This window comes from Pithys albifrons, chromosome 1, assembly GCF_047495875.1.
Source record: "Pithys albifrons albifrons isolate INPA30051 chromosome 1, PitAlb_v1, whole genome shotgun sequence".
NCBI lineage: Eukaryota > Metazoa > Chordata > Aves > Passeriformes > Thamnophilidae > Pithys > Pithys albifrons.
This window is the reverse complement of record NC_092458.1, coordinates 9973552-10045640: the sequence shown is the minus strand read 5'-3', so window position 1 is coordinate 10045640 and position 72089 is coordinate 9973552. Positions and strand designations below refer to the sequence as shown.

General features: G+C 37.8%; 2 protein-coding genes and 1 long non-coding RNA gene across 6 annotated transcripts in view; 1 reads left to right on the top strand and 2 right to left on the bottom strand.

The window, feature by feature from the left end:
• Positions 1 to 3725, bottom strand: part of LOC139678627 (uncharacterized) — a 7238-nt gene extending 3513 nt beyond the window's left edge. Inside the window, exon 1 of the long non-coding RNA XR_011699059.1 lies at positions 3531 to 3725. This is a non-coding gene — a long non-coding RNA (uncharacterized lncRNA). The remainder of the gene's footprint in view (positions 1 to 3530) is intronic.
• A 10654-nt stretch (positions 3726 to 14379) lies between these two features.
• Positions 14380 to 28442, bottom strand: FANCB (FA complementation group B). The gene is made up of 8 exons (XM_071558758.1): positions 27408 to 28442; positions 26295 to 26447; positions 25694 to 25786; positions 21889 to 22017; positions 20847 to 21010; positions 18298 to 18752; positions 17248 to 17485; positions 14380 to 15044 (listed from the first exon to the last, which is right to left on the bottom strand). Exons 1-8 carry the CDS (start codon positions 28338 to 28340, stop codon positions 14624 to 14626), a joined length of 2586 nt encoding a protein of 861 aa, XP_071414859.1. The 5' UTR covers positions 28341 to 28442; the 3' UTR covers positions 14380 to 14623.
• Positions 28443 to 29515: 1073 nt separating this feature from the next.
• Positions 29516 to 64296, top strand: MOSPD2 (motile sperm domain containing 2). 4 transcript variants are annotated; one of them, XM_071558888.1, is made up of 15 exons: positions 29517 to 29603; positions 29824 to 29890; positions 39560 to 39715; positions 40331 to 40417; positions 42971 to 43125; positions 45593 to 45653; positions 46839 to 46877; positions 47841 to 47965; positions 53259 to 53429; positions 56127 to 56239; positions 59669 to 59765; positions 60563 to 60659; positions 61307 to 61436; positions 61672 to 61774; positions 62267 to 64296. In XM_071558888.1, the coding sequence occupies exons 1-15, from the start codon at positions 29595 to 29597 to the stop codon at positions 62411 to 62413; spliced, it is 1557 nt and encodes a 518-aa protein (XP_071414989.1). In that variant the 5' UTR covers positions 29517 to 29594; the 3' UTR covers positions 62414 to 64296. The 4 variants fall into 4 exon arrangements, with proteins under 4 accessions (XP_071415261.1, XP_071414989.1, XP_071415081.1 ...); XM_071558980.1 differs by having other exon boundaries at positions 29563 to 29603; positions 29827 to 29890; XM_071559160.1 differs by lacking the exon at positions 29824 to 29890 and having other exon boundaries at positions 29516 to 29603.
• Positions 64297 to 72089: the final 7793 nt, after the last annotated feature.

Below are 72089 nucleotides of genomic sequence, written 5' to 3'. Positions count from 1 at the left end.
TGCTGGCATCACAGCACTCACACCGTACACTCATGAAATTTGCATTCCAGGCTGGGTCAGGGCAAGCAATCAGGTTGTGACCAGTAAAGCACCAAAAAAGCTGTGAAAGGGAGGAAAAATTGCATCATCAGTCTCACTGATTGCACAGACTTGATGAAATTGGGTGCCTCACGCTGTCCTGTCGCAGCAGCAGAATGCTGTCACCCCATGTAGCAGTGCTGGGGTGTGCCAGCTTGCAGCCAGCACAGGGAAGTTCTGTCCCTGTCCCTCCTGCCTGCATAGCCTTTGCACCCGATGCTTTGCCTGCTCTCCAGGGGCCTCAGCCTCTCTCCTCGCACTGTGCCAGCCAAGCGGCTCTAAGCCCTGGGCTGTTCAGTCCCTCCTCACTCGGGGCTGACAGCAACAGGATGCACCCATAGGTACCAGTCCCAAAGGGAGGCTTAGCTCTCAACGGGAGCATCCAGCCAGCTTCTGCACTGCACAAGCACTGCTCCTCATGAATGCAGGTGAATACACAAGGCTGATCGCTGGAGAAAATGATCCTGGTTAGTACTGAACGCAGGAAAATTCAGTTAAAAAAAAAAAAAAGCAGGTTTGAGAGTGCAGTGTCCTGTAAGAGAACCCCTGGTATGAAATCATAACAGGCAAAACAAAGCAATTTCTCTGTACAAAATGGGTTCTGTCTTTGCATTACCTCTGCAAACACAATGACACAGCAGTGGAGAAAACACATCTTTGCAAAACACAAATACAGCTAAGGAATAGACAAACAAATTGCCATGCTCTTCTATAACAGAATTCTGCGTGGATTTTCAGAAATGGTAAAATGTCACTTATGTAGGAGATAAAACAAATGTCCCATGCTATCCAGTTGGCTCTTCACCCTGTCTATGGCAACGCATCATGAAGTATCTTGGGAAATGCTTATACACATTATGTATATAATCTATGGTTAAAATGGGGTGAGAAACATTTTCTCTGGGAAAATGCATCTCATGACAAATGATCTTTCACAACTTTATAGTGTTCTAATGAAGAGCTGACGAATTGATTTACTCACAGTTACCATCGATTTTATAACAGAGTTCTCCAATTACAAAGATAAATTATCTGTCTTTAAAAATTATTCCAGCAGCAAGTTTGTTGCATGCAATATAGCAGTGTAAATGACTAAGTGCAATTCCTGCTGTAATCACTGGGTGGCATTTGGATGTGTTGGAACACTCCAGTTTTGAATGGAATATTGCATTTTATACAGTGTAATGAAATGTAAGCAACAGATCAGTGACAGAAATGAGAATGTAGATGAATGCTAGATATAGATTCATAAAAGTTCCAGAATAAATATACAAAATGGGTCATTAAAATACTTTAAGATTACTGCAAGGTGCTTGATGATAAGTAGTGTGATTAAGGCTAATCTCAGGATAAGCTTGTTATTGAGAGAACAAGAACTACTAGTCTTGTGGCTATCATCTCACACTGGTCAGGTGGGATCCTGTACATTTCTCATCTTGCCCTTAGGTTCACATAAACCAGAGAAAAGCAAACAACCACTGCGCTCCCATGATGACTCCGGGCAGCCCTGGGTGCACCAGGGTGGCCACATACTGACAAAGCTGCACTGTGCAGGTCCTTCCTTCCTTCCTTCCTTCCTTCCTTCCTTCCTTCCTTCCTTCCTTCCTTCCTTCCTTCCTTCCTTCCTTCCTTCCTTCCTTCCTTCCTTCCTTCCTTCCTTCCTTCCTTCCTTCCTTCCTTCCTTCCTTCCTTCCTTCCTTCCTTCCTTCCTTCCTTCCTTCCTTCCTTCCTTCCTTCCTTCCTTCCTTCCTTCCTTCCTTCCTTCCTTCCTTCCTTCCTTCCTTCCTTCCTTCCTTCCTTCCTTCCTTCCTTCCTTCCTTCCTTCCTTCCTTCCTTCCTTCCTTCCTTCCTTCCTTCCTTCCTTCCTTCCTTCCTTCCTTCCTTCCTTCCTTCCTTCCTTCCTTCCTTCCTTCCTTCCTTCCTTCCTTCCTTCCTTCCTTCCTTCCTTCCTTCCTTCCTTCCTTCCTTCCTTCCTTCCTTCCTTCCTTCCTTCCTTCCTTCCTTCCTTCCTTCCTTCCTTCCTTCCTTCCTTCCTTCCTTCCTTCCTTCCTTCCTTCCTTCCTTCCTTCCTTCCTTCCTTCCCTCCTTCCTTCCCTCCTTCCCTCCTTCCCTCCTTCCCTCCTTCCTTCCCTCCTTCCTTCCCTCCTTCCCTCCTTCCCTCCTTCCTTCCCTCCTTTTTTCCCTCCTTCCTTCCCTCCTTCCTTCCCTCCTTCCTTCCCTCTCATGCACATCCATCTGGGTCACTGCTCACCAGGTTCACAGGGCTGCAAAAATGTAGCTGTCTCTCCAAATGCAGTGAGATCACAGTGAGACAGACCCTATCAGTTAGGAAACAACTGGGCAGCAAGTTCTTCTCTTCCTTTCTATTGCACAAACCACTGCTTCACACTGACAGAGATATAAGTGTTGCTAAGCCCTCACGGTTCATGGACATATGAATTCACTGTGTTAAGAGGTGTCTTGGGCACAGCATTGCTCTCATTTGAAGCCTACACATATTTCAAATCTCAGCTAACACTGCTGCTTTCTGGTTCCAGTAAAGGATTAAAAAGACTATCTAGAAAGAGATGAGATCAAGTTTTGTTTGTCATTTGAAGGACAAAATCAAGGAAGAAAAAAATCTTCTAGAAATAACAACTATGTTTTGTCTGCTCTTCAAAAAGAAGAAAAAACTGATTACAAACTGCCTCATTCACTTTGCTTCTAGAATTACTTCTAGACAGAAGGGAAGGGGGGTGGTAAGATTTTTTGTTTTAACTGCAGATCTGGCACTTCTCACCAGGAAAAAAACAAGCACAATTTATAATACTGTAAAACTATAGAAGAAAAAAATTGGGAAAATAAAATGCTATGAGGGAATTAAACATTTTTCCTACACACAAATATAGGCTCCCTCATCTCTAATATGGAAGCTTGGGGATTTTCTAGTAAGGAGCAAAGTACTAGCAAAGACTTAAAAGTACGTAGTTTATCCCAGTTATTTCCCTGTACAATCATCTGTAGATATATGACTGTTGAGATGTCCCTTTGCCTAATATTTGCAAAAATATGAACTACTGGATATGTCACTGTGTATTTATTCACCTTAACCAGTATGCTTTATGAGAACAGCTTCTCAGTTTCCATCAGAGATATTATTTCCATAACGTGCACATTATAAAGGAGCTTGTTTTATATCCAAGGAGGAGGCTTATGAGAAAAAGTAGTCACAAGTCTTTTATGGAGCCATTTATTTCCTCTGTCCCCTTCATCATTGTACACCTTTTCCCAAACATGCAGTCAGGGCCACAAACACTAATCACTGAATTAGTGAAGTTGCAGAATTATGATGATTTGATACTGCTTTACCTCCCTTATGCTGGACTCTTTCTCTGTCTAAAAGCAAGACTGAAAACATGAGGTCCATCTAAAGGTGAGACAGCTGCATGAGATCAATGCATTAGCCTACTCACCTCAAGTGCTTCCTCCTGCATCCTAATCATCACCCCGCACAAGGCCAGTCTACAGCCAGTGTCGAAACCAGTCCCTTCCTGATATGTTAGCTCTTGTGTCTGCTGCCTGCAACCACCCACTACCAGCTGAGTACTTCAGAAAGGGATCCATCAACTAGTGCTGGGAGCACAAAGTCAGATGGTGGCACTCCACGTTCAAACTGGAAATGGAGAAGTTTATTTTTCAGGATTGCAAAGTTACACCTAAGCCCCGCCTTATAAAGAATTATTTTGCTTCAGGTCTGACTCACAAAGTCTTTTAGCTGGGTCATTCCCAGCCTGGCAGCAGCTGAAGAACATGACTGTGCCAGAGGTGTCCAGCTTGTGTGCCCTGGTTCCCTGTGTGCCAACAGATGAATCAATACACAGCTATTACTCTGGGCCACCAGTAAAGTACTCCCAAACTGGGATCTGCTCCTTACTGCCATAAACTTTTCTTTGGTAGCTGTCACTGAAGGCAAGAAACTGAAACTGATGAAGAAGACCAAGATTTTTTTATGAATCTGATTGTGTTGAGGGGGAAAACAATCAAAATAACTCACAGCACAAACCTGATGCTCTGTTACCAAGCTCACAGCACTTCCACAGATATAAATAAACCAGCAGCATAGTACCCTACCACCATCACTTTAGTAGTGTATGGAGCTATTTATACATGCAGGAGCACTATTTCTGCCACCACATCCCCGGAGCATTCCCTCCAGCCGTGACGTGATGCTGTAGCCGCAGCCAGAGCCACCTCCCCATGGGCTGGGAACAGGAGGCCACTCGAGGCCAGAACAGCCCATGGCAGCAGCTTGCGGGGGCACAGAGCACAGTGCCACCGAGTGCAAAAGCACGGAGAGACTCTCCCAGGGAGGAGAATTTTATGAATCTAGGAAAACATTGTCTTAAAAATTCCCTGTGCAGTCTTAAGAAAGATATCCACTGTGCATAGACACAAATAATCTCACTTATGGCATCATCTCTTATTTTATGTATCTTCAAAGGCCAGTTGCAAGTAGACATGCTTTCAGTGATTGGCATCTTAGTCTACCATTGATTATTAATCAGCAGACATGCTGTAGGCTAAATGCAAGTAAATACCAATTTCAATACAATCCCCACCCCACCCCCCCCCCGAGTATTTGAAGGGTTGTATTTTGCCATTTCCAAATAATATATTGAAATTACTTTTGCTTTCGGAAATAATATTTAATTTTTCCAGTATCAAATGAACTTCATCATTCTTTCTTTGGTGATATAGTCTTGTTTTTAAGACAATACAAATGCAACTTTTGTTTTTGCTTTCAGAAAACAAAAATGTGCAACATGTTTTTGTAATAGCAGGATGTTAGAAATGGAGAAGCTTAGTAGAGTTTACTGAGATAAGATTTGCTCTGATTCAGGATAGATTGGTAAGGGATTCCAGCACAAAGGTGAGGTAAATCAATACACATCACCGGCAATAAAGATAAGACTTGTAAAGTGATAAAGGAAAAGTAAACCCTGTTTAAATATATAAGAAACTGCTGAGGAATTTTTTTTTAAGAAGTCATGTGAGGTAGCAATGTTGTTTCGAATTGGCAGACACCTTTGAAGCATTTTATCAGGATCTGCTATCTTGTAGAATCTTCTTAAGCTAAATAGCAGGTTCTGTACTAACATGACTATCTACACAAGACCACAGAAGTGTATTAAGAATGTCTCAAAGTAAGGAAGCTGATTCCCAAATTGCAGTCTCATAAACCACTAAAATCACCTCAGTGTACTCTACAGCTAGCTTGTTGGTGGCCTAATGCTTCTGTTTTTCATCTTTCAAACTCATGAGAAACAACTTTACTACATTTATTATTCTAGTATCACTTCTTCACTTAACAGTACCTGTCAAAGGGATGCTGCGTGATTTTTGAGTAAGAGCATAATGGCCAGAAAACTCCTTATGTTTACTCAAAACACTCTGATAATTCCTTCTGGAGATGTTTATTTGACTATCAGTAAGGACTGTTTAGCTTTCAAGTTACTCTTTGAGTCTCTAAAACTTTGTTAGAAGCTGGAAATATGAACTCCTAAGCATGTTGTTATTGCTTTGTTATGGTACTAAAAGAATTTGAACTTAGAATGAAAAAAATTCCCATATAGTACTTCTGCTATTACTTGAAGAAGGAATGGTGTTTCATTGCTCTGGAATTAATTTTAACTTTACTGATTTCTCACAGTTCAGAACCAAAATCTGGTTTTCACTTCTAGCATACCTTTGGAATTCAAAGCTCATGTATTTTAGTATTCTTTATTCAATCCACAAATTGTGCAGTTTGCCATGAAGATATCCAACCTGAAATATCATTATCAATGACTAAAACAAGCTGCATTGTGTTACCTTGTTGAATATGGGCACATTGGCCAGCTTTACTGCAAAAAAATTTGAATAAAATTGAAGCATCACATCTGTTGCCAATGTAAATATAAAAGTAAATATAAAAGTAGGAACAGATAAATAAACAGTGACTAACTGTCAAATAAAAGCAGTCTGACTTTATTGCTGTGTTTAGAATTTATTAGTTCTGTGCCTTTAACTTCAGAAATTCAGCCAAGTCATACCTACTAAAAGATTACACTAATTCCTGGTAAAAGCTTGGTCAGGCAAAGGAATAGAGTATTTGTGAATCAAGGTCTGTGAATGCCACTAACTTCCTTGCTAAGACAAAATAAAGTTCTGAATCATGATAGGGATGGGATGCGCAGACCTTGGAAGGTCTCATAAAGCCTCACCACTGTCTTGGATGAAACTGGGGTTTAAACCTAAGGAGTGTAAGAGGTCCAAAAAGGAGTTCAGGATGGGGGAAGAGGAGGCAGTGGAGAACAGGAGGCATTGCATTTCATCCAAAGTGGTTTAAAAATTGATATGTAACAGAGGAAGGACAGTTATAGCTGTATATAGGGGAACAATATGACAAGAAAACACTGACAAGGCAAGGATTTTGTGATTTTTAAAAGTAAATATTCTAATTTTTGTTAGGTGTCCAGCAAAAATTAAATTCCACAGATACACTGCTATCATGGCAGGTACATGTGGTGTGTTGAGCAATCCATGTTAAGCAGATATGAGAATAGAAGTAGGCAAGTTGATGGCACTTGGTTGTTACAGGCCAATGTGAGAGATTAGCTGTGTCACTGGGTAGATTTACATCTACCCGGTTGGTTAATATGGAACAAATTCTTATAAGTTACAGAAAAAAAAAAGGCACTTCAGATGATGTTAAAGGAATCACTTTTATAACATCAGGCTATCCATAGTCACTAAGAACATTCAAATCCTGGATCATTCATACTGTTAATGTATTAGTGTTTTAGACATGCTACTAATTTATAGAAGGTTAATGTGGATTTTTGAAGAATTCAATTCACTCCAAGTGTTTTCAACAACCAGTAAGAAAGAGTACTTACCATAGAAGGAATTGATTTCAAAATTACAGGAATCCCCTGATCTTCATCCTCTTTTTGACTATAACATGTCAATTTATCAAGAAAATACACTAGTTTGCACAAACTCCTATCTCTTTGGTGGGAAAATAGAGTTGGGATTTATTCTTTCCCCAAGGATTTTCAGGCAGTTTTTGGGGGGGTTTTTTGAGAAGATTATACAGTTTATGTTATTTCAGTGGATTATCTAGTTATACTTCACAAGGCAATATATTCACATTTGGGGAAAATACAATAAGTAGGGATCATTTATTCATCCTCTTTGATTATTTCTGCCAAGTCTATTTCATTGTCCCAGTCCCACAAAGTATAGGGAAAATTTTTTAAATTAGCAAATTCTTTCTGAAGTAAAACACCCCAGTACTAAAATACTGTGGATTTTATGGACTGGGTGAAATGCATTCAGAGCACATTTTGAAAATGTGAGCTACTTTAAAAGGAATGAAACAGGCACAGTCTTTCCACAAAATTACTAAAATCTGACCTATAGCTAAAAAAAATGCTACATTTATTGACAAGTTGGTGTGCATTACCAAAGTACTTTGCATTGGAATAGTTCACTTACTGCAAAAGTAAATGAACAGCTAAGGCATTACCACAGGAATATTTTTTCATTTCTGCATTTAAACAGGCACTCTGTCCAAGTGGCAGGTAAAATATGCAGTAAGATAAAATTATAAAATTCTTGAGTGCTGTAGTAAAACTATCACAACAGAAACACCCTCTTTGAGTACCTAAATAGAAATCATGAACTCTGAAAAAGTTAGGGACATCATTACAAAAAAATAATCCCAGTGAAACCATCAGCATCAGGTGATCGGTAATTATTCCCCACTGGAACATGTAATTTCAGCTTGTTCCTGCTGAGGTCATAATGACTGTTATTCATAGGGTGGTGGTTGTATTTGCCTTCCTGTCATTAATTCACAGACAGCCTTTGGATTGGACAGTGAAAGATAACCTCATTCCTATTGTTGCCGTAAAAGTCTGTAAAAAAGACTCCGAGCCAAGTTTTGTAGGAGATAAGATAATGGGCAGGCACTTTAATGAGCAACCCCGCTCATCCAGGAATACATCGACGTGTGCCTGCAAGCTCTAAGTTCTATAGCTTTTATAATATAACCTATCCAATCACTACTGTCCACATGTCCAGTTCCACCTCTGTCCCCTCCCAGTTCCCAACCCTGTTGAATTGGGGCTGGGGTCGTTGGGACCCTCTGTCTTCATCCACCTCCTCTTCTTCAGCACACAAAGGTCTCTTGGACGCTCTCCAGGGCTTCGGGTCACACTGCTCCATGTTTATGTTCTCTTCTGATATGCTTTAATCAGGTACCTTGAGGAAGAGACTAAATAGCTGGCAGATCTTAGCTGCCTGTTCTGGAGCAGGGGTAGAGATAGAAGGACTTTATGCTACAAGCTGTTAAATATTAATTCACTAAAATCTACAGCATTACATCTACTGTGTTCCTAAAATCTACAAAATATGAAAATTGAAAAATTAAAAAAACCCTTTCGGCATCACTATGTACCACATGACTGCTACACTAAATCTCCAGCATGGTGAAGAACTCATGATATAATGAATGTGATTGTAAATGAAAATTAATTCTCACACAAGGGAATTTAAGAAAGTTCATGGGATCTTCAAATCCAGCAGCTGCTCTCAGTGACTATTTTGGCCTCTGCTGACACACCAAAAAAGCTGACAAACAGGGAAGACTGCTGAACTAACCTGACTGTCTACTATAATTTCTCCTTAGAGATGTGTTGAAAATAATAAATAACTTGTGTTACGTAATTTCTTCTGATTTCTCTGATGCAACTATCCCATGCAGCTGATTTGGGCTGATTACAGAAGCTGGTACAGTATCGGTATTTGGACACATCTGGATGATTTGATAATTAGGAAATTTGATACTACATTGAAAAAAGACAGAAGATACTACCAAAACTCCCAGAAATTCACTCCTTTCTGGATTTCTACAAAGTTTGTGTTAACAATTCATATCCAAATACAGTTTAAAAATTTTATTAATATACTGACACATCCAACGAGTGCTGAATTTTCTTAAGCGAGATTGAGAAGATGCAAAATTAAAGCAGAAGCTTAAAATGTAGGCAGCATTAAAATCTACTCCCAATAAGTAGAATTAAAAATGAGTTTTAATTGCAAAAATCCTATGAAACAAACCACCCAACAAATTTGTACAGCTTATCATCATGAACAGTCATGAGTGGTGGGGGTGGGGGGAGAGAAGAAATTTTTTTTTTCTGTGTGCACAATTACTTGCTTGAGTGCTCCAGGCACTTGAAAGCTCCATCCAGGTGCACTTTGCATCAGGGACATGACTTTTATCTGTAGATTCTGTGATTTGGCAGTTACATCCCTTGGAAAAGAAAATCTACGTGTTTTGTACAGGACAAAGCAAGGCAAAGTTAATGTTTTGCAGTAGAAGTGATTGTGGTTTTGGTTTTCAGTTTGATCACTGGGGCAAGAGGGAGTGGGAAGCATGAAAATCCACAGCTGGTAGAGCCTGTACAGAGGGAACAGTACAGACTACAGAAAGAGAAGAGTCCCACCAACCATGCATTTTGGAAGTTTTTGGCAGCTTCTGCTTTTTCCCTCATGCTTGAGAACATTTCAAAGGCAGGATTACAAAAGAAGACATCACATGTTTAGTTCGAACCTGTAACTGGGGCTCCCAGGAGAGGAAAGAGGACAGACACAGAAGCAGCACATGTTGTTCTGAAGGACTCACTTCAAAGCATTTACCTTTATACCTCTCTGTGCAGGTAAGGATCACAGCCCCACAGATGATCCACCGCCTCTCCATTTAGACAATAAGGAGAAGGATTAGTTAACCTAAGACTGCTTTACCAACCTGTGCCTCTGACCTAAATACCACAGTTAAGCAACAGGGTTTTGTGAATGTAGGACTTCAGGCAGGAACTGGACTGGTACGAACCTGGCAAATGACAGCCTTTGCTTTATAAACATGCAGCTCCCATCTTGCACATGTGAATTTCTCAATACATCCAAGGTTGTCACATACCAGAAACCCAAGGTCCCAGGAAAGACCAAAGCAGTATCACCTCCTTAAAGCCATAATTATTGTGACTAAACACCAGCATTAAACCTCCTACTCTTTTGCTTTTCACCTGGGAAGATTTCCTTGGCCAGAAGCCCCTACTACATACTGAACAAGTTGTTCACCTTGTTCTTATCCAGTGGCATGCCTAGAGTGCAGAGAGGAAAATACTGAAAAAAAAACCACGCAACCAACCTCCAAAGTAAACTAGAGTAGGCAACAAAATGCTCAAATCCCTGCCTTTACATCTATTTGAGAATTTAAATCCTTCCACTGACAATTTCTTTCCACAATTTAAAACTTCATCTCTCCCAGGGAAGTAGAGAAGGGAGGATAAGAAGACTACCATTATTTGTATACTCTTTTTGCTGAGCCTATCATCTTAGTTAATAGCCTCTAATGAATAATTCACTCAGGGATACACATGCTAGCATTATTAGTCAGCAGAGTCAGCATGATTCAGAAGACAGAAGTCATATGACTGTCACAGTTCCCAAATTGTCAAAAGCTGTGGGAAAACAAAAATTAGTAGCTGAGAGAGAAGGCTTAACTCTCAGTACTGCAAACAACTCAGCAGTCTGTGGCTGATTTGAACTGTATGCAAATACAAACTTAAACAGGAAATATTACTATCCAGCAGAAACAACCCTAGAGCAGACAGGTTTCTCTTGCCTGAGAGGCCTTAGAGTGACAGAGAAAAATCACAATAAATTAATCTATTATACCAACTTGGCTGGAAAAACAGAGTTCTTTGACACGCAGTCCCTTTTTTTAGGGTCTTAAATCATGCTGACTTTAGAAGTGCCAAGACAGATATGAGAGTGCATCTAGGCATGACAGCTCACGCTTCCTATGCCAGACTTCCCCTTTGCATCTCAGTCTTTTGAAACGGGAGACAACAGTCACTGAAAGGTTAATGTTTGCACAGAGATCACTGCCCTAGCCAGAGGACTGGAACCATTCCTATAGATACCTGTCACAAGCCACTGACATCTGCTGGTTTCCAGAAATCAGAACTGGTTTTTTGACCCCTTGGGGTCAAGACAAATTGATTCTGGGCATAGTTTTACTGCCTTATCAAAGGCCCCTTTTTGTCAGTTGTGGCAGGGTTCCACAGCTCTGGAAGGAGGAATGTTTACCAGCAAGAAGCAGGCTGAGAAGATTATTACATGCTGGGAAGAAGCATGTGAAAGTCTCCCAGGACGGGTAAGCTCTGGAGACCAGTTGTTCTGTTAAATCCACCAGAACTGATAGATTCAGAACACCAGGAGCCTGCTGGCTGTGTACAAAACCACTACCCAGATTAGTATCAACTATGGTTTGCATTAACTTGGATCATCTACAAGCATGTAGTGGTTGCTAGTGCAAACAAAAAACCATACAGGATTACACATACACACCTGATGAAGCAAAAGGCTCTTCAAAGGAGTTTCTAAACTACCTACCTCAAGAGTCAGAGGTCCCAGGGGTAGGAGGTGGCCTCCCAGTTTTTACTCCTACAGAGTAATGATGAGTGTGGGAGTGAAATCTGTTGTGTAAATAGTTACCTGTAATTAGTAACAGCTTTAGGAACAATGAACCTTCTATTCCTTGCAATCTTTATGTCTTCCAACTTGATCTGCTATCATGGAAAGGGAAATTTACAGAAACAAACATCCAGCTACTTTATCAGTTATTTCTTGGCAACACTAATCCACTGTACCTGGGACTGCTGCTGTCCCTATTTTCATTTGTCAAATGACTTACTCAAAAAGAGTATTTGAAGAACTTGAAGAACTCACTTTATGCAAGATCTCACTTCCAAGACTTTCTTGGAAGTCAGAAAATGGGACTCCAAATGTTCATGATAGAAACACAGCCAAACTAACAAGATTTTCTAGCCTGTGCAATGCGGCTTCTTCATTTGAACACCAGCATGTGCAAAGATTAATCATCATGATAGACTCAATAAATAGAAGGTTAACACCTTTAGTTCCTTTTACTTCTGAAAGGCAAGTTTAGGAGAGGAAATACCTCTAAACCAAATTCCTCCTGCTGCTACTTGAAGATAAGATTCTATGGAGCCTGAACCTTTGTCCATGCCCACTCCATTTTTCCATTATTCCTGGCAAAACCCCACACATACTGGCATAAACCTTTCAAGTAATTACAGGAGACCTTTAGATTTTGGCTCATAAAAATCTCTCCCATCCATATGCAGTACACCTACCCATTGCATCACTACCACTGAAAGTTGTGACATGTCATTATTAGTTACTTGGAGAACTAATTCCAGGAATCTTACAGGTGTTAGGAAAGCTTTTAATGATCTCATCTGATGATATGCAAACTAAGCATTCATGCCTCAGGAAAGACTCTTTAGTAGGAACATGTTGTTGTATGTGTTACTATTCTACTCTTAATAATTTCACTTCTACCCTTCTGTGATTTCACTTTTTGCATCTTTAAGTAACAACTCCATGGAATTAGAAACTGGCAACTTTTGTGCCTGTCAGCTTCTTTTCATTTGTCCCACTTTACCAGTTCCATACAGAGATGTGTGGAAGTTTCTCTTTCAAGACAGACAGACAAATATGATGGTTAGTTACAACATGAGAGCAGGCTGCTACAGTAGTGCTAATAAAAATCATCTGCTGAACTGTTTACACTACTTTGCATAAACTCCTTCAAGTGCCCTGAGCTAAACAGCAGCTTTGTAGCTCTGAAGGTTTCCGCTTAGGTGGCTTAGCAAGGTCTTGCTCTTTGCTGCAAGCAACAGGATTGCACTTTTAAGATTTTTCACTTCATTTAAGTGTTTATAATCAGGAACTTCTGGAAATTCCAGTGAGAAGTGAGTGCCAAGCCCTGACAGTGAGCTCTTAAGCTTTGACTATTGCCTGAACAGAAGTCTGGTTTAGCAAAGAAAGTTGGGTTTTTTTTAACAATTCTGAATTTCAAACATCCATGACAATTTTTTAAGAAATTCTTGGTATCTTAATGGAAAATTTCCCTTCTATATAGCTAAAAAGGAGTCATTTAATAATTTCAGTATCTCAAATGTAAAGCTACATCACTAAACTGCGTTGAACTTAAAAAGCATAATGTTCTCTCATTTACTTGTTTTCTAGCTAGTATTTTGCATTTAATGGGCATTGGTTTACTCCTGTTGCCAATGAGAAGATGCCTTGGATTGAAAAACCTCACCATTTAACGCTTCTGGAAGACATACATATAAGAAGTTGAACTTTGCTGAAAAAAAAGGCACAAAATTATTCTGAAACATCAGTATTCCTTTGAGTCAATAAATGTCTTCCATTTTTACTGCCAAACTTATTGTCAGAGAAAGTGAGTGTTCGATATATTAACTATTAAAACTCTGTTTACAGGGAAAATGAAAAGCAAAATTTTGACAACTTCAGAAAAATGGTGACAAACATTAGCAATGCTTTACTTACATAAAGCTGAGATAAAAGGAAGCAAATTTCTGTGATTTGGGATTTTCTAATCTTTTTGCCCCTCATGAAGCTGTAAAATGGTGGCAAAAATTGACTAAAAATTTTCTACCTCAGCAAGTACTACAGGCAGGTCTCTTCCTGGACACATAGGCAATATCTTGTTCAAACCAGAGGGGAGGAATAACAGGCAAAGTTCCACATTATTATTTGAACTACTTAAGACAGGCCAAAACCACTGAGCAGCCAGGATCAGCAGACAATCATTTGACTCCAGGATTAAGCAAACTCATCTTCTGACATTGAAGGTAGGTCAATGTCCAAGGAAGGACAGTTTCCTCTAGGATTTACCAATGAGATTAGCCCTACCACTAAATTCTGTGTAGAACGGAACTGTCAAACCTGAATTGATTTTATTATGGGGTGAATCTTCATGAGTTCTTGAAATTTGGTAAGAAGCCTAATCTGGTTCTCCAGTTCCATTAAACACTCCATAATCTCTCAGATCTAAGTGCAAGAAGACAGGGCTGATAGGTACAATCAGAGTTTTCTTCCTCAGATGGTATCACTAGAAGTTATTTTAAAGGGTTCATATATCATGAAGATAAACTGCTTCTTCTTTCAATTTGAATGTCAAACTCCACACTCAAAATTATGAATTAAAATTGGTGCATAACTTAGATCCTTTCTATACCTGTCTTGAGATTTCTAAAAAAGCTTAAATTTTACCTGTGTAAACAGCCATCTTTCAAGTTTAATAGAACTATTTTAAAGAGTACATGCTTTTTTTAATAAAATGGTTCATTTATAGTTCAAGAATTATGAGTAGGATTTATTCAAAAATACCCTAAAAATATATTTTCAAAATCTGTAACAAAATAATGGCTCGTCAGGATTTAACACTAAATTCTTTCTATACCAGCTTTCACTCATCAATCAAAATACCAGTATTTGTCTGGAGAAATAAATGAGCTTTAAAATACAAAGCAATATAAGTACCCATGAAATTATAAATATTATTTAATAGTATAATTTTAATATTTTTTAAAAAAATAAATTTAGTCAATAGTTTCTAGGACTTGCTCAGTCTCCACACAATCATATCTGAAGTGAGCTGAGCTTCTGCTATTTTCAAAGCAATTTTCTGGTACAGGGCACCATTCATTGTTTGATTCATACTCAGCACACTCTGTTCCCGCTCATTCTGAAACTTCTTCCTGAATTGCTGAACTCCTTCCACAGTGTCCAGTAAAGAACCCAGAGGAGCATTATCAATTTTCTTGCTAGCCTCATTGCCCCACATCAAAGTGTTTTCAGCTTTACTTTCTTTTGAGAAGAAAGAACATTTCGAGGTGAGCATTTCTTTCTCCAAAGCCAGTGCTAACTGTTCAGTAAGCACAGCTTTCCTTCCAGATCTCAGAAGTTTTACATTGCAGCTTGGTGGGAGAACTCTAGTAAGGCTATGAAGGCACTGGAACAAGACAGTCAGATTTCTGTAAAAGAAAAAGATGATGACTAGTATTAGTATTGTTATTACTATTATTCCTAATTTAGATCTTTAAAATTCTACAGTGGAAAATAAAACAAAGCTACATGGAAACAAAAATGGAAACATATGCCGATTATGGCTGTAAGTATAGCAAGCAAGGGCTTGCCAATGGCATGCACACTGGCCACTGCATGTCCAAAGAACAGACCCTAAGCCAACCTCAGCAACATAAATACTTTATGCTAAAATACCTGTCTGTTACAGGTGCGTCACTTCTTTCTTTAAGCAGCAAGTCATTGAAAGTGAAGGGCATGTGCAATAGCACAAAGAAAATATTTTGTTTTCTGGTGTACATTTAGAGGCAGAAAAATAAAAGTATTTTTATACATTGTCACTATCCGTAGGTAAGCACACGCCTGTTATGTGGCCTACAGCTTGTCTTTTTAAACAGAAGGTGTTGCCGCCCACTTACTCCGGTGGGTCCAGAAGAACCACGTGACATCGGACTCAGAGGTCAAACAACAACAAGCCCAGCAATCTCACCCAGAAGAAGCTTTGGACTTTATAAGTACATGTTTCTAACCTTAGCCTATGGAGTCAGATGTGCTGTGCCCGGGGCGGGGTTATTTCAGGTTATAAATGTTGTCTAATTTGAATAAAGTTGGGATTTGCCTGAACACCACATTGGTGTGTGCGGTCTCCTTTGGACCCGTCCGCAATAAGAGGGTGAAAGTTGCACTTAAAAATCAGACACTCAAAATTATTAAGAAAGAAAAATAAAACCACCGGTAATCATCAGGAAACCTACTCTCCTGGACAGCAGTGTAGCATACATGGCACAGTGATGTATCCTCACTCTAAGAGGAATGCAGAGTTTGTCAAAGTCTTATTTCCAGTGTTTGCCGTGATAAACAAAGCAAGAAAACCTCAACACAAAAAACCCCAAAAGCACCCTGAAGTAGCCAGTTTTCTCACACAAGTCAGAAAGGCATTTTCATTGAAGTACTTCTATTTCAGATTAATTATCTTAACATTCCACTGCTTGTAACATACAGCTTATTTTGCTTCTGAAAGGCTGTAAAAAAAAGAACAGTCTGTAGCTTCCACCCATCACAGAAATATCCTAGCTGGAGAAAAGATCAATCCAAAGACAGGAAAAAAAGTTACAGAAAATACAATCATGGTTACAACATAAACATATGGCTATTTAACTACGAAAGCAAAAAGGGATCAAAAGCAAATAGTATTAAGTAAATTAACTTTTGAAAAGGAACCAAAAGTCTTGAGACTAAAATTTTACTGAATTAATTCTTAAACATTTCAGCCCTTCCTCTTACATAAAGAAAATCAATTCCTAATTTGAGTGAAAGATTGAACATCACTATAAAATACAGACTCCTCAAAGTTATACCTTTTTTTAGGTTGAACTCTTTAGGACAGCAACATTTGTCAATATTTGATAAGTACTTTTTACGTCAAAAGCCTTATCCAGTTGAATCATAAATTATGCCAGTATTACTAACTTGCTTAGCCTGCTTTAGAAAATATTAAAAACATCTCTCCAAGAATCTACATAAGAAAGGAAATTATCGAGACACTTCAGATTATTTCCTTTTCAGAATCATGGGAGATAGGAAATAAATATAGCAGACACATGTACAAAATGAGATTAAATTTATATCGCAGAACTAAAATTAAAAATGACCTAACAATAAATTTAAATTTAGTATAACTTGAGGTTTGTGATTTTTTTTTGTTTTTTTTTAATATCCCCTTAAGGATTTTTTTAATCAACATATGTTGAAGAAAAAAACCCATACATTATATATAATGGTTTGACCCATGGCTTCCTCAGTAACCATTGTATCTAAGGAAGTTACAAGTAAAAAAAGTAAAAAAAAAAAAAGTTGAGAATTATGATAGAGTAAAATGAAGAGAAGAAATAGTACCAAGCAGATACTAGTGGAGATTACATTTATTTGCAAATCAATGTTCTAACCTAGATAAAATTAAACAATACAGTTCAGGTTCTGCCACAGTTCTGATCTGAAAATAATTCTGTTATTGCTGATTGTTATCATATCACCATACTGGAAGCCTATTGGTTATGATTTTGGCTGCTCTTTATGGTACCAGTAGGAAACACTGTAAAGATAAAAAAGCATGTATGGAATGATGAATATATGCTATGCTTTGGGTGAATTTACCTGCAAAATATTGTTAGAACTCCTTCAAATGGATTTTTCAGGCTCCAGTTAAAAATTGTACCGCACACATTTCCTGCTTTATGACAGAATATGTTATCATGGCATTCCTTAAATGGTGTGCATTCCATTTCTCCCAGTAACCATGAATTTACTGGAGTCAATGTGCAGTCAGAAGATGTAATCTGAAAGGAGAATCTGGCAGATGCTGCAAGGACAGCAAGTATATCTTCCATGGCACCTGCAAGAAGATACAATAAAAAGATATTGGACCTAAATATTTTGATTATGCTGCATGCTTAGAGTTTTGGCTTGTACTCCCAGGTTTTCATGAAGCATTTGCACCTGCATTCAGGCATTCTTCTGGAATTTTCTTCTCACCTAAATTCTTATACCTACTTCTGTCAAGCGAAACAGTTGATTAAGGGAGCACCACCAATATAAAGAAAGCTTGTAAGATAAACATCACCTTGCCAAAAGAAGGTTACTAAAAGCCTCCTGGGATAGTAAGATGACATGTTTGCTTTAGCAATGATACACCATTAAAAGAAAAATTAAAATTCATTGCAAGCAAACAAAAGGATATCTCACTACATGAGCAAGAGCTCAGTTAAAAATCAATTAAAACAGGAATATTAACAGAAAGGAAAATAACAGGCCATAAAAGACATGTAGATGAGGGAAAGTTTCAAATACTTTGGTATTATTTAAGAAGTAATACTATGTCAGAAAAAAATGGTATATACCTAATTACAGTATCTCATTTATAGAAAAAAACATAGGCTTCAGTATTCTGTACTCAGACACCTTAAAAATTATCCTTTCCAAATACCCTTCAGCACTGATGCTAGCACAAAACCCTACAGCAACTCCATTTTGAAAAATGTTCCATCTCGTATCTCACCCAGCTTTTAAATCCCAAAAGGCCTATGCAGTTTGTGTTCAAAGAGACAGATGGGATTACCCCTTGTAAACATTGCTCGGCATTACCTACAATAGACAGAAGAATCAAATATATATATTTATGGATCCAAAGTACATAAATCTATTTACCTGTACAGTAACTACTATCCCTTAACATCTTTACTGAAAATCTTTCATTTGAAATATCTTCCAGACTTAACAAAATTTTCCCACAGAGTACAGTAATTGTTTCGCTCTCCTGCAAACCATCATTCCCATGTTTTTGCTTCTTCGCATGTAGAAGAACTACACAGCAGACACGATGAAATGCCAATAAAGGTGAAAGGCTGGTAACAGCAATGACTGTCTTTGCTCCATCCACCTGAACCCCTGCAGGTCTCTTAGGAAAGTCTCCTTTCAGATCATTCTGGCTGTGTAAGTCCAATTTCATCTTTTTTGGAGGCGGCTCAATTTGACATGAAGAGACAGCCAATGCTGAGAAGTCCTTGTTCAGCTTAATGATTTTACTTTGACACTTGATAATTGGAGAAATCGAAGGGAAGTCTTGATCCATCACTAAAGATAAGCTGACATCATTCAGTGACCTGTGAAAATCCATACAATATGACTGCACTCTGAGTTCGTATTTTTGCTGTCTGACATATAAGGGCAACTCTGCAGATATATATAGATATTTAAGACTACAACAAATTCCATTATAATTCCAGGCTAAGTCACAGATTGTGCAAGGAGTGTAAGTCCTTTACTTGACTATTTCATCTAAACTTAGTATAAAGGTTTTCAAAATGTGAACTGAATTTTCTAAGAGCTCTTAGGAGTTCAATGCCTCATTTCAACTGAAAGAATTTTTATGTTTAATTCAGCCAGAAAAAGTTGAAAATTCTACATAACCTGTGCAGATACTCTATGACATTTGTAAATTATTTTTAAAGATTTAACTTTAGTTTTAATAAAAAATTGCAGAAAGTATCAATTCTGCCCTTTTGAGGGCTAAAAGCTCTTCTAATGCTCTATTTTTATAGATATTAGAACGAAATTGAATGTAGAGTAAAATAAAACGTTTAAGATACCATTACCTTAAACATGCAGCAATTTCCTGAAATGTATGAAGTACTTTATTTATTCAACACAAGGTTCTTTCAATGAAATTCAAATATTACTGTTTCAAATCCTCTCTCAATGAATACATTATTCTGTCCATCAACTCAATCTCAAGATGTCACTGACATCTGAAAGTCTCATGAATCTCTAATTTTCTTTAAGGAGAAGTATCACCACCTCATAATGCAATCTGAGATATCACTGCAATCTTGCATTAGGTGGGAAGCAAAAAATGATCAGTAAAGAATTTCAGTGTTGGGAATGGAGAGGAAGCAAGCCCTTTTTCCCAAAAACACAGGTTGTTGTACACAGTACTGAACCAGAGTCCAGAAGACCCCGGTGCCACTGCGAACCTGCTGGGTAACTTTTGACATAAGACTCCTCCACAGATGTTTTCTCAGCTGTAAAAATGGGGGAGAGGGTTGGATTGCTGCTGGTTTTTAAAATCTCCTGAGGATCTCTGAAGTTATACAGGAATGAAGCATTTAATTTTCAAAACCAAAGTCGTCATCATCATCAAAGCTAAAAGAACAAATACTGGAAAGGCAAAAACAATCTCTTGCCTCAGTGGCTCTTAACAGGGGCTGTCAAGAGGATGAGGTCAACTTTACAAGAAAGTTACAGCAATCTGGCAGTTGAGAGAGAATATACCCACAGCTCCAGCAGAATGGCCAGAGGGTGTAACAGGTCAGCTCCCTCACAACCACTTGAATGATTTTCAGTGGCATCAGTAGTCTTTGAGCTTGCCCTAACAGAATCTCAGCTACACGGCTTGTGGGAACATGGGTCAAAAGGTAAGTTCTGACTCCACCGAAGTTTACATTACACAGTCCACATCATAACTCTGTGTTTCATGTAATTTTGCTTTTTCAACCCATGTTGGAAACGAGTTCCCTCTCTGTAAGGGGAAATTACATAAGTAGTATTTACAACTAGAACTGAGTAATTAAAATAAACAGAAAAAACAAATTATTGTAACTATAACAATATGAACAAACAATACTTAAACCTTCAAAATAATTTGTATGGCTGATCATTTTACACAATGTACACAACACATAAGCTTTGCAAATACTTTGATTGGATCGTTGACTAGAATAGTTCAATTCAAAAGCTAAGTATTTTAAGTTGATATGAGAACTTTATATGTTTTCTTTTGTGCTTCTTCAAGTAAATCACTGTTTAGGAATGGCAAGCTGTTAACAGTAAAACATCAGGAACTCTATACTTAAGACAGAGCTTTATTTACAACACATACTGATGTCATTATAGCTATGTCAACACGGACTGTAAAGAATCATAATTTTTGTCAAAAGAAGACAAAACTTTTGTAAAAAATCTCCACTGATTACACTTAAACAACTGATTTCTGACTATGCAATGTGGGGTTTTTGCACAGTGCTAGGGAGAGACAAGCAGCAGCAACAATACTGGCTAAGCCACACACTTTATACAGATGTTCAAAATACCAAAGTTCAAAGCTTAAAAATCCACTCTGCACTACTGCAGAGCTTAACCTGCACATTAATGTCCTATAAAACTTCCAATGAAATTATGAGATAAATTTATATACTTACAAGTAAAACGAGTCTGTAAGGTTTACTCCAACTACCAAGCTGTCACTCACAACACGCTGCCACAACTCCGTGAAGTGCTCTGGGACTTCGGACGCCAATGATGTCTCTTTACTAAGAGAATGAGGAGGATTTTCTGCATCATCCCAGAGAGAGACAAGACCTTCCTTACAGAAAAATGTTTTCTTTTAGATAAATTACGTAGGCATAGTGGTTCTTTTTATACTGTATTATTTCCTGTTTTATCACAAATGATTGCTGGAAGAGCTCTTTAGATACATAAAATGAAATATATAAACTAGTTTATTCTCAAAAATAGATTCAAAAGATAAGATTGCATTTTCTTAAAACACATGATATCATGTAAAGTAAAACTCGTCCTCCCCTTGGGAGCACCACAAGTCTAAATCTTTACCTGTCATACACTTAATTGTCCAAGAAGATTTAAGGTGCTACAATTTATTCTGTATTACTGCAATTCCTCAACATTTTGTTGTCCAAACCTGGCTAACTTGAAGGGGCTGCAACTGTAACTGAAAGGGAGCTCAACTCCATTTCAATTAAATTAGTAGGCTTCTTTGGAGTAACATATTAAGATAACATTTTCCCAAGCTCCATCACCTTCTCAGCCCACAGTTCACTCTGTCCCTATTATAAAATCGACTTTGCTCACACACATCTATGACAGCTCACTTTTTGTAACATGTTATATCACCGACAGATATTCAGTATCTAGGCAACTGTGCCAATTAGGACTGCACACTCCCCTACTGTTTCTCGCTAACTCTGTTAGAGGTTACTCCTCCATACAACTCAGTTGTCAGCAGGAACTGTGCACATCAACTTCAAGAAAACACAAAAGACAACTAAGTTTACTCTTAACTACATGCATTGGCAAGTTAAGATAATGAACCAAACTGAAAAAGCAGAGTAATGAGTTTTGATAGTGGCAACCCCTAATGGTGAAAGTAACAAGTGGTTAAGTGCAGCACCCTTTACAAATGGCTCAGAATTCAGAAGTGACTGTACCATCTTCTGCATTTACCTCCTTTGCCTTTGGTAGAATATGGGTTCTTCCTTCAACAAGATTTATTAATGCTCTACAAGATTCAAGAATAACCTTCTTTTTGAGTTTTAAATGCTGCTGTAGCTCTCGAACGGAGCTGAAACCAGCCTGTAAAAGATGGAAATAATCATTGGACTTATGCTTAGATCTACTGCAAATAAGAAAGGATACTGAAGATATCAAAATATCTTTTCAGCTTTCCATTTTTATGTAAGTATCAAGAGTCAAGATCCTGGCATTTCTCAAGTAATGTTTCTAAAAAAATGTCAATGTCAGGCTACTCTGTTGCCAAAACCAGTATCTCAGAATCTTGGTCTCAATATTAAACCTAGAGTTTAAGATAAATATTAAGGCAAACTTTATTAAATTATGTAGATATTCAGATCTTTCCTTATTAATCCTGCTTCACTTTTTCACTGATAGCAGTTTCATTTTCTTCTCAAGATTTGTATTGATTATTTGCCAAGTAAGTATATTGAAGAGTTGATAGATTTACAAACAGACATACATCTTGGCCGTATCTCAGTTAAAAAAAACACAGCCCCCCCCGTTTGGCTCTTTCCAAAAACTCAAAAAACAAAGAAAGAATCTTGGCAGCACCAGCTTCTCAGGTTTTAAGAAAACTCCTCAGAGGTATTATCTGGAAAGCAAGATCCTGAGAAGTTTAATCCTGTCAAGGAGAGAACAAACTCACCACTGGAATGCAAACCAAACTTCCCTCTTCCCCCTCCCTTCAGAAAAATACCCAAGACCCCCAAACAGGATGACACTTGACACCATTATAAGCCTGAATTAAAAAAGCAATTCCTGTAACCAAAGTGATGTCCTCTGCTCAAGCTGCAATGGCAAAGGGCATTTAGAGCAAGTAGAACTCAACATGAAAAGTTCTGTAAAATATTTATTATCTATTCCACCACGCATCCAAGTACCAGATTCCAAGAAATAATCCAGTGACAGACTAGAGTCAGGAGAAGAAAATGAAGAGTTAAGAACAAAGATAAGTCTACGGTAACTTCCTAATTGAGGTCACCAGAATACTAAACCATCATTTACTCCCACTGGAGCAAACTCATGAATAAACACCTAAGAAACAGAAAGCAAACAGTGAAGCACAGTCTTGAAAGCAGTCAAAATGGCCAAAAATTCAGTGCTGTATGCTTGCTGACCAATCTGACTTTTGGAAGCCTTTTTTCCTCATAAAACAACAGAAGAAAGAGGCCTGCAATTTACCACATGGCAAACCCAAGACCAAGTAGTGCCCGCCATAAACTCCCTCTCCCTCAAAGGGACAGGCACATCCTTTCTGCTGTTTGCCAAGAGGTCCTGCACAACAAGCGTCAGAAGTTCCAAGCTTTGCCCTGGGAAACTAAGAAAATATAGCTAGATCACCTTACAACAGAAAATAAACAGAAAAAAACAGGCAGTTCAGAGCCAAACGTAACAGAGCTATGGTAAATCCAGCTTTATAATCCTTACAAAACTGTTAAGTATTTGGGGAGGCAAACAGACCAGTGGGTATAAAGACACTTCTGACTTTCGGTATTTCTGCCAAAACAACTAAACCCAAGAGAAATCTTGTAACCTCAGCTGTTTTAATGTTACTGCAATGCTCTGCTGAAGGATGTCATCTTCAGAAGATGCTAAAACACACATTAAAGAAAAAGAAAACTTCATAGAAGAAAAGGCTGGATTCAGGCCCAAAAGACTGTACACAACATAAACAGAGAACAGTTAGAAAATGCACAAACTGATCTGTTTTTCAATTTCACTCCCTGCAAAATGCAATAATGTAATTACTGTGTATGAAGTTAAGTGCAAGCTACTTATACAACTGTCCATAATTCAGTCCTGCCAAAGTTCTCACACAGCTAGAAAACAGCTGTGCAGACATGAAACAAGGGTCAAGCAAAAGAGGATGAAAAAGGGCTGCATCTATTTCATTCTGCTCTAAAAGGCAAGATTCCACACAGGCTATCAAAACATGATTTGATTGCAGATTTCTAGAATACCTGAATTTTGATGATAAATAGCAGGAGGCACCACTCCAAGAATAAAAAACCTTTGGAAATTCCCAAGCCATGCAGAGCCCATGCACTATTGCTTCAAAACAATCATACTTGAAATTCAGTTATACATCAGATTATAAAAAACAGCAAGAGTCCTTAATTGTTCAGCAAATACAATATAGAACAATAGAGATCTCAACAAGAAAGAAACAGTAAGGTTAAAACGAAATATTTGCACCTACTTCCAAATTCATCAGCTTGACAATTTCAAAGATTTACAGTATTAAAACACAGGAAGATTTCCAACTTGCTTACAGTGCTTGTGCTAGCATGTGGCTTTGAAAATCAGAGATTAAAAAGATATAAAATTACTGAAATAAATGAGGTCTTCTGAAGGATTCCATGTCTATAAAAACAACTTTATCAGCACATGATACATGAAATCTCCAGCCAGTGGCTTGTTTCCAGCAGAACCAGTAGGAAGTGCAAATCAGATTATTCGTTTGATCCTAATACAGATTCAAAGAGCTGTACAGCTAGAAGCCAGTTGGTATATTAAAAGAACAAAGTTATGGAACATAGAACATATACCTGTCAATGGCAGGGTGAACAAACTACATTGAAACAGTGGAAGGAGCAACAAATGAGAGAAAAGTTAATTTCTGTTTTGTAGAAGAGGAAAGTAATATAATGAGTAGGGAAAGAACGCAGCAGCAAAATCAGTTTTAAAATATATGAATATCAAAAAAATTCAGAAAATGAAAAAAATACATTTAGATGGAAGCTTGCACTTATAGAATCATAGAATCGATTGGGTTGGAAAAGACCTCCAAGATCATCAAATCCAACCCTTGGTCCAACTCTAGTCCATTTACCAGATCATGGCACTCAGCGCCATGTCCAATCTGCGTTTAAAAATCTCTAGGGATGGTGAATCCACCACCTCTCTGGGCAGCCCATTCCAATGTCTGACGTTAAAGCCAATAGGCCTCTAATGTGCAAAGTGAAGAACTGCAAAAATACAGGCTTGGATGGGACCTCAAGAGCCCCTCAAAATTAATCCAGCTCCTATTTTCTTGTGCTATCCAAGAAGGAAAAAAAATATTATGTCTACTGTTCACAAAACAACATCTTTATCTTTTGGAAGATATACAGTCTCTCTTTAAACATCTTGGTTTAGAACTAGAAAAGTCTTTTTTAGTCTTTTCCTAATATGCCCTCTATTTATTTATTTATTAACTGGCAAACTGTTGCCAGTTAATTTGCTTCTTTTTTAAAGGCTGGAAATAAAACTGCCACAATAGCCCACTTAGTTTTCACTAATTCTCAAATGCCAGGAATAATTACCTCATATCTTGTCCTTAAAGCACTCTTAGCAAACTGAAAATAGCCTTATATCTCAATGTGAGATCTGACCCAATCTGACCTTTTTTATGAACAATCTTTCTATTTTGTCAACTATTTTGTATTTGGTCTAGGCCAATGCATGCACTGCAAAAGCACATCTTGGAAAGCCTGCTGGGAGTTCACCAAAAGGATGAAACATAGAAAGGCAGGTAGAAAGTTAAGCAGCAAGGCAGTGATATATTCCCATGGATTACTTGGGCTCTAGCACGTTTCCCCAGCTTGTTTTTATAAATGATGCTAATTAAAAGAAGGATATGTTGTCTTTTTCCCCAAAGTACTTCTCCAATAAAAACATTATCCTCACTCTACAGAAAATGCAATGATACAGAACAGTGCTTTATAGAAAATATGAAGGCAGAACTCTTGAGTACCTGCAACCTTGTTTCAAGGGCTTGAATAGTAAGTAAACCATTTTCTTGCAACCCTTCTGCAGCAGGAACATCATGTTTATAATTAATACCACTCTGAAAAAAAACAAAACCAAAACCCTGAATGAATTACAAAGCTGAAAGTCAGGTACAGCTATTACATAGCATTATAAAATTCTGGGGGGAAATGCAGAAAACCAGCAGAATCACAGTATACCTTTTAAAAGACAAATCTTATCTTCTTATAGCAATTAGAATTTGATAATACATATTGGAAAGACACAACTATGGGAAGATAATTAACAAGCACTATGGCCTTAATTAAGATCCCTTAGCCAAACAGTAGCATTGTAGCAAAACTGTTACACATGTGAAGCATTTTCAACTGCATTAATTCACCAAAAGAATGTTGTTCCTGTTAAGGAAATAGAATAATTTCTTCAGATAACTTATGATTACAGCAGGGAATATTGTATTCAAACTTCAGGGCATTTCACAGGACACATCCAATTTCACTTTGTACCAATACTTTAATGATTTTTTGAGGTTTTCTTGAATTAGTAAGCTATGACTGAGTAGCTGAGAAAAGACAAGCTCAACTTACTGCATAGTTGACCACTTCCAGGTCTGTTATTTTGAATGTACTTAACACCTCTGTATTGGAGTCATTCCTAAAAAGCAGTAACAGTTGCTCACTTCCAGATCCAATAAAATCATCCACCAGAACGGACTTCACTTTTTGCCATTTGGAAGCCACCTATAGTAGAAAGTTTTAAAATAGATTTATTTTTGTAAATCTTGTGTTTGAAATATCGTTTTGTTGAAGTTTGCTTTTTATAAAGAGGCAGCCCATTCAAGTGTGTGAATAGAGTACTTTTAGGAAGTTCCAAGCTCTCACTCTCACCCCATCATTTAGAGTCTATGTAACTGTGGGGAAAATTAGCCATTTCTCTGTAAAGATCACCTTCCAGAATACAGGTTGCAGACATGACAACTTTTCAGTGTACTGAACAAGCTGAATGCTGTAATATTTATTTAGAACCAGTAATACTTGCAGATCAGTTAAAGGCTTTATAACGTTGACAATGAGAAATATTTTTGCTTCATTAGACACTTAAATATGTTTAAAAGATGAAGACAAATTTGTGCAATGATGCTGACAACTAGATAGAATTTTTATTTCTTGAGTTAACGCAAGTCTTCTTGTCAGGTTACTACAAAACTCTAGCACTTGACTTTGTCTCTCCTAACTTCAGGAAAAAATAGCAAGGCCTCTTCTTGTCATTTTCACAAAACAACACTTTTTGTTACTAGGAAATGAGTCTATAAAAAGGTCTTAAATTTTAATGAGTAGTTTATCCTTTGCAACAACATCCATTTATTTTAACACAAATTATGTAGGCACACACATAAACTGTCTTAAAGCTTTCGAGTTCTCACACTATTGCAGTTTTCAAATAGCAACAGAAGCTTTGGCTCAGACTCGTAAGTGTATTTTTAGTAGATAGAATCCCAGCTTCATTTTCAGATATATAAGTAAGCAATGAAAGAAAACCAATCTCATAGTTTAGACTGGTTATTTTAACAGCAGCAGCAATAACACGAAAACAAGCTAAAGAACCTAAATACGCAGTTTTTCAGCTGCAGGAACTTCAAATAAGAAAACATAAACAAAAAAGAAAGTGGTAAAATGGAGCTGTTTAAAAGCCACCAGTACCTGTAAGCTGTCTCGTCTCTGTACAACGCAGCTATTTCCAGAGGCAAAAAACACAACAAATAGCAAATCATTGCTACGGGTTACAGCTGTTTTTACTGAACACGGTTTCTCAAAAGGAAGCTCACAAACACCTTTAGGGAGACCATTTTGGAACCAAATAAGCTGGTTCTTGTGGGTTACGGCAACAAGTGATATTCGGAGCTGTTTTTTCACTCTCTCATTCTTGCAGACATAGACAGAAGACACCACTCTGCTGTAAGCATGAGGCATGAAGCAGGTGCCAGTAAGCATTTTTTGTGTCTGAATTGCGTATCCAAAGAGCTCACTACCCCAGATGGCTCTGTCTGAAATGGAAAACTCATCTGTATCTTCACTCTCTTGCAGGCAAGCAGTTCTTATCCCTAAGATGACAGTGCCTTCACCTACAATTTCACCTGTCCACACAACAGAAGAAAGCTGCAAAGGAGCACTTTGAACCATGCAAGTGCTGGAAGAGATGTAGAACAGCTTGTTGGCGTGTCGCCACAGCACTGATGGGCCAGCAAACAACCTGATGTCTTCTCTCAGCTCATAATCCATTTTAAAATGAAAGGACTGCTCAAATTGATTTGAGCTGTGAAGCAACAATAAAAGGTATTTGATAGTATTCCGTTTTTTCTTTTTCACCAAAATGCAGGGTAGAATAATCCCCGTTCGGGAATCCGTTGTGCAGCTACAACAAATCATTTCAATTTTTGAGTGACTGGCACGCATGTTGAATGCTCCAGAAGACTTCTGAACAAACAACTTAGTCTCTCTGTTGAACACCATTCTTCTCACACATAAATTCATTGTTTTATCATCTGCTCCCTCCACATGTTTTGGTTTTGACAGCTGAAATACAAGGACTTCACCGTTGTAGGACAAGAATTGTTCTTGCTCACCCAGAAGCATCTTGATTTACCTTTATGTATATTCCTCTACAAGAAAACCATATGCGTTCCCATTTTTTGCCAGGATTATTTCTTTGTGGAAATTTTAACCAATCTAGATGTTTTTCACCTACAAAAGCAAATAAAAAAGAAAGAAGAATTGTTTTGGGACTAGCTGAACTGATCCTTTAGAATAAAAAAACCCTATGTATTATAAACCAACAACAAGGAAGAACTTGAGAATGAGGCCAGTACCTGTTTTAATCTCACAGAATGAAAATGCAGTTCAACAACTTTGTACTGACATTTAAGAAACAGAAACATTTATTTACTAAAGAATGAACTCTCTGGTTACCAACAGCACCACGGCCAAACCAAACCATACATTTGCTGTTTGTGACTGAATCGAAGGCGTCAGCGCCACAAACACACTGCACAGACTGGAAAGCAACGGTGTTTTGAACTTTCATATTGTAGAATCATAGAATCGATTGGGTTGGAAAAGACCTTCGAGATCATCAAGTTCAACCCTTGGTCCAACTCCAGTCCCTTTACCAGATCATGGCACTCAGTGCCATGTCCAATCTCAGTTTTAAAACCTCCCGGGATGGTGAATCCACCACCACTCTGGGCAGGCCATTCCAATGTCTGATTACTCTCTCTGAGAGCCCTGTCTCAGATGCAGTGCTAGTTAATAGTTATAATTAATTTCTTGTTAAAGTTCGAAGGCCACTCTAAGGAGGGTGCTCTCCGAAGAAGCGCGGTCCCTTTTGCGGCCAGGCAGGCTCCCTTCGCTCCTCCCTCCCCAAGGAAGGCCCCGAGCGACCCGCAGCGTCTCACCGAGTTCCACACAACTTTCGGGGGCCGCAGCGACACCGCTCACCCCGCCTGGGCCCCGCGAGCTGCGGAGAGAGAGCGCGCAAGAGAGGGGCAGTGACGAGGAGCTCTGTGCCGGCTGGGCCTCGCCCGGGGCCGCTCCGGGGACCTCCCGCGGCGTTTCCCGATCCCCGCGGCCGCTCCCGTGGCCTCCCGCGGCCCTTCCCGGCCCCCGGGGCCGCTCCCGGGGCCTCCCGCGGCCCTTCCTGGCCCGGCGGAGCCCCCGAATCTCCCGCCACGAGGAGCGTGCCGGGAGCGCGCGGGGCGGGGCGGGGCTGCCGCGCGGGTGGCACCGCCAGGCCCCGCCCCCGCCGGGGTCACGCGACGCTCCATCCCCTTTTCCCGCGGCCCCGCGCGCTGCCGGAGCCGCCTCTGTGCGGGCGGCAGGACCCACAGGACCATGGCTGAGGTAAGTTTCAATTCCCCTGCCTCCTCCCTGCCGCTCTCCTGCCTTCCCTCATAGCCGCCTGCTTTGCGTCCCCTCCCCAGCCGCCCCCGCCCGCCGCCGCTCGGGGTTGTCGGGCGGTGCGGGTGGTCGGGCCCCGCCGTGCAGGTGAGGGGCTGGGGCCGTCTGGGACCTTGGCCTTTCCCTTCCTTCCACGGCCCTCCCGTTCCTTGTTTCCTTTCAGCAGCGACAGGATAAGGCGGCGCTGATAAGCGAGACACGGCGGCGTTTCGAGGCGGAGTACCTGCCAGGTGAGCGGGATATGCGTGCTCGGGCTTTCCTCTCTGGGTGTCAGGTGCCCCCTTTTCCAGGTGATTGGACGTTTTGTGCCTTTCTGTAGAATCAGTTGGGTTTGAAAAAGGCCTCCGACAACGTCGAGTCCAACCTGAGACAGACCACCACCATGTCAACTAGTCCATGGCTTTCAGTGCCACGTCTAGTCTGTCCTTAAACAGCTCCAGGGGTGGTGGCTCCACCACCTTCCTGGACAGTCCATTTAAATATCTGATCACTCCTGTGAAGAATTCCTTTTTAATGTCCAATCTAAGCCTCCCGTGGTGCAGCTTAAGGTGTCCGAAGCTGTGGGTGGGGATGATGCAGAGCGGGTTTCTGTGCTGGTGCTCGGTGCTGTCTGTCTGCTGGGTCGCTGTCTTGGGCTTCGGCACCTGTTGGGGCAAAACTCAGGGTTCGTCTGCCTTGCTGTTGTGTTTGGTTGGCTGTGGAGTGAGGTCTGGAACACTGCTGTGCTTGGTGCTTTTTGGGCATAAAACATGGGGAAGGAGGAAGAGGAGACTTCTCCCCTCGATGAGTTTGCCAAGGGAAGAGTTGCGTTTCTGGAGTAACTCGCACTTGGAATTGGCACAGGCCATAATTAAGATCATGTTGTGTGTCCAGCTCCCTTCTTAAGCGCAGGTACTTTTAAACTTGTAAATGAAGGCTGGGAGATGGTGGTGATGCCCAGGGGAGAGGGAAGACTGGGGTAAGCCTGGCAGGGCTTCCTGTTATTTCAAGGTTGATTTGCATTGCTTATGATGGAAGAATATATAGTACTAGAGTATGCTAACAAGTATAGTTAGCAGTACATTTTATTATGACTGTCTAGAGACTTTACGTTAAAAACATGCTTTTATCCAATTTTTAATGCAAATACATAAGAGCCCAGTAGTTGTATTGCCTTCATCTCCTTTAATATAAGCCTGAGTCCTGCAAACATAGGCCTTGCTTTGATGTTTTAGATCAGAATTATTTGGGTTACCTGGCTCTCACTATTATGTAAGAGTTACATGCTTCTATGAATTCTTTGTAATTGACTAGAACATATTTTTCGGAAACCTGAAGGGTGGTACAGCTTTGTCTCTGCCAACTTTCATAAGGGAGACTACTTTCACCTTGGTTAGAGATGACCTGTATATCTGGCAAGATGACAAAATTATTAGAAAGTCTTGAAGTGGAGAGCTTCTTTTACCATTTGGTACTTATTAATGAATAAAGGTATCTTTGTGAAACTCTGGCTCAGGTGAGTGGAGAATCATCTTAAATGCTAAATTCTTTTGGCTCTTAATGTTTTCAGTTAGTGTATATTTTCATATGATAGGTGATTCAACTGGCATTATGTTCTATTGTCCCAGAGTCACACTCACAAATAATTATTTCAGAAAAGCTAGAACTGCTTTGTGGCAGTTGCTGCAGAAAGGGAGTATTACCCTTTCAGTTGACCTATCCCTTAAAATCTTGCAATTCTCTAAGTTTCTCTAGTTGTAAGGAAGCCTCTGTTGGGCTGGTTGATATGGCCATTAAAATAATTGAATACTGTTGCAAGGTAAGCTGTAATCCTATTTGTAGTGTTTAGAACAAGTTTTTCTCAGTAAGCCCATTTTTGGGTCATGGTTTAGGGTTCTTAGCCCTTTCAAGAAAATAGGATTAGGACTTTTTTTAAGGCTTTGCCTCAAATTAAAGAATTCCAAAATGAAATGAATGTTGTCATGCCCACTTACAAGTGTGCAAAACACAGGATTTTAGTTTCTTGGTAGTCCTTCAATCTTTATTGTTTATCTTCTAAAATGAGTTCTTTTGTGCTCCCTCTTAAAAGGAATGTGGAGGTCCATGTGTGCAGACACCCCCAAACCTGTGACTTTGTGGTATAAGGGTACAAATGGTTGCTTCATATCCAGAAGTTCTAGTCTGCTTTCAAAACAGCATGATTAGGCTACACTGAGAACTTTATCCTTTCTGTGAAAGTTTAGTGTGGCCATAGAATTGTGGGCCTCTGCAGGGCAAACTTTGTTGCATTACAGGTCAGCTGCAAGAGTTAGAAGTGGGAGTTTTCAGGCAGTCACATTTCTGGAGGTTGCACCTGTCACTGTTATATTTTCCTTCTGAGGAAAGCAGTGTGTAACTGGTTATTCTAGGAACTTGGTGATTCTTATCAGAGATGGTGAAATGGTTCTTCCATATTCTGTAACTCACAGTTACTGGTTTCCTCCTGCACCCTGCCATGCAGGAAGAAATGGTAAGAGTCACAAAAGCTGTGTTGACCTTACAGTAATGTTTATTTTTGTTGTGAAATGGAAACTTAGAGGCCCATTGAAATCCTCATTTTTCATTGAAATCACTTATTGGTAGAATGCTGTTTTTACATTAATGTAGAATCTACAAAAACATACTATTATATAGCTGGTTCAAAAAAGTCTAATATTCCCATATATACTGGATGTTACTGTTTGATATTTCAGATAAAAGTTATGACAACATAATATGCTGTAGTCCTGATAATTTTCAAGGTAGGATGGGAAGAGTTTTGTTCAGCAGTTGAAAGCACCATAAATCTGTTTCTTGAATCATACAGTTGTTTCATTTTTGTGACTAAATCAGAAAATTGTTTTGTTAGTCAGATACAGTGTGGAAAATAGTGTCAGAGAACCTTATTGGCTCATCTCCCAAAGGTTTGCAGAGGAACTTTCTTGCTGAAGTTCTTCAGCAAGTTTGACTGCTCGGGGATTCTAGAAGGAAAGCTTGGCCACTGTTGGATCTTATCTGCAAAGCAGTGTTCAATATTAACTGAAGTCTTGTGGTCTCTTCAGTTAACTTTCTAGCTGGATTCCAAAGACAACTTCAGTTCTTGTGAAGAATTTATGTACCAATAATTAAAACTCTTGCATTTAAGAGGCCTATTTCCAATAGTGAAAAGTTCCCATCAGTCCAATAGACTGGCAAACACTGTCTGATGTAGTAGGTAGACAGCACTCTGACTTCACAGTTTTTGGACCTAATCTCTGTTTTGTCTCTTTGGATTCTTTGTGAGAAGTAGTGATGTAAATTATTTTGGTGGTGAAAGGAACAATGAAAACAAAAGATTGTTTTCTAGTACTGACTGGTACTAACAGTGTTTTCTAACAAACAGTCATGTCTTTTTCTGTACTGAGTTTTCATTCCTTAGAGGATTGCTAAAATTAGCTTTTATTTCTGGGCTATTGCTTTTCATTTTAATGTTACAGTGGAAATTATTTTTAATCACATCTTGTTAGGTTTTTCCAGTTAATAGGTTTTCTTCACATTTCATTTTGCATATTTAACATTTCTAATTGCCTGTATTTCCTGTCCCTCCCCATTTATATCCTTTTACCTTCCCTTTTTAGGCAAAGCTTAATTTTCAGAAAAAGATTTTGGAAGAAAGGCTTCCCACTCCAATTTAAAGGATTATATTTCCTCATGACTTTCTTTAAAGCAGTAGCAAATATGTTTTGTTGATTATATTGTCTGATTACAAATAAAATGTTAGACATGGTTCATCCTTAAAAAAGTGATATGACTCTTGTAAATGACTCCTGGGTTAATATTTTACATACCTGCTTATGTCTTTTGATGTGCTGAAAAAGCTGCTTTCCCTAGTTCTTGGCTTTCAGACTGAGAATGGTGGAAGGACGAGTTAAGATATGTATTTTTACAAAAAGTTTTGTAGTATGTAAGACTGAAACTTCTATTAAAAGTAGTCATTATTGTCACTGAAAGTGTTCAGTTTTGCTCGTTTATCTCATCTTGTGAAGGCAGACAGTTGTTTATTGTTACTTGATGTTATTGAAATAATTCCTTATTAGATGGAAATAGTTTTGTTTTCTTTATCCCTGTCCTTCTATGGCTACTGACCTTAAATTGTTTTCAGTCTTGCTGATTTCCTTCTCTTGCAATTGAAGGCACATACCTGAATTATTATAGTACTCAGCTTCATGTTTGGCATCAACAAGCCAATTAAAATGGGTTTCCTTTTTCTAGCCAAGGTCAGAGGAATAATTAAGACCATTTCAGACTGAGACTTCTTGGCTGAAATAGCTTTAAGGCAGTAGTTAAATTGAGAGTCTTTGTATAATGGAACACTTGACATACATTTTTGAGTTGCATTTTTCCCCTACTTTGTACATTGAAGTGTTGGAGTTTTTTCCTTTATTCAAAAGCATGTAGTTGCTATCCCTACTTAGCTCTGCCTGTGGCTTGTTCTGTAACATTTCTTTTCTAGATAAGAGTTTGTTCTGAAGGGAGGAATCATTCAGGTTTTGAATTCTCAGCTTCTCTGGATTAATTTAGTGTGGGACTTAGCTATGCTGCCTGATTTTGAGTTCCGTAGTCTTTCTTCTGTGTTACTGTTGAATATTCTCAAATTTGCATTATTTTCTCCTAAAGCATGAACACTGGAAGAAAACACAGCAGCCCAGCATTGGTCACCTGGAAGTCACAGAACTGGTCAGGTTGGAAGGGACCACAGTGGGGCATCTGGTCCAATCTCCCTGCTCCGGCAGGGTCATCCCAGAGCGCATGGCACAGGATTGTGCCCTCACTATTCCTGAATATCTCCAGGGAGGGAGACTCCACAGCCAGTCTGGGCAATCTCTTGCAGTGCTTGGTCACATGCACAGTAAAGAAGTTCTTGCTCGTGTTCAGGTGGAACTTCCTGTGCATCAGTTTCTGGCTGTTGCTGCTTCTTATCCTGTTGCTCAGCACTACGAAGAAGATCCTGTCCTGTCTCAATCCTCTTGACATCTTCCCTTCAGATTCTTACAGATATGGGTGAGATTCCCCTTCAGTTGTCTTTTCTTGAGACTGAACAGGCCAAGGTCCCTCAGGCTGTTATTGTAAGAGAGAAGCTCCAGTCCCTTAATCATCTTTATAGCCCTCTACTGGGCCTGCTCCAGGAGTTCCTGGCATTTTAAAGAGATGGCATTGAAAAAAGAATGATGAGATATTACAATTTCTGCATCAAAACTTAACTAATTCTTCTAGTGTAAGTATTGCAGTGAAATTTGTATTCATTCAGTTTTGTGGTTGTTTCCAGAGCTGTTATCTGGTGTTATACAAGACCTTTTATGTTGAAACATAGTAATTAACTGATACAGTTTCACTGTAAATTTTTCTGCTTGAAGAAGACAACTATTAAAAGGGTAGAATGTGCTCATGGAAAGAACACAACTCCTCACTTCTGTGGAAAAAAAAAAGCAAGGCAAGTAATAAAAAAAGCTGCTGTTCAAACAGAACTTTGTCTTCTTCTAGTCTTTTCCCTTGACCTCAAATGGTCAATCAGGAAATGAAAGTAACCTAAAGTAACTTTTCAAATTAAGGGTAAATACTTGTTAAGGTTTGCTCACTCACATCTTCCTGAAGGCTTCTTAGCTAAAGGAATAAAGAGGGCTAATTATGTCCTCTTCTCCTTGCTATTGTCACTGTTATTCCTTCACCTGTAACTTGAAATTTGGGGTTGATGCTCTGGTAAATACCAAATTTGCTATGCAGATTACACTTTTTCTTGCTTTTTTGGATCTGAGTCTTGTTTGTTTTTTACACAACTTACCTGTTCAATGGAAAAGTGATGTAGCATTCCTGTTTTTCCTCTTCTGTGGGCTATGGAACTGTTCTGTGATACAGAAAGATTTGAATCTCTTAGACTAAGGGAGCAATCAGGTTTCTAAGCTTCTGGAGTATGAAATGTTTCACAAAAGTCTGGCTCTGCTGTTAAATACATGGTTTTCTCTATCTCTGAGCAAAATTAGCTGTTAATGCTGTTCCTTATATTACCTTCAGTTGAGGGTGACTAAACTCTGTCTCAGCTCTTAGTGGCAGTTCTGCAAATGTGAAGAAACAAGCAACTAATTTTCTATTGAGAAAAGCATCAGTATATGTTTACAGCTATCATAAGTGGCTAGGCTTGGAGATTGTTTGCAGTAAGTTACTTCAGTTTATATTTTCACCTGAATTTCCATTTGGATAACCCTCAACTTCTGTTTCCTTCTTGGCTTCTTAATTATTATGCAGGATGTTTTTAAAGTTGAGAACTCCAAATCTGTTATTTTCTTTCAGCTGCTTCTGATTTAACTCCAGAATTTTCTAATAATACAGTAAATGCATTCAAGTGTTCTATGACTGATTTAAAATTAGAAACATTCAGATTTCACAGTCTAGTTTGAAAACAGGTTTCCAGATGTCTGTAAAATTATGCAACATGTACAAATTAGAAAAGGAATTCCTCCTCTGAACCGACACATTTTCAATCCCTGGGTGCTTGGAAGGAGTCCAGCAATTTCATATCACTCTGCTTTGTATGTGTGAGCTAAAACACCTTTCTTTTGAGTTCACTTTCTCATTGTAAATTTTACTTATTTTGTAGCAAGAATGGGATAAATCAGGTAAAAGTCATACAGTAATCACTACTCTTGCTGTTCTGTCAATCTTGTTCAGCTTATCTGATTCAAATACTGGCATTCTGCAAGTTCTTGTGGATGCAGAATTTGCCTAGTTGTTCCCCCTGGTTTAGTGTGTAATGTAGCATATATGTAAATTCAGATTATATGTGCCTTGTGGAGAATTTAGTTGCTGAAGAGAGGGGAAAATGGTTTTTTCAACTATCTCTGTCTCTGAATCCAGCTTGCTTCCTGCTGGTATTGGGAGTTTGGATAAAACATTTTCTCTGTTCACCTTTCATTTTCTTAAAATATTCATAAAGTTAAATATCTGTATTTTTTTAAATATTATCTAAGTTCAGACTTGGGAAGAATTTGTTAGTGGCTGAGAAACATTCTGAGGCTTGTTCCACATAATTATAACAGTTTTCAAATTAGTTTGATAGGAGATTCACAATTCTGTCATTTTGGCAGTTGTGCTCAGACAGATACTGAAAGCAAAGAAGAGAGCTCCTGAAAGTGGTGTGAAATGTTATCCCATTAGTTTTTACAGAATCACAAAGTATGTTCAATTGAAAGGGATCACAAGGATCATCTAGTCCAGCCCTTAAGTGAGTGGCCACTACAGGGGTCAAACCCACAACCTTGCTGTTACTAACACCCAGCGCTGACCAACTGAGATAATCTCAGGGTCCTCGTGGTGGATTTTCTCTTTAATTATACAAATCCCTTTTATAAATAGGATATACATGGGCTGTCCTGTGGTGTAATGGAGAGCACTCTGGACTCTGAATCCCAAGGGCCTGACTTCCAGTCTCAGTGGGGACAATCCCCTGGCAGTTCAATGCCTTCCTGACATCCCATCCCATCAGATCTCGGATGCTCAGCAGGGTCAGCCCTGGTTAGTACCGGGGGCTGTGACAGTCCTGAGGACTTCACTGGCACTGTCCAAGCTCGCTCGGCCGTGGCAGATGGACCTGAGGACTTAAACGGTGGGGCTGGTTCTGTGCATGCTGTGCCTCACCTAAAACATCCACTGTGCAGGCTGGAAGGGCACACCCATGTGGGGAGAGCCCTGCCCAAATCTGCATTCACGAAGTTTGGCCATACATACACACACCTGGGACAGATCTCAGCGAAATGCTTGGCTGGTTGTTCAGTTGTGGTCACTCATAGCTGGAAGCTGGTGCATGTTTGTTAGAGGTTACTAAAGCAAGGTGAGCTAAGGTAGCTCAGGCACTGGAGACACCTAATGCTGATATCAAAGTAAATCTTTGATCTCCTAAAGCCCTGGTTTGCTGTGGCTGTGAGTGGGAAGGTATGGCTTGAATAGCCTGTTGTACCACAGTGAATAATGCACAGTACAGCTGGTCTAGCATGGCTAAGAGAAGCCAGTGACTCTTACTGTGCCTGGCTGTGGTTGTGCCAGCTTGGCTACTGCACATGACGGTGTCTCTGAAGGGAATATGGGTTGGAATCCATGTTACATGAAGAGAGGCTGTGGAATCATTCTACCCTTTAGCATTTTCAGACCATGACTGAAAAAAGGTACTTATCCTGTTTGAACTTGAAAATTAGCCATGCTGTGAGCAGGAAGGAGTTAGGACTGATATTAATTAAGTACTGTTACCTTTTCTCAGGCAAAATTGCCCAAATCCTGTATCATTGGGACAATAATCAAATTTCAGATATGCAGAATTTTTGCAGTCCATCTGTCATTTACCTAGAGCCATAGGGAAGTTAAGCATTGGTGCTGAGTGATCACTTTACTGGGCTTAGAATGTAGGATATCAGCTGTTTGGTGCAAGAATGGAAATGGTGAGAGAAGGAACTTAAATAGTTACAGAGGTTTTAGTGGAGTCTTTTGGGCAGAGGAGCAAGTAGGAGACTAAGATTAAGGAAAATGTGATTTTAGGTTGGTCTAAGGAACAAGGGCAAGGCAGTGAGACGGGATCAAGAGAAGAAGAAATTAAAACCTAGTGAAGAAGGAACCCAGTAGATAATGTATGTAGTAAGCAGATGTGAAAACATACTGGAGGGAGTGCAACTATAATAACTCTTAGTAGAGGGATACATTTAAAATTGGTATATTCTTGCAGCTATATTGACTAATTTTTGACAGGAAACAGTATAAATTGAAAGACAAGTGAAGTCGGTCTTACCTTGGCATGAGGACCAGTAAAACTACAAATATTGGCAGAATTTAATGGGGTCCTTCTCATAACATCTTCCTCCAGTTGATTGGAATATGCATCCCCAAACCATCTACTCATAGTTTGTTCAGAGCCATCATAATTAAACTGCTTAGTAGTTGAAATTTTGAGGTTTTTGCTGCTGACAAAGGAATAGTCTTTCCAATACATGAACATTATCATTGATTTTATTAATGAGCAGTCTTAAATTCATGCTTATCATGGAAAAAATAATTAAGTGAATAGCTTAAGAGTTTAAGGTTTTTAGTAGCTATCAAAGATGTGTATATCAGTGTCTGTTGCTTTCAGAAGCCTATTTCTGTCATGGGGTCTTGATTTACATTCTGTTTATACCAATTTCTCAGACAGAGGAGCATTGTTTTAAAAAACAAGCCTTTGTTTAAAGACTATGTCTTCTAGGAATAAGTCCACTTGGGCATTTGTATTTTACAGACCTTCCTGTTAGAAAGTAAATAAAAGAGCAGCAACAAGCCTTGGAGGCTTTTGTACTCCTCTAGAGTTGCATGTAGTTAGTTTGGTTGGGTAACACTTTATAACAATGTAAACAGTGTGATTTTTTTTTTTAAAGAAGACAACATTGCATATGCAATTATGTATATTGTGTGGTCAAAAAGAATAATTTTAACATTTGTTGCCTGACAAGCTGATGCCTGTAAGTTTGAGAACTCAAGCATGAGCTAGTGGTGCTTAACATACATGTTTATCAGTACAGACATTCTTAGACTATGTTAATTACAGAAAATTGATTTTAGGAAAATTACACTTCTACATGCACCTTCTTGTTTGCTAATGTTTTTCTCCTTGAATAAGAATCACAGAAAATACTTTTCTAGTGAGAGTAACATTGTAGTGTTCCTGAATATAATCACAGTAGATAGGTAGTGTTGATGAATTTCTCATGCTATGCTTTGTTTGCTTGAATTTGAAACTGCAAAAGAAATTCTGTGTACCCAGTAGATCCTTATATATGTACACTTGACAAATCTCTTCATGTTTGTGTAGCAAATGCTATATTCTTACACTTATTTATTTATTTATTTGCTAGATAAGTCAGATAAATATGATCCTAGAGATGTGGAAAGACTTCAGCAAGATGATAAATGGGTTGAAAACTATCTGATTTGGCGTCATGATGTTGTGGATGATACTTTAAAGATGATTGATGAAAGCTTTCAGTGGAGAAAAGAATATACAGTTAATGGTAAGCTATGTTAGGATTTTGAAGGTGTATGTTGCTTTCTTGTTGAATTACAACTGACTTTTATATGTAGTTTCATTAAGCACCTCCTAAAGGTTTTGCAAGTATCACAGATATTTTTTTTTTCAGTTCTTGCTCAGCTTTCTCTTGTCTCTTTGCATTTGCTAGAGTGGGGTCCTAAAAAAACCCCCACAACAAACAGGGATCTCTTGTTCATTGTAGTAGCATTAGCCTGGCACAGTAAGTAGAAGAGATCTCAGTTTTGTGCTGTGAGAATGTTTTGAAAGTGAGCTCTATCTACAGGACTTCATAATCTGAAATAAAAGAAAAACCAAGGGGGTTGTGCAATAAAAATAAATATTTGCAGCTTTTTTTTTTCTTACATAGGTTATTTTATTCTTATTTCTCACTAAGTAGATCCTACTCTATAGCATGAGAGTAGTAGAAGATAGTAAAGATTTCAAATTTTCACAATATTTGCTTTAGTAAAGGCCTCAGAAAGTAGTTTATAAAGATATTTCTGTATTTTTGTAGCTAAACCTTTGCATTTTTAGGTACTTAAGTTACAAAGTGATTATTAATATGGTTACTGAAATAATATTTCTTTTGTCTCTGTAGACTTGTCAGAATCTGTCCTTCCAAAGTGGCTGTTTGAAATTGGTGCTCTCTTTCTGCATGGATATGATAAAGAGGGCTATAAGTTATGTAAGTTACACAGACTATATTTTCAGTCATTTATTGTTATTTTGTTTACAGCATTTTAGAATCTTTGGAAAATAAATGTTTTAAGAGTAGAAGTAGGTACATATTGGCAAATGCTTTTACTAGAAATGATAAGTTGGTAACTTGGAGTATTTCTTTGGATCACAAAAGGGAAATGGGTACACTTTGTCAGCAGTTTTTAAAAAAATCATAAACCTTCTTTCTATTTAAAATGTAGTTTTAACTTTCCTGTTTAAGCTCATTGTCTCTGTATCCCCTGTGGTGAGTATATGGCCAGTATAGATGTTTGTTGCTGCTCTGCATTGTCAGTGCTCTGCTGGCAGCTCACCTTCTTACGTACTGACACTGGTTCACAGGAAGGTCTGCAATGGTTTTGATTTGTTGTTGATTTTTTTTTGTCACTGGAATGTTCAGAAGCATCATGTACAGCTGAGAATTGTTGGAGAATGAACTTTGAAGTTGTGTGATTAACTTCTAGTAGTGAAATAGTAAGATTTGCAGGGATGCTGTAAATATTGCCTGAAATACTCATGTTTTTTTTAATAGTGTGTAATATGTGGTCAGTATTATTTTGTACAAATAATTCTGTTGTAACATCTCATATATTTACTTTTAATTGTGTTTAAATTCTGTGAGGCAAAAAAGACATTTTTAAAAAAGCACTTTCCAAACCTCATGAACTTTGACTAATCTTGAACCTTGTTAAAAACAAACAAACAAAAAAACCTCCTGTGCTGGTTTAAAGGCGAACCAGCAGGGGAAATGAACTCACCACGAGAGAGATTGTAAGTCAGAGCTAAATTTTAATAATAATATTACAATAAAAACACTGACACAAAAGGGAAATTGCTTTCAACTCACAAAACCCCAGCAGTATAACCCAGTGTCCTGGGGCACAAACCCAAGGGGGTTTGTTTGCCCTTGTGCTGAGACCCCTGTGGTTCCCCCAAGTCCAGAGCAAAAGGAAATGAAAAACCTGTTGGTGCAGGCCAGGGCTGTGGTCTGGGCGAGAGCGGTGATCTCCTCCTGTCAAGGTCCTGCTGCTCCTCTGGATCCGTCGAGAAGTTCCCAAGATCTTACCCACCACTTATGTACCCTTAGGGAGCACCCAGTCCCTCCCCCTGGGTGGGGACTCACACAATGGGTGATTAACTCTGGGAGCCAGGGGGTGTTGAACTGTTGATGGCCCATTAGCAGCTCCGCCCCCCTCAGGCTGAGTGTGAAGGTGATAATGGCTCCCTGGGCAGCTGCTGCTAATGGCCCATTATCCTTGGGGAATGAATAGAGGGGGTAGAATACACAGCTTTGATCACCCCCACACAGGGTTAGCTGGTCCCTCCTGCTGAACTAGGACACCTCCCAAAACCCCGAAACAACAAAACCACAAACACACAAAAAAACTCCAAAAATTTCAATCTGAAACTTTGCCTTTCCTTCTTTTTTTTCAAGAGTTAGTTTCTAACTCCAGAGATACGGTCATTGCTGTGAAAGATTGGATTGTTGGTGTGCTTTAAACACAAATATAATAGTTCAGTGTATGTTCTGTGTTTGAATAGGACTTTCTCTTAAAAATTTGAAATTACAGAGTCTAGTTAATACACTATTTAAATGTTAAAACATTTAAAAACAATTGCTTCTTTACATGAAAAAACTGGATTTTATCTACTTTTTGCCATTGGAAGTAAAAGATGACATGGAGAAGAAATCTGTTTTTTACTGATACTTCCCAAGCTTCAGGGAGAAGAATATTAAGAGTATATCTAAAATTATTTTCAGGCTTGCCTTATTTTGACATGATAAAGGTACTAAAAATGAAGGCTGCTCTTCACATTACTGCCATGAATATTTCTTTTATCACTTCAACACATAATCAGTAATTTGGTTTCAGACATTTTTATAAAGCCTGTTACTTTGAATTATACTTATGGGGGTTTTTTGTCAAAAAAATGGGTCTCTGTATGACTCACCTTTTTTTATTCCAAGTGGATATGTTTTGTGCTTTCATTTATGCAATATTGCTCACCTTCTGGAATTTTTCATTTTATTTTAGGAAGAGCTGTTTGTTTTTATACAGTTGATAATGCATGTATAAGAAGTTTTTCAAAACACAACTACAATGCTGGAGAAAATCCAAACAGAAAGAGAAACAAATTTTACAACAGCACATAAAATACATACTGAATGTAGTATGTCTGATGACCATGTGATTTAATTTGAAATTATGATCTAGATAAGAAGTAGTATTTAAATGCATGAGAAGTATTTTTCCACTTTTTCTATTTCTTCTGAGCTATAATATTTTATATTCAATTTTTAAAAAATTCCATCATGCAAAATGTGAGCAAGGAAAGGGGGGTATGTGTAGAGGTGTCCAGTTGTTTTTCTTGTTGTTCAGTGTCCACAAAACCAGCAGAAACGTAGAATGCAAACTCAGAGGTGTTAATAAATTTCAGTGGGTCCTATACAGTCATGTGCATAATGTTTTCTGTTGATTTGGATCTGTTGTTTCAATTTTTGTATGTGTTTTTCTCCAAGTTTGGTTCAAAGTGAAACATCATACGAGAGATCCTAAACAGCAACTTGATAAAAAGAAACTCGTAGCTTTTTGGTTAGAACATTATGCCAAGAGAGATCATGGAAAGCCCTTGACAGTGGTATTTGACATGGCTGAAACTGGAATCAGCCACATAGTAAGTATTTTAATTGTCTTTTCCTGATTGCTTTTTCAGTTATTTAACCTGTGTTCCCAGAAAAAGGGAAGTCCCTGTGTAGTGCTTGACACCTAAATAACTCAATGATTGATTGTTGACATCAGTTTTATGTAGGGCTTTTTTCCATGACATGAGCAGTTTGCAAGATGCTTTGTTACATATTAAACTTTGTCTTCTGCAGCACATAGAAAACTTGCTTTTAGTTTGGTGACTGAACTGAATCTAAGCTAGTTTAGATTGCAAGGTGGAGATTTTGCCTATCATTACGTATTTTTAGATTTAATCTAACAAGTAAAAATCTCAGATTGTAGGTCAGAAAAAATCCTATTTCTATAGAATATTGAATTTTTTCTTACCAAATGCAATGCTGTTCTATTATAGAAATGGCTAAAACTTGTTCTTTCTCTTTTTTTGTTGCTATGGCAAGAATGCATTTGAATATAAGGAAAAAAAAATCTAAAAACTTTTCTGCCTTTTGCGGGCAAGAGAGCTAATGTTGCATTATTAGGACCTTGCAGCTTTGATTTGACAAATCACAAACTATGCCAGGTTGGAAGGGACCCACCAGAATCATGGAGTCCAGCTCCTGGCACTGCACAGGACCATCCCTGAGATTCACACCATGTGCCTGAGAGTATTGACCAGACACTTCTGGAACTCTGTCAGGCTTGGTGCTGTGACCACTCCCCTGGGGAGCCTGTTCCAGTGCACAACCACCTTCTGGGTGAAGAACCTCTTTCTAATATCCAACCTGAACCTCCCCTGACACAATTTCAGGCCATTCCCTTGTGTCCTGTCACTGGTCACCACAGACAAGAGATCAGTGCCTGCCCCTCCTCTTCCCCTCATGAGGAAGTTGTAACAGCAGTGAGGTCTCCCCTTAGTCTTGTCCAAGCTGAACAGACCAGGTGACCTCAGACACAACTCCTTATGGTTTTCCCTCAAGGCCCTAAATAAGTATAATTTTGAAAGGCAGGATCAGTGCTCTTACCTGTGCCATGAGAGCTGTCTGTATTCCACTCCTAAGGATAATACTGAAGCCGTGGTTTTGCATAAAAAGAATAAAGGATTGGAATAATTTCCTTGCTGTTAAAGATCAATTTGATTTGGGTTTTATGGAGTATATTTTAAAGCTACTTCTTTCCAGTGTCTTTGAGACTCCCAGAGACACAATCTCAGCAAGTGCTGTCCCTAAGTGTCCTATTGTACAGTTTCCCTTTATAGTTAGTATATTTGTCACAGGAATATTTATAATGGCTGTTTGCAGATATGTAGAGTATTGATAAGTTTTATGTCAAAAGAACTGGTGCTTCTGAGTTCCTTTCCAGACTGTGCCTCATTTGTTTGATCCATTGCTATGGACATCTACTCTGTTGGCTTTTATCACTGGTATGCAGCAGATAATTCTAATAGCTCATGCTTTGTTGCACCAGTTCAAGGTAACTAGAATAGATGCAGATATTGAGTGATCTGTGAAATCTATACTTGTCATCCCATACTTTCATCAAAATGCTGGATCTATCCCTGTAATATCTGATAGTGTTGCTTTTGGACAGGCAACAGGACAGAGAGCAGCAGCCTTGTTAATGGAGGTTCTAATCATTACTTGGGAATCTATGACTATTTTTATGCTGTTAAATGAAAGATACTGCATTTGGTACAAGCAACAGACAGTTCAGGTAAATGTATCTATTGGAGGCCACTTTCTGCCTCTAAAGGTGCCAAGCTATCATAGTCTAGTAACTGAAGCTACTGATAAAGCTTCAAGTTGTGGCTTGTCATCTTACACTGTATTCTGGGGTGTTCTTTTCACTCTGTCCACAAATGTTTTAACAGCTTGTTTACATGACTCTAGAAGCCCCTTCCTCGTAGCACTTTTACTTTTGCAACAGGCTTTGGATCCTCAGTCAGAAATGTTTTGTACTGTTTCTGAAAACTCACAATTTCACTGCATTACCACAAACTAATGCAGAAACCAAAAATACTCTTTAAATGAAAACCTAATTTTTTTTTCTTTTGGAAATGTTCTATTTACTGTAGTACTATATTGAACAATATGCACGATAACTGTTGAAGGGAAATTTCAGTATCGTTAATGCTTTTCCTTGTAATGCTTTAAAATAATCTGTCAAGCTACTCTAGTGCTAAAGATTTACCTTTTCTGCACGTCTTGAATCATGTTGATACTCCACAATAGTTTAGGTGCTCAAGTTATTACACTGATCACAGGTTTGTTGACTTCTTTCCCTGGTCCTAAAGCTTTGACCACAATTCTGCAGCAGTTTAATGAAGTGAAAATCACTGCATTGCATTTTGATGATGTTGGTAGTATGTGTAAAATCAGAATATGATTGATTAAAGTATAAGTGTCTCATGATATTCTTAACTAAGCCTCTATTTTTAATGTCTTGAATTACATTGCATTTATGCTGTGGTTTTGTTTTAGGACTTGGATTTTGTTCGGTTTATTGTCAACTGTTTTACAGATTATTACCCAAACTTCCTCAGTAAGTATTGTATATTAAATATTAAGCATTGTAGAGTTCTGTTATAAGAGCCTTTCATAATATGACAGAAGATGGGGGAAATGAAGGATTTGGCATGTTCTTTCTGAAGTAACTACATGGAACATCATGTGGATGTTGCAGATTCAGAATATTCTTGTGTTTTTAAGTCTGCACAACTTTGTATTGTAAGTCAACTTCAAATTTATCAAAAATCAATTGTCTTTATGAAGCAGTAGTCTAATATGGGTTTTTACATACTAAAAATTAATATAAACCTACAGTAGAACTGAATGGGCCTGTTATTTCCTTTGCTTGTTGATAGTTGGGTAGAAGATATACAAACTGGCATGATAGTTTGTATCCTGTAGGATTCTTTAGGGGGCAAAGAAAGCTGTAGAAAATTTGAGGGAACAATGGTTTATTCTGAAAATGAGTAAGGCATGTTTGGAAAACCCTGCATACTTGCCTGCTAATTTTTTTATGATTAGACAAATATATATTTTTTTTTATGATTACCAAATAGCTTTTGCCAACTCATCTTTAAACGTATTATAAATTTTAGGTGAAAATGTTTGTGAATATTGAAATTTTGTACAACTGCTTAAACTCTGAATATTACATTTCGGATTGCTGATCAAAGTTCAAAACTTTGATCAAGGCAAGTGCAACACTGTCTTTTTTTACATTCAAGAGAAAAATTTTGAAACACTTCTAAGTATTTTCAAAGTTATATGCTAAAACAAGGAATACATGGAAAAAATGGATTTACAAAGGCCCACAATATTTTTTTTCTTTATGAAGAGGAGGTGGTGAATATACCAGTTGAACTCATTTTCTGCCAGTAGTTGCTTTTCTAGGTCAGGTTGAGATCTTGCCTTTCTTTGCTTTATTTGAGAGATTATTAGTAACAATATGTCAGAAAAGTAATATCCCAGGATCACATAAACAGTGTGGAACTTAGAATTTTATTATGTTTTCCAAGCAAACAGCTAGTTGTTTTATCCAGTAATAGTAATAAGTTTATACATCTTAAAAACAATTATACAAAATTGCTTTTACAGGGAAGTGAACATGGAGGTGTATAAGTGACTTTTGGCTTTTTACATTAATATTATTGCTGTGCTTACTCTTAAACAGAGAACTGCCTAACACTTGATGTTCATCTTTTTTTCTTTTTCTTTTCAGCCAAGATAGTAATATTTGAAATGCCATGGATAATGAATGGTAAGTTGTTGTTTGTTTGTTGATCTTTTTCTTTTCAGATGGCAACAACTTTTAAAACTTAGAGGTATAAGCAGAAATCATTTTTCTGCTCCGTGTAGATACGGATGAATGGTGGCATTTATTAAGCACCCATCTTTAAATCTGTCAATTTGAAGGTTGCTTACTTTTCTTTTTCCTTCTAGGATTGTATTTTGGATCATACATTAAATGAAATCCATATTCATTGTGTTGTTTTTAAAGGTTGGGAGACCTTGAGAAGTACTTTATTCCTTAAATATTTCTTGCTGGAATCCTTGAAACAATCCCATCATCAGCAAATGGTGGACACTTAAAATCAGTGAAAAAACTAGAATACACAAATTAGATGGATGCCTGACACTAGACACTGATGTGATTACATTTGTTGTGATATATGTACTTCAAAAATTACCTTTAAATATAATTTACAGGATAAACATGTTACTCCTCTACTTTTACCATATGAGTACATATTTTTATGCTCACTTTATATTTTACTGTATGTTCATATTTTACCATCACTGATACAACAATGGTGTTTGAAAATACTTTGTAGATCTAAACAAGTGTCCTTTAAATCAACAAAACACTTCAGTGAGGAAGAGTGTATGTGTAACTTTCCCAGCCTCTCTCACTCAGATTGGAGGTTTTACCCCCTCAGTACTTTCTGGGCTAAATTCCAAGACAACAAAGCTGTCAGTTATTAAATCAAAGATGCTTTTTCCATTCTCTCTGTAAATAATAATCTTTTCCTTACAGCATTTATACCCAATATAATAGATATTTTCAGACCAGCTTATTCACTGTCTTACAGTATGTAGCTCACTTGGGTTATGTAAGATCTACAAATGTGTTGGAAAAAAAGCCCTTCAAAAACAAACCAAAAAATGCAACAAATCCCTCTTCCTGAGGACTTAAATATACTCTTTTGTTTGTTTTTTAAAGCTGCATTTAAAATTGTGAAGGGTTGGCTTGGCCCAGATGCAATAAGCATGTTAAAGTTCACAAACAAGAGCGATGTACAGGAATACATCAGTGGAGAGTATCTGCCACCTCACATGGGTGGAACTGTGAGTATATTAACATTTCATCTTCCTTTTGTGATAGGTTGAGACACACCTGTATAAATTCCATATGTAAGCTTGAGAGTTGGCACTTCAGGAATGTGAAATGCCTTGAAATTTTGTCGATAATAATTTGTACATCATGTTAATGTAAAATAACTTCATGAGAATTTGGCATCTGGTAGTCTTAAGTACAGAAATAATTTTTTCTGAATTGTTTATCCACTTACAAGTCATTGGAAACAACATATTTTTTCAGACCTTTTTAAAAAAATACCTGTTTTCAGTGTCATTCTTCCTTCTACTTTTTTCCTACCTGATAAATTAGAAATAACTTTAGTTTATTAAAGAAGTTCTATGAACAGAAAGTAGGTTTCATGGCCCTCTGAGAGTTGTTGTCCTGCTCTAAAGCTGTGATTCATTTAAGGCAGTTATATCATAGCTATTTCTTCTTTGGTGTCTCCAGGGCTGCATTTCAAGACTTGACTTCAGAAGATTCTTTTAAAGAGTATTATAGAGTTCCAAAGTGTATGGTACAAGCACTATCATGTCAGTGGAACTAGAATCCTGTTCTAGTACAATCTAAAGAGCAGAACAGCACAAGCATCTTGTACAGCAGGTTTTACTTTTCACACAGCTAGTAGATTAGTTTGCATAATCTTTATAATAGAATTTGCAGAAAAAGGATATTTTTTTCTTTAGAATTTTTATAGGCCACTTATGGTAGTAGAATAAGCCCACTGCAGGCAAGTTACTTTTAATTGTTCTTTTTCTACTTTTGCTTTTCTTAAGTATTTTTGATGTTATGGCAGCAACAATATGGATAAAAGCAAAGTTGTGCTTCAGCAATAGCAGGAGAGGCCATTTTCCTTTATATATAAATTCAAGGTGAATTCAGGTGGCCAGAACATATGAAACTTGTTTTGGGAACATAAAAGAATGTTACCTTGCTTTTTATTTGACTGAGATTAGCAGCCTTTAAAAAGTGCTTTTGCATGAGATTCTTGAGGAAAAGGTATCCTTCTTCTCCATGGAAAATTGCTGCCCAAACTCCCTAGTCTTATATAAGAACTTTGATATGATGGAAAGCTGAAATTGCTGAACTTCAGGAGTGGGTATTGAGGGAAGAGCTGGTGATGTCCAAAGTGGCTTCAGTAAGGAGTTGAATGGTGTTCAGCAGTTGTTCTGGGCCTGACTCCTATGGATTTGTCCTATTCTTGCAATAGAGGGGCAAGTTTTTTTCTCCTTCGGGCTGAGTATCTCCCATCTGCTTTTCAGACCATCTTACTTGAGAGTTATGTCATTAAAGAATTTGTGGCTTTGCTAAATATCCCTGTGAAACATCTGGTTGAGCACTCTTACTTATCCCTAATTCTGCCTTGGTCCTGAAAGGTGTCATTGCTGGTTAGTGATGTTGATCAACTTGGCTCCATGTTGCCCATCTCATGAGAGTAGTAACAAGTTTCAAAATCCTGGAGTCAGTTTATCCAAATAATTTTTCTGAGGAAGTAAGTTCAAGTGGCAGAAATAAAGGATAGGAATAAACTTGATTGACAAGGGCTCCAGGGGTTTTGACAGCTGTATCTCTGCATATTAAAAGCCCTGTATTTTGAAACAGCATATACTTTGTCTAACTACTGAGTTTCTTTGGTATTTAGCCACTTGGTGGGTGTTTCGAGCTTTTAGCCTGTCATAATTTGGAAGAATTGGTAGCTAATATTGAGACTCCAAAATTGTGCTCCAGACCTTTCTTCCAAAGATGTCTTCAGTATATACACTAAAGCAGAATTTTTGCATCCCTCACAGCAAGGGGTTTTTCAGTGACCAGACAACTTAATGACCTTTTCTCAGAATTTAACTTTGCTTGATGTGATTAACCTTGGCTCCTCTTGAGGCAACTAGGTAAGAGTACATTCTCCTTTATTAGTGTTGTCAGGCCTGACTGTTTTTTAAACACAGTATCTGATCTGCACAAATTGATTCCTCTGCCACAACTTCTCCACTCAAATGTTTGGTTTTATTTGTGAGGCTTTTTTTTTCCTCCTTCCAGTTCTCTTTGTCATCTTTGATTTCCACATATTTAGTAACAGATTTTCATATTTGCAACTAGCATAACACTGTTGAAGAGCCCAGCATATCTGTGCATCCTTTGCATTCAATACAGTAGCCATAAGACACTCATCCTCTATTTACTGTGTCCCCCTAGTAGGATCTGTCTTTGAAGAGCCAGGTCTTAATCAAATATAAGCAACTGCTGGAGGGGTCATTTGGCTGGTCCCTGTGGGGTTAGACAAAGAATGTAACTGCAGTGGAATCTAGGCCTCCCAGGAGAATGTTAGAGACTAGTTTTGGAAGTAACATCAAAAAATACATTTTGTAAATTGAATTAATAATGTTGAACTTTGGTCAGTGATTACTTAAGAAAATTGTTCTTTGTCTCCATTGGAAGCTCCAAACTTCAGTGTCTCACTGAAGTTTTCTTTAAGTATTTTTGTTTTAACTCAGGGACACTCAAAAGATGAATCGGACTTCCCTTAAAGTTCTTCAATCAACTGTCAGCCAACTGAGAAAGGAGGAATATTACACACTTGATTTTAGACAACTAATGGACAAAAGTGTCTCTAGAACATCAAAAGCATTAAAACTAATTATGGAAAACAAACTATGATTTTGAAGGACTTTGGAATATAAATTGGATTGAAGTTCTATTCAAGTCCATCAGGACTGTGACTATTACCATACTTCTAATCTGTACATGCTACATACCATGTACCTGGCTTGGAGTTGTTCTTGTCCATAGTGTACAGAGGTCACTCCCATTATAGCAGATGTCTCTTGGAGAGTTTGTCAAAATTGCCCAAAACAGATGTAGGACCAAACTAATGCTAAGCAGTCTGTAAAATTAGGGTTAGGTGCTCAAGAGCCACTTTTTAATTTCCAGTTATTGATACTGATGATGGAACAGGCCGGTTCTTAATGTATGCACACTTCTGACTGACCAGGAGATTCATTGTCTGCTCAATAAGATTTTGTGCAAGACTGGTGTACATGTAATGCACACCCTGATACAAGACATGTACACACAGTAGGGTTTTAGTGTTTGGTTTTGCCCTTTGTCAGAAGATGGATTTAACAAAGATGAATTGATCAAGATTCTCTCTATTGGTACCAGTACAGAACAATGTGCACTACTAGAATGCTGTGCTCTTCACCTGAGTATCTGAATTGATAGTCCATAGCTTGTTTTCTTGGAGGTATCTTTTATATGTCAGTGATCTGACGGTAAGACATGAATAACATTTTGCATATGATTTCATGGCTGCTGTGTACATGTAATCTTAGAAAATATCACTGCTATGATTAAGATACCTCTACCACAATTGCCAAACATAGTAAAGTCTTCAGATCTTTAGATTTAGATAAAAGAGAGCCATAAGTCTCTAGAATAAATGTATTAAATATTGAATATATCGGTCTTGTTTACCTTTCTGAGGTTTTTACCCTATTGGTAGATAAACTCATGTCACTGAAACTTAAGAACTGTGACAGCGAAGAGTGGGACTTTGAGTTGTCCCAGTGATGAGAGTTCAGCTGCTGACACCATCCAGCATCATGGATTAACGAGGTCAAGTGAAGTGTGCAGCAAAATTAACTTCCTTTATTAAGGTCACTTTGTCATATGCACTTCATCACATGCTGGGAGGGAGTGAAAAGGGTTTTTATCAATTTGGCCAAGGGGAAGCTGGTTATTTCTGTCTGGTATTTGCAAGTGGGGGATGCCAGTATTCTGCAAGCCTACTGTAACATTTCTAATAATCTGAAGCCTTTTCTTCTAATAGTGAATTAGTTTGTAGGAGATTCTTAAAGCTTGTCCTTCAGGCCCTTAATAGGATATTGTTCGAGCTTGTAGATCCCTGTTTCATTAATCTAAAGGACTTTGACTGTTGCTACAGCCTGAAGAATAGGAGAGAAGTAGGCCTTGGTTATAGATGATAAGAAGTATGCAGTTTTGTTTGTAGTTACTTTGAATAGTGAGGGCAGTTAGATGCCTCCCTGACATCCATTCCCATCAGGTCTCAGAAGCTCAGCAGGGTCAGCTCCGGATTAGTACTTGGATGGGAGACCTCCTGGGAAATGCCGGGTGCTGTAGGTTCTAGTCCTGAGGACATCCCTGTCACTGTCCAAGCTCGCTCGGCCGTGGCAGATGAACCTCAGGACTGAAACGGTGGGGCCAGTTCTGCACATGCTGAGTCTCACCTAAAATCCACTGCGCAGGCTGGAAGGGGCACACCCACGTGGGGACAGCCCTTCCCAAATCTTTGTTCCCGAAGCCGAGCCACACACACTTTGAATAGTCACATCTCATTCCTTGTTTTGAGAAAATGTACTTGCTTACAAAGAGCTCTCGAAATACCTTTTTGTACCTCCCTGCTGGATGCATAGTTTGGAAACTGTGGGCATTGTTCAAAACTGCCTCACAGGAGTCACATCTCTGCTATTTTTCTTTTCCACTGGAAAAGCTGCCAGACTAATTCAGTTTACTTGATGTTTAAAACTGTTAAAAATGTAGTAGGGGCACAGATCCCTGTTTAAATACTTTTTCTAACATTAAATGTACTAAAACTCTTTTGAGAATGTTAAGAGAGTTTCTAGTTAGCAAAAACTGTTTTTTACTGGTCTTCTAATAGAAAAGATATCTTTGCAGTAGTCAGCCAGAGCTTTAATATGCTGCTGCAGTGTTACCCAGGTGTCTTTAATATGGTCTTTAAGTCGATTTGGCATTCCGAAGACTGAGGTCTGACTTGCAGAGGATGTGCTAATTGTCCACACACTAGGTTAGGCTTCAAGGATTATTTGGGGTTGTTTTGTGGTTTGGGGTTTTATTTCCTTTTTTTAAATGGCCATTATGAAACTAAAGTGAGAAGAACAAGTGATATTTTTCATCACTTTTGGAGTGTTTTTAGAAATAGCTGTCATAAGTTTTAATCCACATTTTCTAGAACAAGGAAGAGAACTTGAGTATTAGAACTCAAAATGCTGATTCTTGATAGATCTACTTCTGCAGGTTTGATTCTATAAATCATTGGATGACTGTATTTATTTGTCTATTGATGGCAAAATAAAAACTATTAGTAAGTGTCAGCTTTCTGCACGGGGTACAATTTAAAGTGGATAAATTAAACATACAAGTAATGTGAAACAAAAATTGATAGTATTTGTTTGAAAAAAATCCTAGAGAAAGCACTTCTCATACTTTTAAATAACCAACTGTTCCTTTAAAAATCTCTTTATGCTTTAGGATTCTTTCAAGTACAGTTATCCTCCATTGGTTGATGATGATTTTCAAACGCCTTTATGTGAAAATGGGCCCATTACTAATGAAGATGAGCATGAAAGTAAAGAAGAGATAGATGCAGAGACCAAGGAGACTGGGGAGGTGAATGAAGCACAAAACCTTAATCAGAAAAAGGTATCTATGAGGATTTAGGCAAGAGTAGCTAAATGGCTACAAAGTGGAACAAGAGGCATTATCACTTTGGTTATTGTCATAGTGTTGAGTTTTTTTAACAGTTTGTTCTGTCCTTCAATTTGACAAAAGATTCTGGTAAAATTGAAGAATTATACTTGCAGTTTCAGCCTTGGCTCTTAGTCTGTTAAGGCAAGTTTGATCCTTCAGAATATGTAAAATGTTTACCAGATATTTAGTTTCTCTTGGAATATAGTGAATTGTACAGTAAAACAAAAAAGGTTTTTGTGTTTTGTTTTCAAAGGTCATGTTGGTTTATTTTTAGTCTTGGGATATCTAGTGGTGTACATCTTGAAATACATCTAGTTTTCTGAGTTGCTTAAATCAGTATGTACACATGGAAATACTGTTAGATATTTATACTTTCATCATATATTTTTATTTATTCCCAGGAGAAATTGTATTCCTACATGTTAGTCCTGTTTAATCTTCCTTCAGTGTTGTTTACCCATAAATAAAGGCATTATTTGACATTTTTTTACACGTTCATACAAAGAGATATTTAGGAACATGCAGTGATAATCCCTGGGGATATTGTTCTTGAAAATAGTAGGAAAGCTCTGAAATTCACCACTTTAGTGCCATAATTAATTTTGGAATATGGCTTACAAAACTTCTGTTTAAAGGAGTAGAATATGTAACTTTCCATTTCGTTTACTGTTCCAAGTTTATCTGAATAATTTGAAACACACAGATCACTAAGTAGTCCAGTTGTTTGAAACTTGGCCAGCTTTTCAAAAGAAAAAAAAAAGGACAATTTCACTGACCTTAAGGTCAAAAGGAAGCATTACATAACTGTGGTGATCTCCTGACCATTAGACTCAGTAGCTTGTTTTGCTTGTAGCACAGTTTTCAAGCTGATTCTCAGACACAGAAACATGGGGAAGTCCCTGTTCAGTGTCTGAGTTGCCTTTCGTGCTTAAGCCTCAGTGTTTCTTGGGTTTTTTTTAATTAGTGTGCCTGACCTAGCTTTCTGCTTAATTAAGGTATTTCTTTTCTACTTTTTTTACTCTTGAATTACCATAAAACAAATAATTTTCTCTTTAATACAGTGTAATCAAGTTGTTCTGCAGTTTTTGTAATGAACTGTGGTTCACTTTCATGCTCATCATGTGTCAGTTAGCCTTAAAGCACTTTTAAGGCCTTACCTTTAGCATACTTGTAAAATTTCAGACCAAATCTAATTATTGGTACTGTTTCTGTAAAAATTTAGGTTGTTTTCCTTAAACTCACAAATCTTCTGTTTGCATATTTGAAAATGCTTTTTATTTCTTCCACTGCAGGTACACCATTGTTTGCCACTTTAATGTTACATTCTTTTATAAAATGTGTCTTTCAAAAAAGACTCCCTTATTGTCAGAATGGTTGGCATTTCTTATTTCTAAGTTAATTTTTTTTACTTGACTAATATCTATCTATATATCTAAATATTCAAATATTTTTTTTACTAAGGCAATCTTCAAAACTAATGCATGTCAAGTGCAGGTCTTTGTTTGCAGACTCTGATCTTCTGTTATTCATCTGATTTATTTAATATATGTAAGCCTCCTCTTATAGAAGGACCTGCTTCTTTCCACAGAGTGCTGAGAGCCATGAGTGATAGAATTAGTTAATAAGTGCCTGTGCTGTAGATGCCTTCATAACTCTAAAGTAATATTTTTCTCTGGTATTTGTATAGAACAAAGCCCAATGTCTAATTAGTGCAGTGTATTTACACATTAACCTTTTCCTATAACTTTATCTAATTATAAAGAAAAGTTGCTATGTGTCTTCTTTTTATAAAGCCTAGTTCATGTAAAATTTTGTTTTCTTCTCATTCCTATACTTAAAACTCACATGAACTCAATTCTTTTCATGTCTTTTCTCTGTATTTGAAGTGAAATAAAAAGGAGGCCAAGCAAACTCTTCAGCCAGCTGAACTTGAATCATGATGTCACTAGTTCTTTCAGTCTTCTGCATTCCCCCCCTACACCTGAGTTCCAGAGTTTTGGTTTTGGGGGTTTTGTTGTGGGTTGTTTTGATTTTTTTTATCATAAGATGTCCAGGCTTTCTGACGTGTTTTTCTTAACGTTATGGAACAAACCCCTCAGAACCTGATGCCTGCAGTTTTGGATGCACCAATTCAATCAGCGTTATTTGTTCTATGCTCTGCAATACTTCAGAGTTTCATCTAAAAGCAATGAAGATGAGTTTAGCAACTCTGCAATGTAATAAAGTGTGGAATTGCTACTGTGTTTTTTCTGTTCAGTGTTGCAGTGTTTGCATTGGGGTGTCTGTTTTAATTGAAAAGTTTTGCAGTGGATGAACATTAGCAGTACTTTATGATTTTAAACATTTGAAGTACTATAATTTAGTGTGGCTGGAGTTTTCAAAAGCCAACTTGGGCATCAGGAAAGTACATGGAAAAAAAACAAAGCAGAAGTTTTGTTTCATGCTTGTTCCTTGTTATATAACTTCTATAGCAAATCACTTTCTTCAGTGGACTTCAAGCAACTCTGGGGAATGAATACATATTAAGCTTGGTCTTTAATATGTAAATTGTTGAAATAAGCCTCTTCATATTCTTTGAAATACCTGCATGATTTTGCAATGTGCAATCCAGGTTTCTAGTTAATCATTGTAACTATCATTTTTACTCAGATGAATTCTATAGAACACATTTCCAAATCAGAGGAAACTGACAAAACAGAGGTCAAACCAAAAAATGCAAAGAAAGCTTTAACCACTTTTAAAGGACCTTTATTACATATCAGGTAATAATAATTTTCCTGTAAGTGTTTGGTTTTTTTTTTTGTTTTTTCACAATGTGCCTTGGACACTTGAGTACTGAACTAAGTGGTTTTCAAAATGAACTGTTTTTTCAGACTATTAGAGAAAAACAAGTTATAAACATCTTTCTTAAGAATGGTTTTTACAAAGCTTAAAGAATTTTTCTGGTTTTATATGTTTTTAGTGAATCTTTTGGTGTCAGCATAGGCATGCTTTTTGTATTAATAGATGTATATTTCATAGAATTTTAGGAAAGATTTGTATTGAGAAACCATCTGACTTAGTTAAAACTGTGCTTATTATAGTGAGAGCAGTGTTTTGATGTTGTTTGACTGCACTGGCTTAAGAAAAAACAATACCAGGGGAGCTTTCAGTGTTAAATCTTGCTTGAATTCCTTTTACCTTAAAATGGTATAAATGTCTACATTAGTAGTTTCCACCATTTAAATTTAATGAATGGGTCCAGTTTATTTTGTGTGGAAAGTGCTCTATAAATGGAATATCTGCCCATAAGCTTTTGTCATCCAAGATGCTTGCATCTTGCAGTTAACCTGCTTTTTATCATTAAACTAGGAAAAAAATCAAATAGCCAATACAATTTTTTTCACTGCCTTTCAGGTCAAGATGCTTGTTTAGAATTTAATTTAGATGTTAACTTTTATTTTCACTTTCAGTTTGCTATTAGATGAATGAAGAGAATATCTAATTTTTAGGTAATTTCTTAGCTAATTTTGTAAGTGCTGTAACGAATTAGTTTTGGAATGAATCTGAATAATGACATGCTCATTAGTGTAAAAATTATTTTGTATATGAATTTTTCCTAATTTTGAAATAGAAACCCTCCTCTGTGTAGCAATAGTCTTGTATCAGGACAAAGGCTAGACTGCAGAATTGTGATTATAAAAGAATGTTAAAAATTTTCTGGGACAATCCCAAACGCATCTGTGTTTTCCTATCCACTTCTTAATTTAAAAAAAAGAGCCAAATATAACCATACAACAAAATAAAATCCAAACAAGCAAAAACAACACCCCAGCCCCCCACACACTGTATCTTTTTTTTCCTCTTACAATATTTCAAAGTGCACTTGAATAGAAGGGTTGCAGTTCATATAAATTACATGGAAGAATAAACTTGGTCAAGTATAGAGGTGTTAATATGTGTAGTCTTGCTCTCATGGAAAATAAAATACTGGTGTCTCCATTGTCTTTGTTTTGGTTTTGTTTTTTTTTCTTGTTTTGTTTTTTAATTAAACTCCTGAGCACAGTTGTTGCTCTTTATTAAGGTTATACCTTTGTAGAAGCTAGAACTAGTTTTCATTTCTCTGCAGTGATTCTCAGGACACTTACCTGAAGTTGACTGAATAGTTAATATGTAGTGCCATTTATAACCAGTTATAGGCACTTATTACAGAGACTGTAAGCTCAGCCACTATGGTTGACTTGCATCCTTGCTGATCCCAGCATTGTCCTGTGAAGGGAGCACCCTGGAGCCTGTCCAGGAAGCTGAGGAACTGCATCTCTGGCACTGTGAAATCATGGACCAAAGCTGGGTCCTTGTGTTCTTTTGTATTTGTAGTCACACTCGCAGAGCTGTCTCCCTCATTTAGATCACTGTTGTATTTGACTTCCATACCTTAAAAATGGAAGGGTGGCCTCTGACTTTTCTCCTCAATGAATGAATTGATTTGGTAAAACAAAAAGCAACATTTTCCTTGCTCTGTCTGGCAAAGAGCAGCTCATGTTGTGATGTGTTTTTGGATGAGAATTTCTTGTACAAGCTGATTTGGTTAGGTCACACACATCAGGGAAAGGAAAGTGTTTCTGTAAAAATGAAAAAGTCTGGGTGTTTGTTTAAACAACCCCTCCTCTTGCCAGCTACACCCCAGCACTGTGGAACTGCTCGATTTCACAAACAGAAGCCATACCATAGTGGTGCCCAAGTATTTTTTTCTTTCTTTTTTTTTCCCTTTCTTTTCTTTGATCAACAGCCACAGTTAGTGGTAGAACAAGAAAGATCAGGCTCTGGCACAGTATTCCTTTCCTTGATCTCTTTTTCTGCCTTGTTTTGTTGCTAGTTAATGTTTTCCTGTCTCATTTATGGTTCATCTTGCAATTGCTGTAACACACAGTGCAGTAGTACAGTATTAAGATAGCCAAAATGCTTTCTAGATAGAATCCTTCCTTTCCCTAGTGTTACCTTAAGTTGAGAATCTGGAAATAAAAAAATACTGAAAGGAGAAGATAGAATTACCCTATAAAGCTATTTTACACTTATCAGTTTCTTGGTTTCTGCCCTATTTGGCACACTTCCTTCTTCCCTACCAAAGCAGGAAAAAAGTATTCTTGTCATATGGACTGGCTAATGCATTGTAAAACATCAGCATCACTCCACGTATACAGTCATCACTAGAATCTACATCCAGCATAAACGTTCAGGCTGACCCTACAGCACCAATGGTTTTTCTTCTCAGCTAAGACACTGATTTGTTCTAAGTGAAAGAAGTGATTGGTACTATAAAAGGAGGTTGTTTGAGGAGGAGGTCAAACTAACATGAAATTGACATCCTAAAACAAGGACATAATATTTTTTGGAAAAAGCTTTCTGTCAAAGGAATATGCAGTTTTGTAGCACTGCATAGTTCAGCAGTACTTTGTGTGCTCCTAATGTGACATATTGAAAGAAAAGCTTTTCATTTGTTCCTCAAGTTTCCTTTCAACTTGTATTATATGAGCATGCCCTACCTTTTGCCTAGTAGTGTTCATTTGAATGCCTATCTGAAATGAGTTGTGCTGGTTTGATGTGGTTTAAAATACTTCATGCATGACTCTCCTAATTGCCCAAGAATATTAAAAACAAGCAATAATTTATGCATGTGACACCACAAGTATGTGAAGTCTGACTCATAAGTACAAGTGAATTTAGCTGTAGTGGTTGAAATGGTTGCCACTTGGGGGTATCTGCCTTTTCCTCATAGGAGTGCACTGTGTCCATTACAGGGATAGATGTACAAGGTGGTAATTACTCCATGTGTGTGACACCTTATTAAAATTAGCATAAATTAAAATCCATGATGCTTTCACTTAGCATACTGCTCTAAGATGCAGTGACTGACTCTGTGTATACTGGTTATTCCTGCTGTTGCAGATGGTCACGCTCTTCCAGAGGAAGAAGTCAAAAGCAGTAATCAGCTGAGGCAGCTAGTTCCACTTGTCATGAGTCAACCCTAAGCTTCACTACAAAATTTCTGCATTTTGTTTTCAAAGCTTTTTTGATGAAAATCTATTTATATGATTTCTATGTAGCTGCAGGGTTGGAAGCATTTTTTTTCCTGTAGGTGTGATCAGGTTTTTACTATGATATGTTGTAAAGATAATTTGAAAAAAACTAATTCTTTTTGATTTTCCTACTAGCCCAGCAGAGGAACTATATTTTGGATCCAAAGAAACTGGAGAGAAAAAATGTTTGATAGTTCTTACAAATGTCACTAAAAACGTAGTGGCTTTTAAAGTAAGTGTTTTATGTGTGGCCTGGTTTACTTATTAAATGTGTAACTTTTACTTGTTTTGTGAAAATAGGAAGAAATGCTATTAAACCCACTATACAGACAAATTTTTTTATTCTGCTGTGATGTTTGAAGCAGATCAAAAAAATCCTCAGGCTGAATTTGTGTCTACAATGTACTACCACCTCAAAGAGGATAATTGGTATTACAAATTGTTAAAGTACTGACTGGAAAAGAGCTATAGTGATGGTTCTTTAGTGAGAGTCTAATACTTCCTGAAGAAGAAAGGTTTGAGCTTTGCAATGTTGTCATTTTGGAATTTTTCTTTTTAAATATTGGCTGGCAACATGTTAGGAGTGCTCCAAAAATGAGGCAGATCCATCTGCAAATGTCACCATCAAAGGAATGAATGCACTTAAGTCTACCTCAGAAATACTGAGTTGACATGCATCTTTATATATTTTCCCATCTTTTGTGTTCTCTGCACACTCAAATAACTAAAGTTTCTATATTTTCATGTTAAAAATTATACCGGATAGTCCATTTTGTATTCTTGGCAGGTTTTAAATATTTATGCAAAAGAAAAATAGCAAATGCAAGAAAAGAAGGGATATAAGTGGTTAAGAGTAAGGAAAAAGTGAAATACCAGAATCCTATTACTCCTACAAAATAATGTATTTTAGGACTTGTCCTAATATTCAAGCTTTTGGGGATTTAGTTACTACAGAATGAGGGAAGTTGTGAAGCAATCAGAGTTCTCGCATGCACTTACTGTATTTTGTTTGGTATTTCTTGTTTATAGGTGAGAACAACTGCTCCTGAAAAATACAGGGTTAAACCCAGTAACAGCAGCTGTGAACCTGGCACATCATTGGATATAATAGTCTCTCTTCATGGAGGTAAGTAAAAATTTACAATAGCCTTTTTAAGAAATCTGGACAAGTTTTATTAATAGGCTGATGCTGTAGGTACTGGTGTTTGTATGTGCTTGTGTGTAAGACTGGCACTTGTGGCTACTTGACTGTTGTATGAGAATGTTACTATTTGTTAAGAAAAACATGGATGTCAGGAAGCATTTGAGTAAGTGCCTGTACTGATTTACTTTATTGATTTACTACTCCACTCAGTCATAAGCAGCTGTTGTCTTCAGTCCATTCTGTTTCTTGTCTTAAAAAACAAAAAGTCGGATTGGCAGCTGTGTCACTTGTGCACTAGAACAGTGGGAGTTTATCTGTAGTAAATCAGTTTCCTAAGTTGTTGAAAGGACAGGTGAATTTGCGGGAGAATGGGTTGTCTTTGAATTGTTAAGATAAAATTAGTTCTGTTAAAACAATGTAATTCTGGTAAAAATGTAATCAAAATTATTGAGCTTTAGAGAATGACTGTTATTTCTAGTAAGTCAGCGTCTTCTGTCCTGCAATAAGCAAGCTCACATTTTTTATCACTTTTGTTCAAAATGCTTCTTGTTCTCTTTGTAATATTGTCATTTTATCTAAGCACGCTAAACATCTGTTTCTTTGGGGTTTTTTTCCTTCTTTGAGGGCAGGTTTTGCAGCCTCTCTGCAGGATCGTTTCCTTATAATGGCAGCGGAAATGGACCAGTCTTCTGGGGCAGGTGCACCAGAACTTACTCAGTTTTGGAAAGACGTCCCTAGGACCAAAGTGATGGAACACAGGTGAAGAGATGCTTTAACTGAGCATGCAGATATTTTTACTTTTGCTTCCTGGATGAAAAGCTATCAAAACATCATTGGTAAAAAAGCTTTTTCTGGCTATCATTGCATAGTCATTTTAAAAATTATTCATCCAGAACAGATAATAAAGATAACTGTTAGCTAGACTGTTTACTGTTAATTATATAATGTTGCAATATATTTGTGATTTTTGATGTGTTTTTTTCCCCTTTCACAGGCTCAGGTGTCATGTCATAGAAAGCAGTAAGCCTTCTTCTCTGACATTAAAAGACAATGCATTTAATATTCCAGCAAAAACCAATGAAGATTTACATATGCAGGTACTGGTGTTTCCTTTTGTGCTGCATATTAAACAAACTTATAAAATATGATAGCAATAAGAAGAATTTTTACTGAACCTTTTTGATACTTTGTGAATTATATTATTTGAAAAGCTCAGCAAATGAAAGTAACTAAATCAGTGATAGTGATTTAATTACTTTGTTAAATGATAATGATTTAATAAAATGCTACTTTTAATGCAGTTTACTCATTCCTCTTGTGTACGTACAGATCTGGGGTACCAGTGAACCTCAGTGGTATCTTTTGCTTCCTGGTGTAAGGATGTCACCTGCTTGATGCAGGCTGTCTGAGCTGTCCTTAACTTAAGATTTGAAGCTCCTTTATGGAACAGGTTCCTGCAGTATGGAGTCATAGAAAAGGTGTTGCTGAGAGATCACTGTGAGAAGTCTTTTTTTTTCAAGCTTGTTGCCTAAATACCAAGTACTTTCACGTGCAGTAATTCTAATCTAATGAAATAATTCTATTTTCAGCTAACTCATTTACTGCAAATTAATAAAAGACTTGAAGAGCAGATGCATCGCTGCCTCTGGTTCCAGCAGTTGTCAGTTGTTTTATCATTGCTATCAGTTACTGTTGCTGCCTTGTGCTTCTACCTGGCATATGGCCAGAGAAGCTAAAAAGAATTGCTGTGCCCTGGATGTGCTGCTGCCTATCATGGTGTGTTGGAGTAGAAGAGATTGCAGTGCTGCACTCAGATTCTAGAACTGCCAAAATGAGGTTTGTGAGCCTACAGCCATGAACAAGGATACAGTTTGCTGGAAAAAAAATAGAACAAATGAATGACCAGCAAATGAAATTACTGAAATCACTGTCTAAGTTGGCACTTAGAATAGGGCATGGGTAAGATGTTAGAGAAGGGCCAATTTTCAATGTCCAACTCAATAAAAACTACTGAACTGGAAGGAGGAAACCAAATATAATAATACGTAAAACTGTTTTGATTTTTTTCCTCTATTCAACTACTTTAAATACAATATTTTGTTTATTTTTATCATATTCATTCTTACATTCTGAATTTTTCTCATTCAAGATGCAAACAGTCAGTTTAGTGTTTTCTGAGGTTAATCAGTTCATTCAGGAACACTTACAGAAATTATGTAGTACAGGCAGAATTTTCATATATAATCTGTGTACATGCACATATAAAGGAAGATATTTGTTGTTAGTAATTATTTTGGTAATTCAGGTTCATTGCTTTCATTGATTAAATTCCTTATTATTGTGCTTCTCCTGAATGCGAAGTTACTGTAAATATTTCTTACCAAGTAACATACAGACAAGACACTATTCTGGTTTTTTGTTTTTCTCTTTTTTTGAAAGCAGCTTGTATTCAAATTGCAAAAGAAGTGCCAGGCTTGACTTCTGGACTGTGATGGCTTATTCTTGGTTCATAAAAAAGCTATTAAATAGTCAGTGTAAGAACTTACTCTGAGTTGTGCAATATGGTTAAATTACAGATGAATTTATGAAAAAAGCCAGTCAAATCAGGAAGATGAAATACTGCTGAAGGCAACATAAAAGTATTATATCTACCATTTCACAGAAGCTGTTGTGGAAATGGTATATGAAGCTAGTGAGAACTTTGCTAACAAAGACTCTTTCTACTCATTGCTGTAAATATGTATATTAAAATGATAAAAATTTAAAAGGAGACTGATTGTATCTTTCATACATTTAAAATTTTCACTCTTAAAGAGATCTAAAAGGTTAAAATAATTCTGTTGCGAGAATTAATTTTTGCTACAAACTGGCTTTGTAACACATCATTTAGTTTTGTCTGCTGACCTCAATAGATGAGAAGTGATTATTGTGGAAAAGTAAAGGTCATACTTTGCTTCTGTCTTTTTGCTTACAGTGTGCTGGTGATCTAGGATCATTTCTAGGAAGTAGAAAAGGGCAGTTTAAAATAGTGTATTAATAAACAGGTTGACTAAAAAAGCCAGCAATAGGATTACTAAAACAAAATACCATGTAAAAAGCAAGACTACAGAAATGTTTGATGCACAGTCTTCCGTCCTTTCTTAATTTATACATTTCCTTAATTTTTCACTAATCTCATTTCTGCTCACTTTGTTTCTCAGTATTTTCTTTTCCTAATGTGTTGGCAATTTGTATTGTTCACTGCTTATTATGAAGCTGTTCCTTGGGTTATTTTCATGTGCATGCAACTTAAATGCTTTGCTTCCAACAAAATGAGTTGTTGTTGAGAAGGTAACAAAGTAATTTTTAACCTTAAGATAATAATGACCATGCTATTAAAATACCAATTCCTTAATTTGAGTGGATTGAATAGCACTTTACTGTAAAATTACAAAAAATATATTCTTAGAGTCCTTGCCAATATGAATATTTTAATGTTTTGGTGCTTTCATATATTTTCAGTATTTTATTACTTACTTTATTATTGGTATTTTCTTTGTATGATGAATCAGATGAACATCTTTTCTATTTTAATATGTTTTAGAAAAATACAGTTACAAAATAAATATGAGGAAATACATAGTCTTGAATGTTTGGTCTTTTATAGTTGCACCTTCTGAGGTTTTCACTTTCTTGTTAGTCTGCAGATACTTAATATGGGAGGGGTCAATGTGGTGATGACCCATAGTCTGTGTTGTTGAACAGAAGCTGTGATGATCCTTGTCAGACAAATGTCAAATGTTTGATACTGTCTTCTTGGATAGAATGCCAACATAATCACACAGCACATGATATTAACATGTAAATGGCACCATGGCACAAGTAGTGCAAATCCACACAGTACAAATGTATGTGTATCTTGATAAAATTAACTGTTGTTTAAACATCAGACAGTAAATGGAAAAATACATATATGAAGAAAAAGAGACAAAGGAACAGTGTTTAGCTTAAAATTACAATGGTCAATTTCATATTTTTCTTCTGGGAGAACTTCATTGTTTCTAGCATCACAAAAAATTTTCCCAATTTTCAGTTGTTATTGCTTTCAGATACTGTTTGCCAGCCCTTGGAAACACAGATTTCAGCCAGTCAGTTTTGGAAGGTTTTGTGTTTAACACACACTGATGTCACAAAGTGCACAGTAGTAACATGGTTTGATACCCAAAACTGAGAGAATAGACAAAAGATTGTTTTCAAATTTTATATTTTTTTACAGTACATTAAACTCAGTTTATAAAGCTGGGGCACTTTAGAACGTAGGCAATTCACAAAATAGGATTTGATTACATGAACTATCAAGATCTCAGATTTAGTTCTTCTTTCCCTCCTTATAGAGTAGTGTTAGCCATGGCTTTTACAGTCAGTTAAGATGATTGTAATCCTAAAAATTAGCAATTTGTGCTCCAAAGGACCACATACTCTTCTCCTAGCAAGGAATTTTTGTGCCCCGTTCTGAGCTTCATTTTTTTATGTTTAAAAGATTAGACATTTTGTAAAAGTAAAAAAAAAAAAAAACCAGCACAGGTTGAGGGATTGCAGTGCCAGGAGCAGGTTTTTTAAATTGCCTTTGTATTCATCAGTGAGGTGAGTCCTTGCTGTAACTAATTTGTCTCTAATATCTGCCTTCAAGTTCTCAAACATCTTGTCTGCTACTAGAGGTTGTTAGTTTATGTGGAGTTTGTTGACTTTACTGGAATTTGGTGAGCATTTTAAGTCACTGTGCTGCCTTAGGGATCCTTGTATTTTCTATGTAGTTGCACTGGCAGCTGTTCTGTTAATAAGCACAGTGTTAGTTCATTCAAGTTTTATACCTTTGTTGTGAAAGTGGACATTCAGAGTAATAGAACAAATAGAACTGTTCCGCAAAGCCCATCATAGGTGACTGTAAGAATTCACTGGTTTAGGTCTTGTAGTCGTCCCATAGGGTGTTATGTCCAAGACATGAGGGTGTCTATGTACAGTACATGTGTTAATCTAGGAAGAGCTAATCAGTTCTAATTAGCCAACAAGGGCCTCTTTTCTGAGGTCGAAGAAGACATCTTCAGTTAGTTCTGCAGTGCATGTCTTATTCTTCCTGGAAGATGTGTCACTGAGAAATTACCAACCCAGTGTTAGGGCAGTTGCTGCATTTCCATTACATGTTTGTTAACACAGGTAAGTAATGATCAGTTAATGATCCCAAGTAGGCATGCTTTACAGCATGCCTGTTTCTTGGACACATCAGCATCAGTAGCTGATGTGACCTCCTACTTCCAGTTTTCTGAATCTTTTCAGTCCCACTTTTTAATTTGAACTTCACTGTTCTTGCTTTTGACACTTTTGTAGTGATTGGATACAGTAACACACATAGACACAACTCAAAATAAAGTGCAGGAAATCCACCTCTCCAGGAGCATGGCAGTGGTGAGAGGTTTTCCTTCTTTGTGGAGGAGGTGAGTGAAGTTCCATGTGCTGGCCTTTGCTGGGACTGATTTAGGTAGTTTCCTACTAGATTTGTGCAATTACTGCTTTGCTGTGTCTAAGTAGAAGCACTGAACTTCCCAAATTCAATGATGAAAGAGTAAGCAGCTTGCCACATTTTTACCCATGGGTAATTGGTATTCACAAGACTGATGTATCAGCCTACCTGTTTGTCATGCTCCAGGTCACTTCTATTTTCCTAAACACTGAAGGAAGCACTTTGTGCTCAATTATTGCTGTGTGCTTGCAGCTAATAGCACTTGGTTTTTATATTGCAGTAGGCAATTTGTTCTGAAGTTAATAATGAAGTCCATATATGAAGCCCTTTAGGGAAAAAAAAAACAAACCAACTAATGGTAACCGACTGAGGGGAAAATAACTCCCTAGGGAACACTCCACACTCAGCGTGGAGGTGAACCCAAAAAGCAGTTTATTAAAGAAAGTGCCAACTTCTAAAGGGGCAGTTTGGGGAGGTGCTCGGAAATGGGTGGAAACTGAAAGGGGATTGGGTGAAAGGAGTGTCGGCAACCATTAAACATCTAGTGAGAACAGTCCTGGAAAGAGGAAGGAAAGCAGAGGGGAGGGCTTCGGAACTTGGATGCAATAGGGTGAGGGGAGGGGCAGAATGGATAACTGACAACCTGAATAGCCAATGGGGAAACAATAGTCAAGTGACAAGAAAATTAACCAACAGGGACTCAGGGATTGGGGCAGGACAGATGGAAAGGGCAGGCATATTTCCAGTGAACCACTGGCAGCAGTGCAGGGATGATTCCCTTGGGAAGGGCCACCTCGGTTGGAACCTACAGGTCCTGGACCTGCTGCGTGGCAGCAACACTGGCAGCAGTGGCTGTGTTGGCAGTGCCGAGGCAGGGGCTGTGCCCGGGCAGGGAGATTACCCTGGCACCGGCGTGGTGACTCAACAGAGATGAGCTGCAGGGGGAACACACGAGGGGGGTGAACACGGGAGGTAGAAACCATGAGGAGGGGGGTGGGGCACAGAACTTTTTTGAACTCAAAACCGTACAGAGAAAATGTATTAAAACTCCAACAACAAGTCTCTCATGCATGTGGCCTGTAGAATTCAGAGTGACTTTCAGCACTCTCTTTCTCTGGGGTCCATTCACAGTTTTCCCACAACCAGCTACTTATTTATGAGTTGCCAGTCATTGTAGTCTTCACCATAGTCTAAAGGGGAGCAGTAGCCCACCCCAAGGACTGATACAATTTTTCCATGCCACTTCACAGTCTCTTGATCTGATACTTAATTCTATTTCAATTCTCTTAATACTAGTTGTGCTATACTAGCACTGTATGAGAGCTGGCTGGAAAACCTGAATATGAAAAAAAAGTCTGACTTCTGTTTATCTTTCTCTAGTCAGCAGTAGAATATATTCATTATTTTACTGCTGCTTGGTAATTTTGCACAAAATATTTTTGAAGGTTTTACTTTCTCTTAAAAATATCTTATTAGAAGGATGATAAATTAAGTGTTTCATTCATCTTGATTAGCCCTTGAGACAGGCAAACACTTGATGGTGATTCAGCCAGCAAGAAGCAGTAATTTCCTCAAAAGTGTTAAAGGCTTTATTTTATTTTTCATTTTGGCAAAAACATTAACCCACTCTGCCTCTCTAGTCTTGATCAGAACTTGCTTCTGAATTCACACAAACTTCCTTAGCTGAGGAGCAAAAGACTGGGCCTGTGGGAACTTACCAGAAGGAACAGATAGTTGAATATGTACTTTCTTTTACAGACCCAACTACAAATAACAGGTTATATCTACTCAAGTTGTTCCAGTACATGTATGTAGGATTCTGTGAAGCAGACACACAATAAACTTGTGTTCCTGCTCGGTGAGATGTCAGTGATAAAGATCCACCCCATAAGTCAATTTGATCCAGACAGTCAGGAGGGCAAAGTGGAAAAATGCTACATAACCCTAAGGTCTTCCCATAGCAGGCTATTTAAGTGGTCTCTCTAGAGTAAGGGTTCCCCTAATTTTGGGCTCAGGAGAGGAATCAAAACCAATCTTGACAGGTTCTGATCCACTGTGTTTTCCTTAGGTTTGCAAAGAAATGCTTCAGACAAGAGAACTCAAATTCAAGTCTTGCACTATCATTCCCACCATGACCATAATCCCATTTTGTGTTTATGATGAAATCTGAATTAAGATATCCTCTGGGCAATGATGGTATAGTCTAACAAATCCTGTGTGGCATTTAATTTTTCAAAATTACAACTTTCTTTTATTTCCTCAGCCCTGTGTCTGTTAAAATCATTGCCAGTTTTATTTCTGACAGCTTGGAGCTATATCTGAACACCTGCTCCTCAAGCCTCAGGGAAAATGTCAGAAATGAGGAACACCATTTAAATAAATGTAGATTACAAGAGTAGTGTGAAAAAAACAAGCATAAACAAGAATTTATTAAGCTTTATTTCCTAGAATGCTACAATTTATATATTGCTGAAAGGAAAAGTCAATCTGGGCAAACACCACAGATGCTTCATTAATCCAGTACAACTAATGCAGATTGATGATTGACCTACTGGCATCTGAATTACTATAATTCCTGTGCCCTAAAGTGAATTTTCCCATACACAAGTAACATTTATCATATTTTATTTTTTTCTTACAATTTCATTTGGAATTTAAACTTGCAGCTGATGGTGATGACTCACAATAAGATTTTGTAATGTGTTCTAAAGAAAGTAGCATTTTCTTCTTGAGTTTACAGTTCAATGGACTTTGTTCTGCAAAGAGGATGTATAAACATGGCTTCTCAATCCAGTCTGGAATTAGGTGGGACACCTCAGAACAGGAATGCACCTTCCTGTTGATCTGTTGCAATTTCTGAATACAATCCTGAACAAATATGTTTTGATGTATATATATAGTCCCTGCTCTATCTGGCATTGTGATGGATATGATGCCCACTCCACACTGCATGTGTGTTGGAATTTAGGTGTCAATCCATTTATTCCCAGCCCATCCTGAAAGTACACTCCAATATTCCCATGCTGGCTGTCCTGTACTGGTACATGGATGAGGAATATAGGGAACACGCACAGCCACTGTTCTGAGTGTCTTCAGAGGGAGCATTCACTTACTTCAGTAAGTTCCCAAATTCAGGAGAAATTGCAAAAGCATGAAAGAAAGAATAACTAGTTTATTTTACTACTTTGCCTAAGTGTATCTGCTGGAAAACAAGAGAGGTATAATTTGATAAATAAAAGGTGACGTAGCCAAGGAAGGAGCTGTATCTTGTTTTTGTCTACCCTAAGCTGCACACTGAAAAGACAAGGCAGACAAACTGATTTTATGCTCTGTCCATTTTCAGTGAGAATAACCTCCATTAACCATTTCACTTTGGAAAAATACTTGAAGTTCCTTAGTCACTTAGATGCCATCTCATGGCAGTCTGGCCCAGTGGATTGCAAAGCTTGCAGATACAGAACACTAAACCACAGGAATATGCCTACTTTTTAAAATTCTCCTTGGTATTATTTATTGTGTTTAAAAATACAGCATTGTTTCTATTAATCCCTAGAAAACTCAAGAATGTGTGGAAAAGCCATTCCATGTTTACAGGAGATTCACAGACAAGGATCATAATCATAGAGTACTTCAAGTCAGAAGGAACGCATAAGGATCAGAGTCCGACTCTGCTCCTCACAGAACTACCTAAAACTAAATCACATGCCTAAGTGCATCACCCAGACACTCCTTAAGCTCTGGCTTGGTGCTGTGACTACTTCCCTGGGAACCTGTTACAGTGACTGAAATGAACTTGCTCATTTTGTATTGTCTTTTCAACTTTTTGTCATTGGTACTATCCTTGTAGCATTCAAGCACTTTGCTGCCTTTTCAAATATTTATCATAACAAGTCCTGTAGAACAGGTTGGTGCTTTTGCCATTACACATATAGAAACTGTTCAAAATTACATTTACTACTCCAGCTATAATAAGTGTTATGTCATTAATCAAAAAATATTACATGAGATGATGTGCCAAAACAGTTTACCAACTTCTGGACCATGAAGATTCATTCATTTTAATATACTCATGGATCAAAATAGAGCTAGGACAAATTGGTGGACAGGAGAGAAACTTTCAATTTGGTGACAAAAGAAAAACATTTTTAATGCAGAAGAAATTTCTCTTCTACAATGGCATTTGGGATGAGTCAGAGGATAATGAGCTGGTGGTGTGCAACATGTGGTGTCTTCTCAAGTGCTTCTACACTGTATCAAAGTGAGTCAGTACTGCATGGAGGTGTTACTATCTGCAGTAAGTGGCATGACACAGCCTGCATTTCAGGTCATATCCCTGTGTTTTCTTCATGTGTTGCAAAACTTTCAGTGGTCACTTCCCATGGTGCTGAGTCAAGGGTATGTGCTGTGTCAAGGATATGTGTTGCTCAGATGACAACCACCTTCAGTGCAAAGTTGCATAAAATTAAAAACCAGTTTAATATTTTGTGACATGCTCTACTTTAAGGAACTTTCCAAATGTATTACTTTGCAGTTTGATTGTAGTGGAACAAGTGTTAAAATTTTTGTTTCTGTCTTATGTAGTGTTTCAAATGTATTTTAAGAAAGAGTTCAGGTCTTCAGGAGTACGTAAAGTTGCATCAAAGTTGCAAAGGAATGTTAACACCAGAGAAGTTCTTCAAAGCAAATACATCATTCCTGCTAACACTCCAATATGAATGAATGGAGTGTCAATATGAATGCTGCAGAGTGCTGCTAAAAATAGTTAATTAAGGCATTAGTATTTCGATCATTATAGTAACAGAAGATGAGGAGGATTTAAGATTTCATACACTTATTACCAGCTTTGCTGCAAAAATGCACTTTTCAGCATCTATTTTGAAAAATAAGTAGGACAGAGAAAAAGCAGTGGGAGGGATTAACTTAAACAAAGCAGTGATTCCAGCTCTAAGGGCCCTATAGGAGCCAAAATCTTTGGGACCCCATAAGCTCTTTCTAAAAAGGACATGGAAGAGATAATTTCTTCAGGGTCTGATGCTCTTATTTTTAAATGGACTGCTTAAATAGAGCACAATTTACATCATCTTCACACCCTCTCATTGCTTTGATACAGCAGTATGCGAGGGGCTCTGATAGCGTGCAATGGTTCTTGCCTTGCTCATGCTACTGGGGAAGGGACGAGCTTGCAACATCCACTTTCTGGGCTGTATATAATTTATTGGAAATGTGGGATTGAAAAGTTGTGTAATCAAAACTCTTCCAAATAAGCTGCAGCAGAAAAAGACAGCAGTGAGTCAGCTGGGGGTACAACTAAGACTTTTTTCCCTCCCATTTGGGCTTCATCATCCCCACTGTATTTCCCAATTCTGATTTCTAAATCTCAACCTCCAAGCTGTACCCAATCGTATACTGATCCATCAGTGCAGAAGAAACATGCAAGATTTGTAGCAAGACTGTCTTGTTAGAAGTGTAATGAATATTTTTCTGGTTTGTCAGCAAACCCAGATATTTCAAAAAACCATCTGGCTAGAGTGAAGCCTTCTAGTTTGACTGTTGCTGGCTGCTCATGTACCATTCCTCAGCAAATCCATTCTCAGTTCCCCATCACTCTACACCATTTTGAATTTTGCAAGCAGGATTAAGAATACTAGGGCAAATAGGTGACTCAATATTCCCAACTTCACCTCTGCTGTTTGAATGGTGGCCAGATTTCCTTTCCGCAGTGGATAATATTAATGTTGTGGTTCAGGTCCTCTTAATCTTTAAGTACATGTGAACTTGCAAAGAATAAAGGAAAAATGCAGTTGTGTCTCAGTTGGGTTGGATCTACTCAACCAGAAGGAAATAAATTTTCAAACTTCCTTTTTGAAGTATTCCCACCACTGAAATTCAGGGAGCCATGTATCTGCTTAGCATCT

Excerpts from the sequence above, each read along its gene's own strand:
- MOSPD2 (XM_071558888.1), top strand. Across the intron at positions 43,126-45,592 it reads AAACTGGAATCAGCCACATA|GACTTGGATTTTGTTCGGTT; the intron begins GTAAGTATTTTA and ends GTTTTGTTTTAG. Across the intron at positions 61,775-62,266 it reads ATGAAGATTTACATATGCAG|CTAACTCATTTACTGCAAAT; the intron begins GTACTGGTGTTT and ends TTCTATTTTCAG.
- FANCB (XM_071558758.1), bottom strand. The coding sequence starts at position 28,340 with ATGCTTCTGGGTGAGCAAGAACAATTCTTGTCCTACAACGGTGAAGTC. Across the intron at positions 25,787-26,294 it reads TGGAAGTGGTCAACTATGCA|AGTGGTATTAATTATAAACA; the intron begins GTAAGTTGAGCT and ends GTTTTTTTTCAG. Across the intron at positions 15,045-17,247 it reads GTTCTAACAATATTTTGCAG|AAATCTGACTGTCTTGTTCC; the intron begins GTAAATTCACCC and ends TTTCTTTTACAG.